Source organism: Rosa rugosa, chromosome 6 (genome assembly GCF_958449725.1).
Source record: "Rosa rugosa chromosome 6, drRosRugo1.1, whole genome shotgun sequence".
NCBI lineage: Eukaryota > Viridiplantae > Streptophyta > Magnoliopsida > Rosales > Rosaceae > Rosa > Rosa rugosa.
In genome coordinates this window covers 12,375,323-12,447,411 of record NC_084825.1, presented here as the reverse complement: position 1 = coordinate 12,447,411, position 72,089 = coordinate 12,375,323, and the positions used below count along the sequence as shown (strand labels likewise).

Here is a 72,089-nt window from a genome sequence, read left to right as displayed (position 1 = left end):
GTAATTCCGGAGAATAAAGGTAACAACTCTGACTTATCCAATTCGGTTATTACTAACCCTTCTTCTTCTTGCATGCCCTTTCCACGCAGATTTGCCAAATCAAAGAAGGATGAGAGTGACCAAGCTATTCTGGACACTTTCAAGAAGGTACAAGTGAACCTACCCCTCCTTGAGGCCATCAAGCAAGTGCCCAAATATGCTAAGTTCCTGAAAGAGCTGTGTACCACAAGGAGGATAAACCGTGAGAAGGAGGTGGTAAAGGTAAGTGAGAACGTCTCTGCCCTAATTCAAAGGAAGCTCCCTCCCAAATGCAAGGATCCTGGAAGCTTCACCATTCCCTGCACTATTGGTAACTCTAGATTTAAGAATGCCATGTTAGACCTAGGAGCATCTGTTAATGTTATGCCCTATTCTGTTTATGAAACCCTAGGTCTAGGAGAGCTTAAACCTGATAACGTTATCATTCAGTTAGCTGACAGGTCCAATGCATACCCTAGAGGTTTGTTGGAAGATGTGCTTGTGCAGGTTAACCATCTTATCTTTCCAGCTGACTTCTATGTGTTGGAAATGGAGGACTCTCCTGTGAGTTCAACGCCATTACTTTTGGGCCGCCCTTTATTAAAGACGGCTAGGACGAAGATAGACGTGTACGCTGGATCTCTCACCATGGAATTTGATGGTGACGTTATTGGCTTCAACATCTTTGAAGCCATGAGGTATCCTCTTGATATTCATGATTGTTTTTCCATTGATATTTTGGATGATCTTGTGCAAAAAATGTTTGATATCATGAATGTGGACACCTTAGTCACTACACTCGAGCAAGGAGTGGGGTACACCAAGAATGGCGTCACAATTCAAGAGGACAAGCTGAGGGACACTTGTGAGGACAAGATCATTGCAAATGTATCCTTCCTAGAGGCATCACCCTTCGTAGGTAAGTCTACTCCACCCTTGTCCATTCAGTTATCTGCCAGACTACAAGGAAGGTTTGCAACACTCTCAACCTGATGGGTGAAACCTACCCAACAGCTATATTCAGTCCAGAAAGAATCCAATGCATGAATGGATTAAGTGGAAGCTGCAGACCCATCTTCAGTTGCACAAGATGGACGTCTATATGACCATCAGGCGGGTCATGCGCAAGTTCGCGCTTCTCCAGCAGACGAAGTCCGACGATTTCCAGAATGCAGTATTGTTTCCTCATCTCTTCAATTTCACCCACAGTCATCGGTCTCTCTGGCGAATTAATCTTTATACCGTCATCAAGAAAACCTATTTGTTCAATCTCGGTATAAATGTCACATTCTTCCATCCCTTCCGCTTCTGACCTTCCTCTTGATGGCTTGAAGGGCCTTCTAAGTCAGCATTCCTTACACGCTTCTTAGGTAATTTAAATTCAGGTTTCTTACCCGCCATTTGCTTTGAGCGAATGACCTCTCCTCTGGCTAATCTCCTAATGTACGCTTCTATGGGGGATTCTTGTTGCCAGGAAGCACTCGTGGACATATAAGACCACTCTAACAAGGGATCCTTTAGCTGTAAAGGAACCAAATCAAGTGGATGGCTCAAATCTGGGGGACTTCCTACTTTGGTTGGTTCTTCTGATCTGTTAGTATCTTTTTGACTGGGACCACTCGGGTTCCGCAACTTTTGCTGAGCCCTCTGAGGTGCACTACCTCCACCAGCAGATGAGACAAATTCAGCAAACATTTCGTTAACTCTCGCTATGTCCGCCAAGAGTTCGGCAATATCTATTAACTCGTCACTTGCACTATCACTTGACAAATCTTCTCATAATAAATAGTTGTTATAATCTCATAAATGGATCTGATAATGCTAATTGTATCCACAAAATAGAAAGGATCACATCTACGGATCTCTCATAGCAAAAAAAAATCCACAAATGTGGCTATAATAGTCTTATCTGCACATAATTACCTCTATGGAAGAAATGCAATTCAAGCCAACCCAAAAAAGACCAACATCTAGCCTAATGCACTCAAGACCTTGCATATACACAATAAAGACTAACACTTCACAACTTCACCAGGTTCTTAACCACATAATTTGCAAGCTCATTACACACTTCATCAAGTTTCGCTAGATCACAAAACATGGTTGGCTCTCCTATCCCATTGTTAACAGTTTCATCATAAATTTAAACTCATACACATTCAATAAACTGAAACAATAATACTTTGGAAACCAGCAACAACCATAAAACTTTTATGTGCAGACTTTGTCACTATATGAAACAATGCTTTTGAAAATGAAAAATTATGGTTACCTTATCTACAAATGACAAGCTTATATCATGGATGATATCCCTCATGTATCTCATCACAAATTAGCCGCACTCTTTGTCGTTTGGCTGCGGTGGAATACCCTAAAAAAGTCAACAGCATGTGCCATCAAACAACAACATACATAAAACTACTAATTATCAAGTGAATCATCCTCTAAAAATCAAATACACACACACACACACACACACATGTATCACATACTGCCATGTTCTTCCATTCAACAGAACCCCGTCCTTATACAATATGATGGCACTATATATAAGCAAACCAATAACATTAGACTTTCATCACAATATACGTGATCACACAACAAACTTCCATTGAAACAGTCAGTTTTGAGCAACTTACGTGTCTACAACATCTCTCCATTCTCCAGTGATTAGGCGTCTTTTCAATGGATCCATGAAATAAACGATATCTGTAACGCCCCAAATTGCACCTCACCATCTTGATCACGTAACAGTGCCGCGTATCTCTAAAACATAAACCAAATGCTCGATTCACGTCCTAGAAACCCGCAAGGCATGTTGTTTAGAATAATTTTTGTTAAATGCATAGCGGAACTTTTAAATATTTTTGAGGTGAAATACTTTAAATTGTTAAATTGAACTAATTCGTCCAAAACTTGATATGACGAATTTCTCAGAAAAGACTGAAGCTCATGAATTGAGAATTTAGCGAAGTTTCAATACAAGGCTAACTTTCAACAAGTTTTGGGAAACAGAATTTTAGGTAAAGGTCGAGATAAAACCCAAAACCTGGTTTCCGTTATGACGGCTAAATGAACTCATTGCCGCACACCCAGCTCCGTCCGATCTAATCTTGTTATTAGTGCACAAAACCTGTAACCACACTATTGTAGGGGTGAGCTTTCGTCCTCGCTGCTCAGTAGGGGGCTTCACCCCGATTAGGTTTGAAAACTGATGCATGATAATAATTTTGGGTACCCAGTATGAAAATGTCCTCAAACTATTTTATATTGAAGAGCGACAAACTTAATTATTTTTTGAACTTGAAAACCGATGCATGAGACTCAATACCAATGCGGACTCAAATACATACGGTGCCAAGTAATACCTGATGGCCGATCCCATAGACCCACTACACGAACTTACCTCAAATTAGTAAATAATCAGGTAAGCGTAGCGAGAGCATCCGCTACCTAGCTACACACACGGATCGGGTAGTCATTGCGATCGTTCACCGTCCGACTGGTGTAGCTAACCCTTCCAGAGGTTAAGGGGATCGAACTCAAGGAAGTCGGTGCCACCCTTCGCTCTCAAGCCATCACAAATTCTCTCACGGTTTGGTTAGTATTCATTGCATTTTAACGTAACCAAGCCATTAATTCAACTCATTATGCATCACAATTAAATTAAATATGAAAAACAATTAACCGAGTGAGTCCCGAGTCCCATACCTAAATTCTGATGCTTATCCTTCACGTATTCTAAGAGTCACGATCCTTCTGTTCCTCAGGTAACTGGAGTCCTAAGTCCGACACAATAAGTGTTAATAATTCGTTGAACAAGTATTTAAAATCTGGACAATTAACTAATCGTTTGACTAACATTTCCTTGTTTGACCAGGATTAACCAACATTGACCAATATTTGACCAACCATGACAAATTCGATAAATTATCCTAATTATCGAACATATCACTTCAAATTGAGGTATTGACCAATTTCCATGTTATTAACATAGGGTTTTTGTCCATTTACCACATTTCTAGGGATTTTTTTCCCACTTACCCCATTAAGTTTTTTTAATTCTCTCTTACCCTAAACACTCTAAGGAGGTATTCTCTAATACTCCATTAAGGTTTTTTGTTTTTGTTTTTTTTGTTTAATACCATTTTACCTTCACCCCTTTGTTTTTTAGAGAGAAAGAGAGAGAAAATGGAAGAGAGAGAAACCATATGAGACTTCGCCGAAGCCGGTCACTAGCCGCTGGAGTCCGTCACCGGTCACCGGATTCCGGTCACCGGGCGCTGGAATTTTGTTACCGGTCGCCGGAATTCCCATCACCGGCCGCCGCCCACCAGACTTTTCTGAAAACCTCTATTGCCCCCAATAGACGTCTATTGGCCCTCTATTGGGGGGCAATAGAAGTCTATTGCAGCCTCTATTGCCCCAAATAGTCTTTTTCCCCCTAATAGACGTCTATTGCCCCCAATAGACGTTTTGATTACCAAAATAGGAAATAATCTTCCCCAATAAAGGTCTATTGCCTCCCAATAGACGTCTATTGGCCCTCTATTGGGGGGAAATAGAAGTCTATTGCAGCCTCTATTGCCCCAAATAGTCTATTGCCCCCCAATAGACGTTTCGATTACCAAAATAGGAAATAATCTTCCTAAAATTACACAAATAAAACTTTCATTAAAGATAAAAAATGAGAAGATTACATGAATTCAAAACGTTTATTGGCCTCCAATAGACATTTAACAAGCCTCTATTGCCCCAATATAACTTTTTTTTTCTTCCATTTTTCTTTCATTCTGGGCTTCTGCCCCCATTTTACCCAAAAAAAAAAAAGTGAGACAATAGTGAACTTGCTATGATAGCCTGATAGGTGTTTAATTGCATTTGTCTAGTGATTTGCGTTAGCAGGTCCACTATATGCTTACCTCGTAGAACAGTTCCTTCTTGGGATCCTATCTAAACCTCTTCACTCATTCACTACCAGTGAGCTTAAGATCAGCCATGGCCACCACTGCTGTGAATATGAACCTACTCCACTTCCACTCCCCACGTGCCAATCAGCCATCATTCTCTCCGCTTCTCATCAACACTGACACCACCACCAACCATGCATCCAAAGGTCCAGCCTAGTCTCGCCGACCTTCTCGGCGATTAGGAGTCCGACTCCTTTAGAAGGTCCAGCCCGGCCGCGGAGAGTCCGAGCTTCTCGGCGAAGAGGACTGTTTGCTTGGCGTCGAGCCTGGCCGCGGAGAGCACGACGACGGCGATGGTGGCAGAGCCAGGTGGCGACGGGGAAAGAGAGAGAGCCAGCGTCGTGGGCAAGTGTCCGGCGAGGAAAACGAAGAGGATAACGCCGCAGCACCACGCGTCGTCCTTGGATCTGTTGTACCCGACCCGGTATAGAACCTCTGGCCTCGTGTACACCGGCGTCCCGCAAGTCGTGTGGAGGAGGCCATTCTTGAGTTGCTCCGGCAGGTCGAAGGGTCCGAAATCTAAGACCTTCAGGTTTTCGGTGCCTTCGAGGAGGAGTTCTGACGCTTGACGTTGCGGTGAGCGACGCCGTTTTCGTGGCAGAAGCGAAGGGCAGAGACGAACAGAAGAGCCGTGTGGTGGGTTACTGAGCTTTCACCGAGAGAGAGAGAGAGAGAGAGAGATCGGGATGAGAGAGATTGATGTTGATGGCAGTCATTGTAACTCTTTAATTGGTTTAAGGACGAAATGGTCATTTCATGTTAAATTGTGTATGTGGGAACAAAAATTTGTTGCTGGGGTAAGTGGGGATAATTTTTCCTTATTCTGGTGCTTTGGGTCAAGGACCCTTTAACTAGGGGTAGGCTCGCGAGGCTGAAAACCGAAAAAAACCGCACCGATACCCGAACTGAAGCCGAAAAAAAACCGCACCGAACCGATTCTGGTCGGTTAGGTTTTCGAACCGAACCGAAAACTGAATCTTTTTCAGAAACCACATTTTCAGTTTTCTTCTTCAGCCGTTGCACCTCCTCATCCGCGTCCGCCAATCTTGTCTTCGCCAAATTGAGATACACGTCCCTATCCTCCAACTCCTTGGTCAAATGCTTTATCTCCCGCTTCCGGTCAAGACCTTGAGCTTCTAGTGCTTTGCACTCCTTGGTCTGCTTTTCTAGCTTCTTATTCAAGTTTGCGACATCTTTGGTTGAATTGGCAACCTTGTGCTTTTCCTCATCGCATTCACCCTTGGCTACCAAAAGTTGCCTCTTCAGTTTGCTCTCCTCTTCAAATTCTTTATTCACAAAAATCTTGTGATTCAACTTAATCACCTCTACCAAAATCTTCTGCTTAGCCTCTAGAAGCAAGGAATCACTCAGTGTAATGTGATCATAGAAATTCATCTTGCCTAAAATCTTGGCAACTTCAGCAAGATAAGATTCATCTTTCACCTCGTGCTCTTTCGCCATCTTCCACATGGTCCGCTTGGGTTTCGGCGGAACCTGTATAGTAGGAGAAGGCATCGCAATGGAAATCATAGCACTGGGTTCAACAATTTCAATATCCTTATTGGCCTCCACTCAGCTTCGCTTCCACTTGAATACCCATCGCCTCAGTTGCTTTCCCTTTCTCAACCCACTTTTTCCGTGACACTTTGCCTTCCTCTTCCACATCTGCTTCCTCCAACCCTTCCTCGGACTCCTCTACAATACTCAGCATATTAGCCGCCACATTCTTCTTGTTCTTCTTCTGCCCTTTCATGGACTCCTCCGAAATTGGATTCTTTAGATCTGCGGATTTGGGACGCTTGATCTGATGAGAGCCTTCTATCAGCCGCACTTCTTCAGTGGTGTCATCTACCACTACCTTCCCGGCTTCTGTTGCAACGAGATCCAACGTCGCCAACCACTCGATTGGATTCCCTGCCATCCTGTTGATCTTTTGCTGGGCAACGTCGTTATCAATACGGGCTTCAAGGAAGACATATCATTAAAGCGGACAAATAAACTACTTTAAGGAAAAAATAAAGTTGCACATTACTTGGCCTAGAGGCTATGCCACACTGGATCAGCGACTCCTAGCAGGTCAATTTGGTGATGTTATAAGGACCCTTCTCCTTTACTATATACTCTATCCGCTTTAAATGAGCCAGCTCCTGGCCGCACAGCGGATAGTGCAAGTCCTTTGTCAGATAAAAAGAGTTAGAACACAATAACACCAAATAGTAAAGGAAGAGAGAGAAAGCATAAAGGCAGGGAGAGCAGCAGTGCATAAAGTTGATACAGCGGACACATCTTTAAACTGAAACTTCTGCGGAACACTCCCCTGATCATATCTCTCAATCGTGTTATTTTTATCTTTCTGCCACTCACCAAACGCAAAACAAACGATTGTGCGCCAATCAATTGTTGAATTTGGTGTGTGTTAATGAATATCTTATGCTCCCTCATAACATCTTGTCAGGCGGTCAGACCAAAAGCCCCAGAGCACTTTTTCTTCCGGGAATACTGAAGGGAGTAATAATGCATAACCTCGGCTTGCGTAGGGAAGCCTAACCCACAGACTCGCCAGACTACAAGGAAGGTTTGCAACACTCTCAACCTGATGGGTGAAACCTACCCAACAGCTATATTCAGTCCAGAAAGAATCCAATGCATGAATGGATTAAGTGGAAGCTGCAGACCCATCTTCAGTTGCACAAGATGGACGTCTATATGACCATCAGGCGGGTCATGCGCAAGTTCGCGCTTCTCCAGCAGACGAAGTCCGACGATTTCCAGAATGCAGTATTGTTTCCTCATCTCTTCAATTTCACCCACAGTCATCGGTCTCTCTGGCGAATTAATCTTTATACCGTCATCAAGAAAACCTATTTGTTCAATCTCGGTATAAATGTCACATTCTTCCATCCCTTCCGCTTCTGACCTTCCTCTTGATGGCTTGAAGGGCCTTCTAAGTCAGCATTCCTTGCACGCTTCTTAGGTAATTTAAATTCAGGTTTCTTACCCGCCATTTGCTTTGAGCGAATGACCTCTCCTCTGGCTAATCTCCTAATGTACGCTTCTATGGGGGATTCTTGTTGCCAGGAAGCACTCGTGGACATATAAGACCACTCTAACAAGGGATCCTTTAGCTGTAAAGGAACCAAATCAAGTGGATGGCTCAAATCTGGGGGACTTCCTACTTTGGTTGGTTCTTCTGATCTGTTAGTATCTTTTTGACTGGGACCACTCGGGTTCCGCAACTTTTGCTGAGCCCTCTGAGGTGCACTACCTCCACCAGCAGATGAGACAAATTCAGCAAACATTTCGTTAACTCTCGCTATGTCCGCCAAGAGTTCGGCAATATCTATTAACTCGTCACTTGCACTATCACTTGACAAATCTTCTCATAATAAATAGTTGTTATAATCTCATAAATGGATCTGATAATGCTAATTGTATCCACAAAATAGAAAGGATCACATCTACGGATCTCTCATAGCAAAAAAAAATCCACAAATGTGGCTATAATAGTCTTATCTGCACATAATTACCTCTATGGAAGAAATGCAATTCAAGCCAACCCAAAAAAGACCAACATCTAGCCTAATGCACTCAAGACCTTGCATATACACAATAAAGACTAACACTTCACAACTTCACCAGGTTCTTAACCACATAATTTGCAAGCTCATTACACACTTCATCAAGTTTCGCTAGATCACAAAACATGGTTGGCTCTCCTATCCCATTGTTAACAGTTTCATCATAAATTTAAACTCATACACATTCAATAAACTGAAACAATAATACTTTGGAAACCAGCAACAACCATAAAACTTTTATGTGCAGACTTTGTCACTATATGAAACAATGCTTTTGAAAATGAAAAATTATGGTTACCTTATCTACAAATGACAAGCTTATATCATGGATGATATCCCTCATGTATCTCATCACAAATTAGCCGCACTCTTTGTCGTTTGGCTGCGGTGGAATACCCTAAAAAAGTCAACAGCATGTGCCATCAAACAACAACATACATAAAACTACTAATTATCAAGTGAATCATCCTCTAAAAATCAAATACACACACACATGTATCACATACTGCCATGTTCTTCCATTCAACAGAACCCCGTCCTTATACAATATGATGGCACTATATATAAGCAAACCAATAACATTAGACTTTCATCACAATATACGTGATCACACAACAAACTTCCATTGAAACAGTCAGTTTTGAGCAACTTACGTGTCTACAACATCTCTCCATTCTCCAGTGATTAGGCGTCTTTTCAATGGATCCATGAAATAAACGATATCTGTAACGCCCCAAATTGCACCTCACCATCTTGATCACGTAACAGTGCCGCGTATCTCTAAAACATAAACCAAATGCTCGATTCACGTCCTAGAAACCCGCAAGGCATGTTGTTTAGAATAATTTTTGTTAAATGCATAGCGGAACTTTTAAATATTTTTGAGGTGAAATACTTTAAATTGTTAAATTGAACTAATTCGTCCAAAACTTGATATGACGAATTTCTCAGAAAAGACTGAAGCTCATGAATTGAGAATTTAGCGAAGTTTTGCTGTAAATGTTGTTTTGCAGATCAACACTAGTATTGTGAATCGACCACACCAACACCGATCAACGAATGAAGTAATGCTGCAAATCCGGAAGAAGAAAGAGGAAGCCAAGCAACCGAGGTTGAAGATGATGGAAGTGTGGAAAGCATCCTTGAGGCGTTGAAACGGAAGGAAAGGTCAGATATTTAGAATCATTTTGATAGGAAGGTGGTGGAGGGTAGAATTAAGGGTGCATGTAATTATTGAGCAAAAGAATTCTATGTCGATCCTAGGAAGAATGGTACAACCTCCCTTCTAAATCATATGGACAAGTGTCCAAAGTATCCCCCTAATATTGAGAAGTTGAAAGCTAAAAGGCAAAAGATTTTCTCTTTTAAAAAACCAACTACTGAGTTGTGTACTGTAGAATGCACTCAAGAAGAGCTATCTATGTTATGTGTGGAGTATATTATATTAGATGAGCTACCATTTTCTCATGTGGAGGGAGAGGGGTTTAGGCGTTTTATGGGTAGAACTCTTCCTTATTAGAGAATTCCTTCCATTAAGACAATAGCAAAGGATGTCCTTAAGCTTTATTTGGGGGAAAAGAAAAAATTGATGGATAAATTGAGTAGATATAGGTTGTCTCTTACAACTGATACTTTGACTTTTATTCAAAACATTAATTATATGGTCCTCACTACACATTTTATTGATGATAATTGGGTGTTGCATAAGAGAATTTTAAATTTTTGTGTAATTCCAAGTCATAAGGGAGAGGCTATAGCTAAGTTATTAGATGATTGTTTGTTGGAATGGGGTATAGAGAAGATTCTCACAATCACCGTTGATAATGCTTCATCAAATGATGTTGCATTGAAGGAGTTGAGTAAGAGGATAGGTGATTGGGGTGTCCCTAATGCGCTTTTGCATGAAGGGAAGAATTTGCATGTGAGGTGTGTGGCCCATATTCTTAATTTGATTGCCAATGATGGGTTGAGTGTGATGAAACTATTCATTGGTGCCATTTGCAATGCGGTGAGGTATGTTAGATCCTCCCCACAAAGGTTTGATTTTTTCAAGGAATGTGTTGAAAGAGTGAAACTAGAGTGCAAAGGGCTTGTGATTTTGGATGTCCCTACTAGGTGGAATTCCACATTCTTGATGTTGGAACGGGCTTTGAAATTCTAAAAAGCTTTTGATAGAATGGTGGATGAAGATACGGGTTTTTTTGGGCATGGCTCCAAGGTGACAAGGGTGAAAAGCCAAAAGAAGGGCCACCGGCAAGTGTTGATTGGCAATATGGGAAGCAATTTGTGGATTTCTTGAGACCATTTTATGAAATCACTTTGAAGGTATGTTGTTCTAATTCTCTTACCATTCATAATACTTTTGGTAATTTACTCTCTATTTATGGTCTCTTGCAAGAACAAAAGAACTCATGTTTGTCTGAGATTGCATCACCCATGCAAGACAAGTTTCAAAAGTATTGGGGTAGATTTGATAAGTTGAATCACTATCTATTCATTGCTATTGTTCTTGATCCACGTCATAAACTTGAGAAAAGTTGTTGACTATTTTGAGATTCTAGATGAAGGGGATATGGATGTAAAGGTTGAAGCTAACACAAAGAGTGTGAAAGATCTCTTGTATGACCTTTACAAGGTGTATGAGGAAGAGGGAAAGGAAAATGGTGTTGGTGAGGTTGGTGGTTCTCAAGTATCAAGTGAGGGAATATCTAGTTCAAGTAAGGGTCTAACGGAGTTAGAAAGGAGATTGAAAGAGAAGGAGCAAAGGAGAAGAGCAAAGAAGGCCGAGATCGTAAACAACGATGTGGATAGATATCTTGGAGATCCTATTGAAGGAGATGATGAAGGCTTTGACTTGTTGAATTGGTAGAGGGTGAATGGAGTTTGTAAATATCCTATATTGGTCCGCATTGCAAAGGATATTCTAGCTATTCCAGTGTCAACCATAGCTTCGGAATCTTCCTTTAGCACGAGTGGGAGGATTATTGATCCATACCGTAGCTCTCTAAGTCCTAGAATGGTGGAGGCCTTGATATGTACACAAAATTGGCTTAGGAGTGAAAATGTGTATCTACATCATATGCCTACTATTGAGGAGATGGAGTTGTGTGAAGAAGCGGAAAGAGGTAATTGTTTCTATTTTCTTAGTTAAAGTTTTTTGGGTTAATGAAGTTGTAATATTTATGTTATATATGATTGCATGTATTTGTTTTCTAATGTTGTTCTTTCTATTATTCTCTTATACTAATGTAGAGATGCTTAAGATGTCACGTGGAGTTGCAGTGGGGAGTAGTCGGAGCGGAATGTTACCTCCAAAGTCAAAGACTTCATCTTTCCGAGCTTGAGATCATGCCATTACCCTCCTTCATATGTTGATGTTGGTTCATTCTTTTTGTGATGTTTAATCTTTTAGTGAACTTATACATTTTTAATTTGTGAGGTTAGTGTTGATGTAATGATGGACTTTTATAAACTTTGGACTCTATATTTTTTTACCATTACATATGTTGATGCTAGAACTTGATAGACTATTGGACTATTTCAATTGAATTATATGGACTATGGAGTATGAAATTATAGATTATTATCTATTGAAGTACAAAGCATGCATTAGTAAACTTGTAAACTCATTGTTATAGATTATTATTATAGGTTTGAAGAAACAAAAACTTCTCGAGTTACAATACCAAAGAAGTATATTTGGTAAAAGTCTGTTTTCCAAAAAAAAAAAAAAAAACAAAATTGGGCTGACCCGAACCGTTTGGGTTGGTTCGGTTTTCGGTGTCAAGATCTCAAAACACAAAAACCGAACCGAACCGCACCGAGCCCAAATTTGGTTCCATTTTCAGTTTAGGCTCGGAACCAAACCCACCCCTCGCTTTAACATGTCCTTCCTCATTCCATTCGTAACTACGTCGCATAGTAATTTCACTTTGAATTACTATGGACACCCATTCATACTCTCAACATTTTTCCAGACTATATAAATCAAGTTCAACATACTCAATACACGGTCCAATACATACAAGCAAGTGAGTATCCATCTCAAGTTTCATAACATGGTCTTATCCAGCATATATATTCATGCTTCTTAAGGAATCTCACAATTACTTGATCATTACCCATACTAAACTTACAGAAAACTAGTGCAGACCAAATTCACCATTTCACACAGTTTGGTTCACAGATCTTCAAAGAGGACCTACCCACCTTGATATCAACTCTACTTAATAACAGAAGCCCCAATTCAGCGGAAAAGCTTCTCCATGGAAGAACACAATAAACCAGAATTCCTCTCCTTGCTCTTCTTCTTCGTCAATTCACAAGCTCTGCGTTTTTAGCACAACAATTATCAAAGTCCAAAATCAGGCCCGACCCTGAAAAATTCAAGGCTCGGGGCGAAAAATAAAATTGGGTCCTTTATATAAAAAAAAAATTCAAACATATGTTATATTGATGAAAAAAATATGATACAACCGGGGGGGGGGGGGGGGGGGGACATAAAACCAATACCCAAAAAAATAAAGATTACTTCGCTTTATATCAATCAAATCTCATCTAAAATGACTTCTTCTTGCACTTTTAGATGCAAAGTCATCAATTATGTGTTCAACATTAACATTTTTCAACATATTCTTTTCAATACTCAAGATTGCTAAACCATTCAACCTATCTTGAGTCATTGTTGTCCGCAAATAAGATTTTAATAACTTTAGTTTTGAAAAACTTATTTCCGCAGATGCCACTGTAACAGGTACAGTCAATAAAATCCTATAAGCAACCAAAATATTTGGAAACATAGCCTTTTTTTTTGCAAACTCCATAATTTTAATGGAATTCCATGGTTTTTCTGTTCCATATGCTTCATTTGGTAGCATTTCCGGCAATATTTGTAACTCGGAAAGGAAATATTTTGCATCAATATCAGACACATCATCATGTTTCAAAGCAAATTCAAGTTTCAAACAACAATTTTTCATTTCTTCATCATCCAATGAAACCAACCGTGATGCATCAAATAAGAAGCCAAATATAGATTCAAAAATTTCCATTTGTTCAAATCTACTCTTCAATTGAGAAAGAGCCATATCAACTAAGACAAGAAAGTAATCAGTTTTAAAATCTTCTTGAGCTGATTGTTGTTCTCTATCTATATCAAGAATCTCATCAAAATGTCTTTTTCTTATAACCCTACGCTTCACAGGAAATACAGGCTCAATTCCGATTTCATTTGCAATTTCTTTAGCATCAATTATAGCAGAATTAAATCCATCTTCTCTATATTTTTCAAAAAATGAAATTAACCCTTTTAAACTTTTAATTGCAACATCAAGAATCATATCTCCAGCCTGCAAATTTTTGCTCACCATGTTTTTTTTTTTTTGAAAAGAAGGGCCGGTGCAGCTGCCTTCAAGCCATATAACCAAACTTAAAATGAAATCAAAACTTGAAAATTCACCATCTAACAATTTCCCGACTTCCCAACTCAAATGATTATCATATGCATCACCAACTTCAGCAAGTTTGATTAAAGCTTCTTTTATTTTGGGAAATTGACTTTTTATTACTTTCACACTTTCAATACGACTTTCCCACCATGTAGCCAACAAAGATTTCAGAGTTAATTCATCTACATATTCAAGTAAAAGATTCCATCACTTTGTTGAATTAGCAAACACATTGTTAATGGCCTGACATGCTCCAAAAAATGATTTTCCTTTTAGACAAGAGTTTGCCATATCACAAAGCACTAAATTAAGAGAATGACAACCACATGGCATATAAAAAGCTCTAGGATTTATGTCAAGTAACCTTTTTTGAACACCTTGGTGTTTTCCTCTCATATTTGAACCATTATCATAACCTTGTCCCCTCACATCATCAATATCTAAATCAAGAGAGCTTAGAGCATCTTGTAGTTCATTAAAAAGACCCAAACCCGATGTATCTTCTACATTTAAAAACTCCAAAAAATACTCTTCTACTTTTATTGGGAAACTTGCAACATCTACACATCTTATTATCAAAGTCATTTGCTCTTGGTGACTAGCATCAGGGGTGCAATCAAGAATCACAGAAAAATATTTAGCCTCTTTAATCTTTTTTATAATCGCACTCTTGACACTTAATGCCAACATAATTATCAATTCATTTTGTATTTTATGACTAAGATAATGATAATGAATATTTTTATTTTGAATGAGTCGAAAATGATGCTTCATTATTGGATCAAATTCTCCTATTGATTCAAGAAAGCCCAAGAAATTTCCATTTGAATCCTCAAAGATTTTTTCATTTGTTCCACGAAAGGCTATATTATTCATAGTAAGACGTTTAATAACACTAATTACTCTAACCATGACTTCTTTCCAATGCTCTGTATCTTTCTTGATTTGCTCTTGTAATTCTTTATCAATTGTTTGATTTGTAATCAATCTCACTCGTAGCTCATTCCAAGCTCTAAGGTTAGAGAGGTGTTCACGACTTTTTTCATGTTGTTTAAGCTTATCCCCCAAATGTTTCCAATCATTAATTCCTTCATGTACTAATTGACTCCTAGAATGAGCTTTTCTTACAACTTTACAACAAAAACAAAATACTTTATCAAAATTTTTTGAGTAAACCAACCATTTTCTATCGGAAAGTTCACCATTACTCATCTTTTGAGAAAAATAATCCAAAGAGAACCCCCTATTTAGATTATCCTTAGGGAAAACAATATTGGTTTCTCTAATAGGACCTTTTTCAACAAGCAGATCTCTCATTTTTCCATCTAAACTATCCCAAACTCTAGGATCATATATATTCAAAGGCATTGTTTCTTCCATATTTTCTGTTTGATCATTTTCATTTTCACCTATATCTTCAACTCCTTCTGTTACCTCATTTTCATTTTCACCTATATCTTCAACTCTTTCGGTTACCTCATTTTCGTTCTCACCTATATCTTGAACTCCTTCGGTTACTTCATTTTCACCTTGATTTTTTGAAGAAACACCTCTTAATTTTCTTAAAAAACTTATCAAAAGAACCTCTTTGGGAGCTTATAAAATCTTCTTGCTGTTTTTTTCTTTTTCTTTTTTCACTACCAGAAGCATATTTTTTAGGAAACATTACTCTAATAAAAAACAAAATGACAAATATCAATTGAATAATAGAAGTATAGAACCTGGATATGACTATATGAGAAGTCTAATATGTTGTGTTGCTGTCTACGCAAATTTCCCTCGGTCCCTACTCCCTCCTTGAGTCTTTGTTCATAGAATCACAGTTTCACTTTCACACCAATGACACCAAAATGAGACTTGGGAGTTGTGAATTGAGAGGAAGAAGAGAAGAATTAGAAGAGAAGAAATGGAGAATCTGCCGAAGAGAGTGTTAAGAGTAACGGTAACCTAGCTATTCATACAGATTCTCTTTCATTAACCCCACGCTATCTTCCATTTTTTTTGTCAAGTGGCAGCAGCTCCACAAGTGAACTGCTTAAGAAGTCAAGAATGGCATGCTGTTGTCAATGTGCAGCAACCCCTATATGTTCCCACACGTCTCAAGAATGGCCATGCTGCTCAAGAATTCTTTTGTCTAGCTAGTTGCATCAACTTTTATATATTCTTTTGTTTTTTGGTAATAAACTAAAGCCAAGGAATCATTGCATGCATATAGATCAATCCCCTTTTCCTTTTCTTTTCTTTTAGAGATACAATTTTTTTTTTTTTTCATCTACTGCCTCATTTTGGGCCTTGGGCTATCGCCCTGCCTGCCCTGGGCCAGGGCCAGGCCTACGGAGCAATCGGGTCTTCTCGACGTCGATTCTCTCTCCAAAGTCGACGAACGGTTAAGCAATCCACAGTGGCGTGACAGCGACGTCGAGATGAAGATAACAGTGCGGTGCGCCGTCGTGGAGTGGCCGGACGCCAGAGTTGTGGCCGGGTCACGTGATCGGGTCACCGAGTCTCTGGAACGAGTTGAGAGTTCTCAATCTCTCTCGATCCTTCTGATGTGATCGGGTCCCTTCCACAAGATTTACACTGCCATTTAATCCAAATCCAACGGTAGGGATCAAGCGGTGGAAGATTTGGATGGTCCCGATCGCACCACACTATTTTACCTTTTCCTTAAACATTTTTCAAAATCCTAGAACTTTAGAAAATAGTAAAAATTAGTTCGAGTGTTCGAAAAGTTCCCCGAAAATACCCACGAACTCATTATGTCGTGTACTTTACCATCGGACACTTAAATTGAAGATATCACCTTGTGGAAAATTTCAGAAAATATTCCCGAGCACTACATGAATTATGGAGATCATGACAAAATTCCACAACGATCTCAACTTCGCTCGGAACATTTTTCCAGGGCTCACAGTCTCGGTGTCCGGATTGATCACAGTCAACATCCGATGAGAACTAATATTCAATAAACAGGTTTTAGGGCAGTATTGATATGAATGAAAAGTCAGGTTTAAGTATAAATAATTGACTAACTTACGATGCATTGTAAGGCAACAGGGGAAAATCTGATTTGGAGAAGCAGTTATCAACCGATCTTTTATATTTTTTTGACCTCTTCGATGGACTCCCACACCCTTTCTCACTAGTTAAGGCTGGGTTAATAAAAACAACCATGTATAGCATTTTGGACTCTTTTAATACATCATGCAAGTACCTAAAGCATAAAGATGATTCACATAATTACTAATAATGAATTCACCTAAGTCACATAATTAAGCAATCAAGTGTAGCATTTACCTCATATACACAACTATGCAGTTTGATGTTACTTCTACCATGTGTGCAAGCCTCTTAACATCTACGTCAAGTAGAAAGCTCTTACTATGATAACCAAATACATGGTCTTCTTTATAGAAGCAAATGACTTTCTCATCTTTGAATCCTTCTTTTCCCCCCTCACATAACTTCTTCAATGAGGCTGGCAAGTTAGATGTGAGTGACTGCAAGTCAAACTCAACATCTGAATTGGGTTAAACTGATTCTTTTTTTGCTTCCTACTTGCTTTACTACTCGTTTTTTTTCTAAACCAAGCAAACAATACAGTTAACCTTAGAGTCACCAAAATATATAGGTAAAAATATAATCATCGTACACATCTATACCTTTTCATCATAAATGATCAGGTTTTTCGGTCACATGACCCAATTCCTCTTAGCTTGCTTCACTGTCATAATCTCATCCTTTATCGGAAATGGAATCATAGCCTGCTCCTCAATTGCAGCATAAACAGAAACACACAAATTTTCATCTCCCAATAGAGTCTCATAACATGTTGCGGATGGACCATTGCCTGTCATCACCGTTGCAATAGCAACAATATGGCCAATATCACCCAATGCCATCTTGCATTCCTGCTCAGTAGGATTTACCTATGCCAACAAGATACAATCAGTAAGTTAATAATTTATCATCACATACGTGCAACTATAACAATATGAAAAATCATTCATAAAAATAATATATCTTCCTTCGTTTCTCTATGCTGGTTAAATCTATTGACTCTATTTCCTCTATATCATTGTTCACTGCAACAACCCTTTCCTCATTCTCCTTAGCTTTATCTTCATCTTCTTGAGTTGGTGCTTCAGTAATGTTGAACTCTGAAACCTTTGGGGTCTTCTTCTTCTGTTTTTGCACCACATTTCTCTCCATCAAATCTAAGGCTTTTGTCACTGCTCCTTCTTCCATAGGGCTGTCGAGTTTGGTAGCAGCCTTAGGGCTGGTCTTAGAACAACTTGCTTGGCAGGATATGTGCTTATTTGCTTCCAATTGTTCAATCCTAGAACATCAATATACCCTTTCAGCTGCCTCGTTTCCCTCTTTTCAGCCAATATCTTCTCCCTTAACTCTTCCTCCAACTTATGTTTCTCTTCTTCAAATATCTTCCTCACGCTTTGTCTCACCAACTCTTGGATGCTCTCCATTCTGCGTTTTGGGAGGTGGAAGTAATCAATATATTGGGTTTACATAACCCCCCACACCAACTCTTCTAGGGTGCTCCGTAGTCCCCAAAGCTAATGTCAGCACATCGTCACTTCCAGCAATCGTCAGTTCTCCACTGCATTCCTTCTGCTTCAGTGTTTCCTACCATATGCAATGTAAATGAATTAAAATATAAATTTCACCATTCATAAACATGTGCAGATCCAACTATAGGTACCCTTTTATAAACTATAGTTATCTATATATACATGTCTTCATATACATATGATCTTCAAAGTCACAGCGGCCAAAAAGCAGCTCATTCTATTTAACCATTCATAAACATGTGCAGATCCAACTATAACTACCCATTTATAAACTATAGTTATCTATATATACATGTCTTCATATACGTATGATTTTGAAAGTCAGTGGCCAAGAGGCAACTCATTCTATTTAATGTCACCATTTTACATTGATCTGTATTATTGTTAACTCGTATATATTCCTATATATATTTATATCGCCCATTGGACCAGTGCAAAGAGCTAGAGATAAAAGGCACATAAGTATAAGGTACATACGATTTTATTAGCTGTGTCCTTAATCGCATGATGCTTAAATGTCCCCTGTTTGGTTTGGCGTCCTTTGATCCAAAGCATTGCTCTGTCAATCTCCTCCTCCGACATTGTTTGAGACTGTGTACCAGAAAATTAAAACTCTATCAGTTTTACATTATTAGGCAGTGGCGAACACTTACAAATAAAAAAACTTTGACACTTGTACTAACCAACACTTCTCTTAGTCATGCGTATCCCTTACGAGACACATGGTGATCATACTTGATTCCACATAACTAGAACAATGAAGGTGAGCATAAAGCCACTCCTTCCAGTTCATAACAACAGAAACAGGAATAGAGAAAAACATTTTAAGTATATTTAACACTAGGGCAATCTCTAAAGAAATGAGTTATAGATTCCCTACCTCGTTGGCAAATTGGACATGAATCATCTTGTATGATGCCTCTGCGCATCCGGTGAACATTAGTTAGTAGTTTTCCATGATTTAGCGGTTCATCTTAGACCATGTCCACCCCACTCTTTTCTTCAAACCTCATTATACAACCCACAAAAGCGTTACGGGAAAAGTGACAGTTTTGGTCTTTGGTGCACCCACCTGTGTTTTTTTATAGGGGTTTTGCCCGTTTGCCCAAAATCATGAAGTATTTTGCCCAATCAATCAACCAAGTTGGTATTTTGCCCAAGTACACAAACTTTAGGGAAAAAGACTCTTAAGGGTAGTCCTTTTTAGGGTAGTGCCAAATATATCCTATGCTGACTTTTGGGTCCAAAACTCACTTTTTCTTAGAAAACCCTGTTCAAACTTCTGAGAAAAACAAAACTAGCCTTCAACATGCCCAAGTTTTTCACCTAACGGCTTCCTGCCTAACGGTTACTTTAACAGGCGGAATCACTACTGTTTGTTTCTATCCTAAGCTGAAGCAAACTTTCCTAGGAAACAGAAAATCTGAACTTAAAGATAGTACGGGATACAGGCCGAACATAACAAAAATATAAAACTTGAAAACTTTTAAATTCTTGACGAAGTGGATGAGCACACTGAGATTATTTATTCAAACATAATTACAGACTAAGAATTCAGAGCCTCATTCTCAGGTAAACAGCTAAAAAGCTGTTTAGCTATCCATGAGAATGATTACAGATACTTACTTGTAATGAAAGCACACTACTTCACACTAGACAGGAAGGAGCACACTGCTCCTATGGCATTCTTACTTCTTGAGAGAAGACTCTTCTGCTCAAGTTTCTCTTTGAGGATTTTTTGATGTGAGAAAATTTTCGATGCCTTACAAATGAAACTAAAGCTCCTTATATAGGGAGTGGAACTCAAACCAGAATTCAAAACATAAAAATATACAGAACAACTCCGTGATTATCTGCTTTCGTGAGTGCTCCTGATGATGGAGGTCGGACAGGGAAAAGCAAATTCCTTTAGGTGAAATGTTTTTCACCTTTCTTTTCTGAAAAGCAAAAGCAACTTTTGGGAAAAGTCCAAAACTGCTTTCAGTGCTTTCTACACCGGCTGCTTCACATGTTCTCGTCTGTTTCTGAATTGTGGCCAAGGACAAATGAGTTGTTATCCGCCTGGGCCATTCGAGCAGTTGTGGCATTGTCTTCGACGTCTGTATCAACATACATCTTGTAGTGGTTGTCATTTTCAAGCTTTTCAACCCACTGTAAGCATGCCAGAGTCGAATCTATTTCCTTTCTCGTGAGAGATAGGAAGAGATCGCTGCACATTACGTCAGGATGATCGTAGGCAATGATTATTATTTTCTCTCCTGCTGCCAGGAACGTGTTTTTTATATCTTTTGAGATGATCTGTTTGATGTAGTCTAGAGACATGGCCTTCATCCATGGAATGCTTGAATTTGGCTGGCCATTGTATCCAACACAGGCGGGCTGAAGATATCTTCTTTGAATAATTCTCACATAGTGATAAGGAGAAATATATTCAACTTCATTGTTTGTTTTCTGAATCCATTTTGGGGGAGTGGATCTGAACTTCAGTCGTAGCATACAATCATTTTTTCTGACATTTTTGACTGTGTTGACAATGATAGGGGGTAGAAACCATTTTCAACAAGCCAAAGCTTGTGTTCTTGAGCATGTTCACTCTGAACATTGACTAAGTATCTTCCAACATAAGGTCCTGAAACAATGAAGAGAGTTGGAGGAATACATGTGTACTTACATAGGCATTTGCAAGCATAATTAGCCATAATGAGCAACGCTCATACTACCACCAGCGGTACCAACTCCCGCCAAAGGTGTGACCTACGGAAACACAGCCAGGCGGGCTACCGCCTGAGCCCCGGCTTACCCCCAGATCACCGCTGACGCGTCGCCACGCGCCGCTCCAAGACAGCGTCAGAAGCTCCAGAAGCTGGGGACTGAAGCACTTCAGTCCCACATTGAAAACATGGAGAAGATCAGCTCTTTCCTCACCTATAAAAGGTTCTCTCTTCTCTCCTCATTAATTACGCATTCAATACTTACCTACTGTTACTTTGTCAACATAAATACATTGACTAACTTAGGCATCGGAGAAGTGAAGACCGCCCAACGCGGTCTCCCTCTGACGCCCTCCGTATTTTACTTGATAGGTAGCGGAAGCTCTGAGAACATCATAAACAGCGGTCCGCCCATCGGACCAGTGTTAACAAAGGTTTAGCTACCGCTGAACTTTAGACATTAACATTGGCGCCGTCTGTGGGAACCTTGAACAAAAGGCCATCCCACCAATCTACCATGACTAACGGTAGCGGGGGAAACGCGGAGGAGCAAGCGGATCAATCCGCCAACCCCCACCCCACCAACCCAGCGACTAACGTTAACCCAGCGGTTAATGTTAATCGTGCACTATTCAGCACACCGGTCAACCCCGGCGTGGAACCCCAAGTTACTCCCCAGATCCCGCCAACTGAAACTGCAGCTGAGGCTCAGCCGAGCAGCAGCCGCCCACCGGTGCAGGACCTCGCCACTATGTATGAACTAGCACTGGCGGACCTTCACAAAGCAAATAGAGAGCGTGAGCAGGAGCGCAGAGAAAAGGCCGAGACCCAAAAGCAGGTGGCCACGTTGATGTCAAGATTTGACGAGCTGAAGAGGGCGCTGGAGGCAAACTCCAACCCAGTGCAAAGCAAACAATCGCGGAGCACCAGATGCAGTCAACCCAACACCGGCGGACTGGTACCCAAAAGCAGGTACCGCTGAACTCGCCAGAGCTACGGGGAATGGGACCACCTCCACCGCCCCAGCTAATGTTGGAGCAGGAGGCGGAGTCACAACCATACACCAGCCGCTCGGCAGTCAGGGCTAGAACGGAAGGTAATCCACCCGCTCCCAGGCAGGAGCTGGCTCCGCGGGACCTCCAGGAAAGGCCCACTGGTGACGCAACCGCCCTAATCCTGTAACGGATGCAACAACTAGAGCAAAGGCTAATCCGGGAAGAGGCAGGCGCCCCAGCGCCAATTCCAAATCCACTCTTTGCGTCCAGGCCGGGACCATTCACCGCCAGGATCCTGCATGCCATCCGCCTAGCACACGCAAAGACCCCAAAGATGTCACATTACGGCGGTATGACTGACCCCTTTGTCCATATGGACACCTTCAAGAAAGTCACCAATAACAAGGGATTCGATGACGCCACCCTCTGCCACTTATTTAGCGAAACGTTGGATAGCGAGGCAATGAGTTGGTTCTTCGAGTGCCCGCCCGGTTCCATTGACTCATTCCACGCACTGTCAAATGCTTTCCTCTCTCGGTTCATCCTGTTGGCCGCCGGACACCACAACACAGCTCAACTATTCAACCTCAAGCAAGGACCGTAGGAAACATTGAAGGCGTTGTCACCAGGTGGCGAGCGGCAACATCCCAGTGCCGCGATCTTGATAAGACAATGGCGCTGGCAGCTTTCAAGCAGGGACTCCTCAAGGGACCATTCCTCTATCATCTCAATTACAATCATCCAAATGCCGCTTACGACCATGTCATGAGCGAGGCTGTAATCCATGCACAGGCAGAATTCATCACATACGGAGAAACCCCCCCCCCCCCCCCCACCACCACCAACACTTGTAAAGTCCACACAACCCTCCACCAGCCATCAGGAAACCGCTAGCAAAACCTCTACCGCGCCGCCAACTGATAAGAAGAGAGAGTGGCAACAAGGCAACCACCAGAGCAAGCGGCAGAAGGACCAACATTACAATAAGGGCAACCGCTCATCTCATGGGGATAACCGTAATAAACAGACGGAATCCTCCCACCGGTATGCAGTTTTTACAGTCCTCACGGCCTCGTATGAAGAAATATACGACCAATGCAAGGACCAGATTCTGCCACCACCCCCAAGAAAGTACCCACGGGTGGGTAAACCGCGAAATACTGGCAAGTGGTGCAAGTACCATGAGGGCAGCAGTCACAACACCAACAACTGCAATGCTCTCAAAACAGCTATTGAGACTTTGTACCGAGATGGTAAGATAGAGCAATTCAAGGTGCACCAACCACCACCTGTGATCGCCAACATTGAGCCCCTGGGCCGCATCAACACCATTGACGGTGGTGCTCCAATAACCAACATGTCTCACAGGGCAAAAAACCGCTATGCACGTGCTAACCACCCCAAGGAGGTGTGCAATATCCGCTACGAGAGGTCCGCCAAACTCCCAAAATCTGGTTGGGAGCCCATTACCTTCTCAGAGGAGAAGGAGCGCGGGGTGCATCTGCCCCACGACGATCCATTCCTGATCGATGCCATACTCGGTAAATGGTCAGTGGGAAGGGTCCTTGTCGACAGCGGGTCTGCTGTAAATGTCATCTTCAACGGTTGCTACGACAAACTTCAGCGGAATAAAAAATTACTACAGGATCATGAGCCATTGCTTAGCTTCACCGGTGACGTCACACAGCCATTGGGTTCTGATTGCATGCGACTGGTTATCGGCGCCAGTCCATGTATGGCGGAAATCCATACAGAGTTCATCATTGTGGACTGCTTCAGTTCATATAATGCCATCATTGGTCGACCGACACTTAACAAGCTCAAGTGCATAATCACCGGCTACATGCTCCTCATGAAGTTCCCTACTCCCAACGGGACGGGCTGTGTGAAGGGAGGTCAACAACTTGCACGCGAGTGTTATTCAACGACTGTGTCGCGGTCGACGCGACGCTACGAGATCCTTACAGTAGGAAACCATGCAAGGGCACCAGATATCTTTGAGGACCCTAGGGATGACGAGAAGAAATATGTCAAAAAGGAGTCTGTCAACCCAGAAACATCCTTGAGGGTTATCAGCATCTCCGATGGACACCCTGAGCGGACAGTCCGCATCGGCGCTCAGCTAGACCCAGAGGTAGCGGCTGAACTCACCCAGTTTCTACGTGACAATGCCGCCGTCTTTGCATGGTCCTACGCTGATATGCCAGGCATCTCCCCCGAGATCATCACACACAAATTGAGTATCAAGCCATCCGTCTACCCTGTCAAGCAGCGGCGAAGGGCCTTTGATGAGGAGAGATACCGTGCAATAGGGGAAGAAGTTGCCAAGCTCAAAAACATTGGATTCATCCGCCAAGTCAATTACCCTCAATGGATTTCCAACTTGGTCATGGTCAAAAAGCCCAGCGGAAGGTGGCGGATGTGTGTCGACTTCAAGGGCCTCAACAAGGCATGCCCCAAGGACAGCTTCCCGTTACCTCGCATAGATCAACTGGTCGATGCAACCGCTGGACACGAGCTGCTCAGCATGATGGACGCCTTCTCTGGCTACAATCAAATCAAGATGCACCCTGGTGACCAGGAGTGCACCTCCTTCACCACTGACAAGGGCCTATACTGCTACAATGTCATGCCTTTCGGTTTGAAGAACGCCGGTGCAACTTACCAGCGGCTGATGAATGCTATGTTCGCGGAACATCTGGGCAAAATCACCGAGGTTTACATGGACGATATGTTGGTAAAAAACATAAAGGCCAGCGGACACGTGGCAAACCTCATAATCATATTCGCCATTCTCTTGGCCTACTGTATGCGCCTCAACCCAGAAAAATGCTTCTTCGGCGTCACCGCCAGCAAATTTCTAGGTTACATAGTCAGTGAACGGGGCATAGAGGCCAATCCTGACAAGGTACAAGCCATCCTCAACATGAAGGCTCCAGAGTGGAAGAAGAACGTTCAGAGCCTCCAGGGCAAACTAACCGCCCTCTCTCGGTTTATCTCCAGACTCACTAACAGATGTCTCCCATTCTTCAAAGTCCTGAAGACAACCCACAAGAAGGTCATCGACTGGAACCCAGATTGTGAGGCGGCGTTCCAGAGCTTGAAAGAGTACTTGGCAGCAGTTCCGCTTCTCTCTATTCCTGTGCAGGGGGAGACATTGTATATATACCTAGCGGTATCACAGTCAGCGGTAAGCTGCACCATTGTCTGGCGGGACGGCCAGGACGAGCTCCCCGTATTCTACGCCGGCAGAGGCATGAACGGGGCTGAAACAAGGTATCCCCCCCTGGAGCAGCTCGCTCTCGCACTCATCGTCGCCGCTAGGCGCCTCCGCCAATACTTTCAGGCCCACACAATTCATGTCTTAACAAATCAACCGCTGAGGCAGGTAATGCAGAACCCTGAACACTCGAGGCTCCACAGCAAGGGGATCATCGAGCTCAGCGAGTTCGACATTGACTACAAGCCAAGAACTGCCATGAAAGGCCAGGCGGTGGCAGACTTCATTGCAGAGCTCACCGAGCGTCAGGTTGAACCCAACGCAGAGGCAGCCGCCAATACGGAGATGGTAACCGCTGAAGAACCAGCTCCCCAGCAGTCAGACTAGAACCTACACGTGGACGGCTCCGCTTGTGCCAAGGCCAGCGGCGCCGGAGTCATCTTGACAGGGCTAGGGGGACTGGATGTGGAATACGCGTTAAAGTTCAACTTCAAAGCCTCAAACAATATGGCGGAGTACGAAGCGCTAATCGCCAGCTTACTTCTCGCCATCGACTCAGGAGCTGACAGTGTCAACATCTTCAGCGACTCCCAGCTTGTCGTTAACCAGGTCAATGACAGTTTCCAGGCCAAGGACCAACAGTTAGCGGCATACTTGGGGTACGTCAAGACACTCCTCAAGAAATTCAAATTTCACACCATCACTCAGATCCCCAGGGAAAAGAACGCCAAGGCTGATTCACTGGCGAGACTAGCAATCGCACAGCCACACCAAAGTCCAGCGGACACAAGGGTGGAATGTCTTGACAAGCCGAACATCACAAAAACCCTAGCGGAGATCTTCAACATTGAGGTCAATCCCAGTTGGATGGACGAGATCATCGAATACAAGCGCAATGGGACACTGCCAGAGGACAAAGTCGAAGTACGACAGCTCAAGCGGACAGCAACCCGCTACAACATCCAGAATGGCAAGCTTTACCGCCACGGTTCTCTCACCCCAACCACCGGTGTCTAACCCCAGAGGAAGGAAAGGTCGTTCTGGCAATGATACACGGCGGGGAATGTGGAAACCACTCGGGCGCCAGATCCTTGGCCAATCGCACAATGCGACAAGGCTACTTTTGGCCTACGCTCGGTGACGACGCCAGGAGGGTATCAAGATCTTGCCACAAATGTCAACAATATGCTGATCTCCCACATGCCCCGGCGGAACCATTGTCGATCATCATTGGTCCATGGATTCACTCCACGTGGGGCCAGGACTTGATGGGCAAATTCCAAACCAAGAAAGGCCAGTTCAAGTACATCATTGTTGCCATCGACTACAACAGCAAGTGGATAGAGACGGAGCCACTAACGGCAATAACTACCGCCAAGGTAACTCACTTCCTCTGGAAGAACATCTATTGCCGCTATGGTGTCCCCCACACAATCATCACATACAACGGCACACAGTTCAACAACAAGGAACTCATATCTTTCACCGCCAACCTGGGCACCAAGATGAGTTTCGCATCTGTCGCTCACCCCTAAACCAACGGCCAAGTCGAAGCAGCAAACAAGATAATCAAGAAGCTGCTAAAAAAGAAGCTCGACAACGCCAAGGGCTTATGGGCGGAGAAGCTGCCAGAAGTTCTATGGGCCATCAACTACCCCTCTAGACTACCCCAACTTCCGCCATTAGCGAAACACCATTTTGTATGATGTTCGGAACTGAAGCCGTCCTACCTATTGAGGTAACTCAACCTACCGCTAGAGTCGAAGGCTACTGCTCCGAGACCAACGGTGAAGGCGTCAATCTCAACAGGGACCTCCTAGAGGAGAAACGACACAAGGCCCATCTACACAATTTGCAAAACAAACAACGGGTATCATGTGACAGGACCCGCCCCGGATTTCACCCTGAAATCCGAAGCGACCCTGCGGGGCCCACCTTAGAAGAAACACTCCCAAAAATTTGGCAGAACTTCCCCTAAAATGGACTACCCAAAACCTGTAGAAAGATAAATTTACACTTCTGAATCAACCCATCCTTATTCTCCTGGAGCCACCTGCTCCCCAAATCACAACTCCAATTTCACAAATAACAGTCTCAACCCAAATACAAAATCAATCCCACAAGTTATCAGAGCAATACTAATTTACTAGGTAACAAAGAACACAGAAATAGAATGAGTACGCGGAAGCCATGCTGTTGGCTATGCCTCGACTCCATGTACGCCCGACCTCAACTAATTTCGCCTGCAAACTGGGCATTTGAAACCGAATGGCCCAGGGGAAAGTACATAAAAACGTTAGCGTGAGTGGACAAAAATAAACAATTTAAAAAGAAAAAGATTTCATACTTTCCCACATTTATTCATTTAAAACCATTCCAATGCATGCAATAAGGCAAAAACAATTATGGAGGAAATCCGACAATCGGATTCACGATTAACATTAACCGAAATCCAAATCTTTAGAAATTTATAACCGATTCAAAACTCCACCAATCCTCACCAAACTTCATATATAAGCTCTATGATAATTATAGAATTCAACTAGCCAGAAATTGAAATTAAAAAGCTACCCTAGCCGCCGCTACCGCCGCCACTGCCACCAACTCCAATGGCCACCAAAATTTGGCAGTAGCACCTTCTCAACACACCCATTAATTCTTTCAACTGTTACCAAGTTAGAAAATGAGCGGAAGTACCTCAACAATTAAGGGGAAGGTTGAGACCGAACCATGAATAGTAACCTCAAACTTCAAACCGTCGATTCTTCCTCCACGCTTCAAATCTCAGCAAAAGCTTCGGGGAGCATCATCTACGTCCCAAGGCGCTCCCAAGAACCTAACTTGGTCGTCTGGGGTGGCCGGAATAGCAAGAAATCGGCGTTGACTCAAACTGCTACAGTAAACTTCTAAGGCTCGATGCGCCGTTTTCCGGGCAAGTCGCCGTGAGCCACCACCGCCAGCGTCTAGAGGGAAGGGAGACGAGTCCAAAGATGCTTGCTTTGCGTCGTCAGGTGGCCGGAGGAGGGAGAGAGCCGGAGTTGCAGGCGAGAGGGAGAGAGAGCGACAGCTCGGGGACAGGAAGAAGAAAATGCGGGGAAGGGGGAGAGAGAAAAGAGTTACCGGCCACAGTAAAAAAATTCAAATATATACTAACTACTATGAACAGTAACTTCGTATTTTGGTCATAACTTTCGCATACGAACTCCGATTTTTACGTACCACATATGCACGCGCTCAGTTTAACGTCCTCTACAACTTTCATGAAGGAAACTTTCTCAAATTTTGAGCCGATAAAAAGTCGACTTTTAGGGCGACTAAAAGTATCGAAGCAAAGTAAAAAGTGAAAGTAGTTGTCGTTTACCGTCCAAATGACTAGTAAACTGGTAAATTAAAATACGGGACGTTACATCAGCTATCAATGAAACAAGGAATTATTCAAACCATTGTCTCCAAGTCCAAGCACAAGAATCAACTGGCAACGCCAACAATATTCGGTGGACCACGTCCGCTACATCGTGCACTTGGAACAATTTTAATCCCTTTAATGTTTCATTAAGTCACAACACGGCAGTCAAAACGCTAGCGGTCCAACAATATTCAAACAAAACAATCGGTAAACACATTCATCTTGGAAACAGAAACCAACTGTATATTACGGGTCGGGACTACCCGCCCAAATATATTGTCAAAATTCAAAAAAGGCCTTAGCGGCGCACAAAAAAAAAAAAGAAGACAAAGGCCTCAGCGGCACTACATCAGGCTATGGAGCTATCTTCATAGGTGTGGAGGGGCAACAGCGGCAGTCTCGTCCTCCGGTGGTGGTTGTTGCTTGGACTGACGGCTCATCTGGTCAGACCCACGAGCAGTAGGGCTCGGCGTTATGATGGTCCCATCCGCTCGGGTATGGGCGGCCAGAAAGTCAGCAAGGGAGATTTCTGACTGAGTCGGAGGTGGGGTCCTCTGAGAGTCGTCCACCGGACGCACACCACTCTCTCCGCTGCCTGAGCGGGCACCTTGAACCTGGGCGGGAACCACACCCTTCGCAGGCGGTGCGTTCTGACCTGACTGCCCAGCGGGTTGGGACGCCTTGACCCAGTCGATGGTGCCTTTCTGGTTCAGCAGTTCCACATTAGCGGTGGCACCAGCTTTCGCCGCCTCAGTCAACGCTTTCTTGTACTCCGCTGACTGCTTAAACGCAGCCACAGCGGCGACCGCCGCACGATTCCCCTCAGCTTCCAGGCGAGCAACCTCGCCCTCCAACCTCTTCACCTCAGAAGATTGGCGGCAGAATCCCGCTGAAGGATCTCAACTTTCTTGTCCTTAGCTGTCACCCGATCCTTCAGCAAGGCTATATCCTGCTCTAGCTTGGAGACGTGCTGATTCCGCTCCAGATCCCGCTCAACGGCGACAGCTAGCTTGCCGCGGGCATCCGCAGCATAACAGTCTGCCTTAGTCAGGCGCCGCTCGACATCCGCCAACCTGTATTTGGCCTCCCCCAGCTCCCTCTGGAGACCCTTGATCTCCTCCTTAAGCTGCCGCTAAGCCCGGGGCTGTTTCGACGCCGCCAAGAGCATCTCATGCAGCCCAACAGAAAGATGCCCAAGGGCCGAGCTAAAGGACGATTGAGCAACGGCGGTCGAGCACACAATCCCCTCTAGGCCGCCGAACCCGAGCCTCTCGCAGAGGTTATAAAGCAATTCCCGTTCATTATCGGTCAAGAACTCTGAGTACGCGGCAAACGAGTCTAGGTCACTCGTTGGTTCCTCCCTGTCGGCAACAGCAGCCACCTTAAGCGGGGCGTCTCCTTCCTCCTCCTCATCGGTGTCGTTTTGGCGACGCCTCCTCTGAAGCAACACCCGCGTGGATCCAGCGGCGGTAGGCCTCGGTCCTTTCTGTGGCTCCTGCCCCGCAAGAGTGAATGTTCCCGTCGGTGGCACCACCTTCTCTTTCTGGGGCCCACGCCGGTTGGCGGGCACTCTCACTTTTTGCTGCACGGTTGCAGCAGGGACGTTACTCCCGCCGGCAGCCCCACGGTCCACGCCAACTCCCGCCTGACCGACGGGCGAACCATCAGCACCAAGGTGCGAGTGGTGCGGCATCGATAGCACCACGGGCGTCTCAGACTGGCTTAGCGCCAGTGTCTCTGGGTTAACGACGGTCTTCTGGGCCGCCAGCCCAGAAGCGTACATGTTCTCCAAGAAGTTGTTGATCTCAGAGCGTTCCATGGCTTTCTCAAATGCCTCACGGCTCGCTCTGTTTCCTGGCGGAGAATCTATACAAAAAACAACGAATTAGCCCGACGAAAACCGAACAAAAGGACACATCGGCAGAAGGTACTTACCAAGAGCTCGTGTCAACTGTTGATCGACCAACAACTCCCACCCGGTGAGTAGGCGAAGATCTAGCAGGTTGCGGTTCTGCCAACAGCCTCGAATTCTCGCCATGTGACACTCTTCTTCACGCGTCAGGTTATACCGCAGGCCCGCTACAAAAAAAAAATGGAACAATCATTACAAACAGAAGTTATTGTACAACGAAAACCAACCACGAGTAGCGGGGGCCAGCGACAACCTCGGATAGGTTGAAATTCTGAATTAATCCTAAATGTCGGCTCCCCCTCATTCGACCCCGCTTGATACTCCCATCCGGCTGTAGCAACACAGAAGGTCCCCCTCCAGGGTGACTTGGAGTCCTTCAAGTTCTCGATTAGCTTTGGCGCCCCCTGGCGGCGACTCAGATTCAGTTGCCCGCAGCATACTTAGCGATTCACGTACACCAACTCATAGAAGTGCAACACCTCCGCCACGGTTGGACCCTCACAACCGGACAAACGCCAAAGAGAGTTGAGCGCCATCAGTAACCGCCACATATTAGGGCAAATTTGCCCAAAGGCGAGGCCAAATTCGCAAACCAAAATCTGGAGATTTGGCAGCAGCGGGAATGTCACACCCTGGCGGAAGATCGCCTCATACACGGCAGCATGCCCCGCTGGCAGGAACGACGCTCTCTCATCCTTCAGCGGCGGTCGCAGCTTCACTACACCTGGCAAGTGGAACACCCGCTTCACACAGTTGACGGCAGCCACCGCCATCGGTCCTCCCGCCTCGTCAACCGCTGTGCCGTCACCGAGAACCCAGGCTGACTCAACCTCTTCCCCGCCAGTCTCTCTCACCCCATCAGCGGAGCCGCTAGCGGCGCTATTGCTCGCCAGCCTCTCCTCCCGCCTTTTGCGAGTAGCGGCATCTTCTCTTGCCCTAGAACTCTCAGGATGACCAGCACGACCCATGGCAACTTCCCACGGTATGGTCTGTAGACGGGGTTCGGACAGTGAGGTTCCTACAGGGGCAGACGGACGCAACGAGTCAATAAACACCCTATCCGCCACGTTGAGCGACTCGTCAGACCCGGAATCCTCACCGCTCGAGATCTCTACGACGCTCGTCATCCCAAAACCCTAAAACCCAAACCAGTCAGTTCGCAAAAGATCTAAGCTACCCCTTTACCAGTTCCATCCAAGAATATCAAGAACAATTACCCACAAAATGCCAAAACAAGAACAAAACGCACCCATACACTCAATCCAGATTCGACCATCTAGCAAATCCCTAAACCCCAACTCTCTATCAAACACCAAAACCCATCCCCAAAACCCGCATTACAACCTCAGAGCACACCAGGGAGGAACAGATAGCACCTCAAATCGAAAACCCAGAAACTGACAGAAGCAAACACACAGAAATTCAATAAAACAGGGATGAGATTCAAGATACCAACCTCAAAGAAGAAAGCTTTGGTGCGATCGAGGGTGCTTATCTTCACTGAGGGAGATCTACGTGCTTCAAAGATCGATGAGTTTCACGGAATCGTAGCAAATTTTCTTCTCGGAACGCAAGGCGATTCGTGAAGACGACGATACTAGTTCAAGGTGCAAAGTGCCAAACCACAAGGTTTCCCTCTCTTTTATGTCAACATCAACCCAATCTTGGCCGTCCGCTAAAAAATGACATCGCACGATAACCGTACACGTGCCCCACGCTTACACTTACTCTCCGGATTAACCGAGACGACGCCTCGGTTACAAAATCAATAATTACCCTCATTTATGGCGAGGCGACGGGCGTGCTGAACAGACGTTATTCCACACGCTAACCCAATACATAGCAGCCACGTGTCCAACGCCTTCAGACGAAGCGTCTGTATGAAGTAATATTCCATAAGGCAGGCATACTAACCGTCAAGAGCGAGATAGTCTCCGCTAAGCGCAACACCGCTAGCAGAACTTCTCCCTTTTCATCTTGCAAGCGAGATAGTCTCCGCTAAGCGCAACACCGCTAGCAGGACTTCTCCCTTTTCATCTGGCAAGCGAGATAGTCTCCGCTAAGCGCAACACCGCTAGCGGAACTTCTCCATTTCCATCTTGCAAGCGAGATAGTCCCCGCTAAGCGCAAAACCGCTAGCGGAACTTCTCCCTTTCCATCTTGCAAGCGAGATAGTCCCCGCTAAGCGCAACACCGCTAGCGGAACTTCTCCCTTTCATCTTGCAAGCGAGATAGTCTTCGCTAAGCAAAACACCGCTAGCGGAACTTCTCCCTTTTCATCTTGCAAACCTCGCAAATGAGGCCGTCACCGCTGACCGCAACTCCATTCACTGGGCCACCGCCAGGTTCTCGCAACACTGCGGGCCACCTACTATCAACGGAGGGACTTCCGCCAACGGCGATTCCCGAGGCAACGCCTTACTTTGACAACGACCGCCACGCGGCGTTGCAGTCAAACCAAGGTCCTCCTGGACAAAGGGGGGGACGTGTCAATAGTCTTCGACGGCCCTGATCAGGCATGTTTGACCCCCGCCACTTGGGTATCAAAGATTGGGTTCTCTACCCAACACCCTCTGCTCCGCGCAGCTCCCCTTAACAAATAATACACCGACCAAACGGAGGTCTATCTTAGCCGGGGAGTGGGGGACTCCCTGGGGGGTCAGCAGGGGCCCACCCAAAAGGGTATAAAGCGTTTGTACAGTAAGTTCATGGTTGACAACGCACTAACGCTAATTATGCTTTTGCAAGTCTGGCGGAAGTAACGCTTCGAACCGCTAGGCAACTCCCCAACCAAGATTGCCCTCCTTGACTGGGGACTTGGGGGACTTGTACTTACATAGGCATTTGCAAGCATAATTAGCCATAATGAGCCATGCTCATACTACCACCAGCGGTACCAACTCTCGCCAAAGGTGTGACCTACGGAAACACAGCTAGGCGGGCTACCACCTGAGCCCCGGCTTACCCCCATATCACCGCTGACGCGCCGCCACGCGCCTTGCCAAGACAACATCAGAAGCTCCAGAAGCTGGGGACTGAAGCACTTCAGTCCCACATCGAAAACATGGAGAAGATCAGCTCTTTCCTCACCTATAAAAGGTTCTCTCTTCCCTCCTCATTAATTACGCATTCAATACTTACCTACTGTTACTTTGTCAACATAAATACATTCACTAACTTAGGCATCGGAGAAGTGAAGACCGCCCAGCGCGGTCTCCCTCTGACGCCTTCCGTATTTTACTTGACAAGTAGCGGAAGCTCTGAGAACATCATAAACAGCGGTCCGCCCATCGGACCAGCGTTAACAAAGTTTTAGCTGCCGCTGAACTTTAGACATTAACAACATGCCTCAGAATTATGACTTCCTATCAGATTATGGAGTTCGAACCAATCAGATTCTTTTAATGCTATGATAGGAACCTAGCACTTTCTGGATCTTCGAGAAAATGAATTTTTTCTTTCTGAACAGCACTCTGCTGTGTCCGAACTTCTTCAAACTGTGGTCTGCCATTCTCATGGAGTTCTTCAGCTAGGGCAAACAGAGCTGGGAACATTATTCCACTGTTTCTTTCTTGAAAGGCGAATAAGATGTTATCTAGAATTGCCTTCTGGTGGTAAGCTAGTCTCCTGCCAGTTCTGAACACAGGATCATCAAATGTTTGAAGTTCGTAATTAAAAACATTTATTACTCCGGTTGGAGTTGGTTTGCTTTTTGGCAAAGCAACAGCCTTCAACGGTCTTGATGAGCCTTTACCGTCTACCATTTGAGACGGGCTAGCCAATCCTTTACCCTGGGATTGATCAGTTGTGGCTAGTCCTTTTGGACTTAGCACGAACCTTTTGAGGATTTTTTCTTTAGGATCCTCAGCAGTTTCATGTTCTTTCCCAGTTCTTCTGCTCCGGGGATTGCGACCTTCGTCGTCATCTTTTCGGCTGAACATTGCCATTTCTCTGGTTAGGGCGTCTGGAAGATAATTCTTGTTTCCTGTAATTAATTCAACATCATAATCATATTGGTTAAGAAATAATTGCCAGTTTGCTACTAATCTTCCTCTATCAGCAGCTTTATCAAGTTTAAAATTTTTAAAATTCTTTACTCTAGCACAATCGGCGCGGATAGTAAAGGGTTTTCCAAGAAAAGCTGGAGAATTTAAAATTGTTTTCTTGACAGCCAAAATTTCTTTTTCCCCTGTGGGATAATTTTGTTCTGCAGGGCTGAACTTGCCGCTACAAAATTTGCAGATCTTTTCAATGTTAGTTCCAGGCATTTTTGCCAGGACAACACCGGACCAGTAATTATCACTCGCATCTGTTTGGAGGATAATATCATCATTTTCCTCTGCTTGTTGTAGAGGAGGGAGATTTTTGCAGAGATTTTTTATCTACTTCACAATTTTTTCATCATCTTCTGTGAAGTTCCATTTTCTTTTGGAACTTGTTTTAGGAGATAACATTGTTGTTAGTGCTGATATTTTGGGAATGAAATCTCTCGCATAATTGATAACTCCTAAGAATCTTTCTAGACTCTTAGTATCAGGAATTCTATCTGGGAATTTCCAAATTTTCTCAAGGATGTGAGGTTGGAGTTTTATTACTCCATTCTTGATGTTTATTCCTAAGAAATCAACTTCATCGAGGATAAAGAAGATTTTCTTTTCTCCTAGGATGATTCCATGCTGAACTATCAGCTTTACAACCTCGTGGAGGTGTTTCATGTGTTCTTCTCTGTTTTTGGAGAAGACAAGGATGTCATCAATGTAGACGACGCAGAATTCAGCCACATGTTTGAAGATGTCATCCATCTTTCTCTGGAAGATTGAAGGGGCTTGTTTTAGGCCAAAAGGCATTACTAACCATTCATAATGACCTTGTGGTGTTCCAAATGCAGTGAGAGGGACACTCTCAGGGTGCATCTTGACTTGCCAAAAACCCGACTTTGCATCAAATTTTGAAAAGACTTTAGCTCCTCTGAGCTGGTTGATCAGGACTCTTACCTGAGCAATTTGATAACCGTCTTTCACTGTCTTTTTATTGACATCTCTATAGTCAATTACCATCCTAGCTTTTCCTCTGACCTTTTCTGCATGATTTCTCACGTAGAATGTTGGAGCATGATGAGGGCTAGTGGAAGGTTGAATTAATCTCTTGTTCAGGAGATCTTCAATGTCTTTTCTGAATTCTTTCTGATCTTCCTCTTTGTACTGAGGAATGGCTTTGACATGACAGATGGCATTCATATCATGTAATCTTAATTCACAAACCACTGGGTCTTTTTCCCAGAATTTCTGAGGGTCTACATCGATATTCTGTTCGAGTAGTTTCTTGATTTTATCAAGAGTAGGAATTTTCTAAGACTCAAGCTTATTCTGAAAATGCTTGAGGTTATGCTCAGGGAGGAAACTAGCTTCTTCATCTTCACTAGTTTCTTCTTCTTCTTCAGAAGATTCTTCAACAAGTAGTTCTTGTTGTTGTTTGATTTGGAGTATGGGTTCGAATTTGGGTTTGTAGGGAGTAAGATCACCACTATTCTGTTGCGATCTCTTATATTGTGTAGTAAAGTTTGGACCTACTACACTCTTGGCTTGAGTAAGTCTATCTGCCCAGAACACCCGGTCTCCTTTTCTGAAGCCTACCGCTTCTTCATCCTGGATGAATCTCTGTTGGAGAATAAAATCATTTCCCAACAAGAAATCTGATCCTTGGCCTTCAAATTGCCAAACGTTGTGGATCATAAATGTTCCTCCACCAATGGTGATATGAAAATTTTTTGCTACTTTGTTCATTGTAAGGTGGCTTCCGTCAAACGTGACACCAATAGCTGTTCTTTTCTTATCTTCTTTCCAGAGTTCTTCTGGAATTGCAAATCTCTTTGCAACAGTTAATCCTGATCCATTATCTACAAATGCATGTAGATGATATTTCTTGTGGTCAGGGAATTTTAATCCAATCTCTATGTAGTTGCTGTATCTACTAGTAGAGACGATTTTCGACTGTTGAAGCTCATTTTCTTGAGCTTGTTCTTGAGGTATGAATGGTTTGCATTCTTCTGGAACATTTTCTGGTGGTTCAACCAGTTCTATATTTTCATCGATTTTTTCTTCCTTTGTTTCTGAGGAAGATGGTTCCATGATTTCTTGGAACATAGTTTCTATTTCTTTCTCTTTTTGTTCAAAGAAATATTCTTCATATTCTTGTTCTACCAATTGGCTGATAAGGCCATTCTTGGTTTTTCTTCTTGCTTCAGCTATGAAGCATTCTTTGTGATAAGTCTTTTTTGACTCTTCACAGAACATAGGAAGTCCATTCTTTTCGTGACATAGGCAGTAGTCACAAACGAATGTACCAGGGTTCACCTGATAGGAAGACAGTATATTTTATGTCTTGCTTTCTTCCCAGTCTTTGACTTTCAGAACATTCATCTGTCTGGATTCTAAGTATTCTACTTCAGAATCTGTCTCAGAGTCAGATGAGTCTTCATTGTCAGACCAGGCAGAGTAAACTGACCTGTCATCTTCATCATCATCAGAATAGGCTATTTCGTAGCCCTTCATATTTGCTGTTTCTACTATAGACTCATATTCTTCAAAGAGAGCTTTAGTAGATCTTTTACCCTTTTCTGGGCATTCATTGGCATAGTGCCCTTCAGCTTTACATAACCAGCATCTACAAGCTTTCTTGTTTGGCTGTTTATTCTGATGGTTAGTTTGATAATTCTTCTTTTTCTTGAATAATTTCTTTTTAGGATCTTCATCCTGCTGTTTTTTGAAGTTGGAACTTTTCTTGAATTTCCAATCTCTTTTCTTATTACTCTTTCTGAATCTTTTCGAGTAATATTTTTTTTTTTTTTTGTGGAACCTGGATTCATGACATCCCCAGTTGGTTGGCATATCCAGTATTCCATAACATAAATTTTCAACTCCTCTGAGTTGTTTCTTAGCCATCTTTGCTCTAAGATTGGCTTTGCATTGTTCTTTTAATAATTGCCTGATTCTGTCGGCAATTCCTCCAACTGAAAATCTTTCAATTGGTTTTTCAGCTATGCTTTCCCTCACAGCTGTTCTCCATGGTTCAGGGAGTTTTCTGTGCAACAGGTTGACTAGATCTGTATTCTCTAGTTCACCAATCGTACAGTAGTATTCTTGAAATTCATTCAAGTATTCTTCAAAATATCTCATGTCGCAAATTTTGAGCGCATAGATATTTGATTTGGCCTCTTCTTTAGCCTTCTCACTTAGATTTGAGAGATCTCCACAGGACTGATCATACAGGGGTACTGCAAAATCATACGGAGATTTCGAAGTTTTGATTTCTTCTAGCCAGTCTTTTCCTCTGGTAGTCTCTTTGAAAAAGAAGTAATATTTTTTGTTACTCCAGTGAGAGTAGTTTCATAGTACACCTGAAGATCTGGTGCTTCAAATTTTCCAAGGGTATGAGCAGAGGCCATCATCAGGCTATCTACCCATTGATCAAGAGTTTTTCTCTTGTCTAGAGCTTTGTCTAGATTTAGCCATATACCATGAGTGGAAATTGGTACTCTGGGTATGTTGTCCTCTGGGACAAATCTTTGAGAATTTCTTTCTCCATTTTTCCCCGTCGGGGCTTTTTGCACAGGGAGTTTCAGATTTCCCTTTTCTCTATTGATGAAAGTTTTGGAATTGGAGTTTTCTCCTTCTTCCATTTCAATATCTTGATAGGGAAGGAGTTTTCCTTCCTTTCCTGGTTTGAAATTTTTCATTTCTTCGATTAGTTTTTCTAATCGTTCAGGATTTTCGCAAGATTCTGCTTCATCATAGAGTTCATAGAGCTTTTCTGCTCTAAGCATATTAACTGGTCTGTTCAGATCAGCTTCCAATTCTTCTGCAGTGATAGGAAATCGAATATGAGGTAAAAAACCTCCTCAATTCCAAAGTTAGATTTTAAACAAATCTACAAAATGGGAAATTTTGACCTGATGGACAACCATCATTTCAAATTATTGGAATTTACAACCCCCTCTACAACAGGAGAAACAGATCTCTTGATGATCACTCCTGATGAAGTTGCTAGAGCAAGAACAAAAAATTATCAATTTATGCATATTGGAGCAGTCCAAGTTGGCATAAAACTTATTGCCCGAGAAGGCATAAACTGTTCAGTTCTATGTGTCTTACAAGACAATAGACTAACAGATTTTCAAGCTAGTCTGTTGGGAACACTTGAACCATCTCTATGTAATCAAGTGGCATACTTCAACTGCTTTCCAAACTTCTCAACCAGCTTGAAAGATGCAGCTCACTGTCTAAGACTGAGAGTCAAGACAGATGGCATATCCATGAAAAAAGATATGCAAGAACTGGCTATAGTATACAGAATATACTATAAACTAATGAGTACCACAGTAGAACCTAAGACAATGATATCAAATATCTCAGGTCTTACTACCGGTTTCCTCACCAGCCAGAAGAATCACTCACAACAGATTCACAAGGTTACTTGGAATGAAGTAACTTTTCCCATTGAATGGAAATTATCTGGTCCGAAAAAACCAGCAGAAAATGCCAAGCGGCAATTTATGAAAGCAGAAAGACTGGAGATATCAGTCTCAAATTCGACGATCACAGAAAAAGTGGCGTCTGTCTTGAAAATGTCAAGATAAACAAAAATCTTCTTAGAAGAAGCTACAGCACTAGAGAAGCTAGTGTTAGTGGTACCAAAGTCTTTCTCTACACCGGTACTAACATTTGAAAAGAAAAGCTGTATATATACATATAATCCACAATTGCCCTTGCCAAGTAAGTTACATACAATCCGATAGAATTTAAATATGTGTTGCCTCCCGTAAAGCAATTCTCTTGGCTATAGCTCGCAGCACAGCTTCCAGTATAGCAAGCTCTGCCTCATCATCTCCAATCAATTCTGAATCATAAGAATCAGAAAGATTTAAGTCCAATTTCATCTTGTTATTTGTTACACATGACTACAAGTAGAACGGGCAGTAGTAGCATCTGTGGCGTCTCTGACTACCCCCAGGGATGAAGGACTTCTTGTACCTTTGATGTCATTGTTCTTCATCGCCATTGCCTTGTACTTTTTGATAATGCGGTGGACTTGGGTACAATCTCGGGGCCAAGTCTCTGGTTTGGTCTTCTGAGGTTTGAAGATGATCATGCATACATCGGTACCACAAAGTATTGAAAGCTCGTCCGCCTTCTTACATAAATTCCTCTCCCGATCCCGGAGAGGCTTTCTTCGAGAACTGGGGAAGAGTTCCATCACTGGGACTAGTAAATCAAATTCAATTGTACTAGAAACCAAAGAACAATTGTCACTTCAGTTTAAAACGGCTCTTTTCTTATGAGCTGTTCTGAGATCTAATGCAAAATTGTGTAGTATTAGAAAATTAACTATTCATTCCAGCAGAAAATAGGATTCTTCGGTTCCCAGGTCTCCAGAATATAGGACTAAACTTGATGGGATTGGAAGGGGAGAGCATCTCCAGTTCAAAAGTCGAGCTCTATGCCACTAAAGCCTGTCTCCATTTCTGTATGTAGGACTCCCTCATACTTTCCTATCCTCCAAGAGTTCAGGAAATTATGTTTAGACCTTGAAGTCTCAACTCTCAAGGGACCTCTGATCTTCAGGGTCTTTAACCTCTGCCCAATAATGAGAATGAACTATTGCCAAAAAACAAGCGAGCAGCCAAACTTGCAATATGAACCAGCTGATCTCATGAATTGTCAAAGTTGGTCTAGCCTGTTTATATGAAACTGACCTTGGCAGTTTTTAATGAGATCATCAAAAGAGAAAGTTGGGGTTCAAACTGTTTTTACAAGAACTGAGTAGTAATTTGGCACAATAAGGATTGGTTTACAGACTTTACTAAGCACATTGGTTTATAGACTTTTTACCAACCAAACGATTTTAACATCTATTTTATGCAATTAAGAGATGTGATCTCATACCAAGTCATAAACAGCACGTTTAAATATAGATAGATAGCGAGAAAGGCAGATCAAATGTTAAGAGGCAACAGCATTGCCATGCTATACATGAAATACACTTGGTATGCTGGTACTGATTTTTAGGGAAGAGTGTATCAAGAGTTCAGGGCATAAAAAGAAAGACTTAATAGCAACGAAAGCAAAGCATGTATTATACACCCAATTCTTATAAGATTGGGATGCTACAAAGCTCTCGAATGATTATATTTAAGAGTGATGTGCCTCCATCTGATTTAGATTGTAGGCACCTTCATTGTTCTTGTGCACTTCAACTCTATATTTCTCTTCTTTGTCTCCCCTCTTCAGCTTAAGAAGCATGTTGAACTTGGCATGATCTTCTATCACCTGCTCACACAATTTTAACACGAGTAATCAATCAGTCCTTCCCATGCAGTCAGATACCAAAACAAAAAACACAACGAAGGAAAAAAATAGAATCAAGTTTACAAATGTCTGCTCATGACACAAAATGTTTGACTCTTAATGGCAAATCTATATTTCTTCTAAAGAAAATGTCAAATCTATATTTGAGTTTCTTTGTTCTTCAACCATCTACAAGGCTTTGAGGCATACTAAACAAGTTCATTGAATTACTTGTGGTTCCTACATATGACAAACATAAGCGGACCAAAAGTGCAAATCTAAAGAAAATTTCCTTATCAAACAGTAGTGAATGTATAGATTTTATTGATTCCCCTGCAGCACACTACCTCAATTGCGAAGACAAACCAAGACGACAAAATATCACCCAATACTCAATGGAGCTTACAGCTAAACACAACCAATAGCTACCCCAACTATCGAGCTAAGCAAATCATTTATAGATAACCGAAAAAAACACATTTGAAGGAAATCACTACTGACCTCTGCCTTAGCATGGACAACCTCTTGAAGCTCATAAGGGAACAATGAATTGGACCTTTGCTGAAGGCTCTTGACAGCATGGTTGGCTGCATCTTGAACTTGAGGATCATGAGGATGCACATCTTGCCACCCTGGAGCATGCCCTGATCAAAACCCAATTCAGTCTCACACACTCCAAATCCAAATCAACACCAAGAAACAACAAAAAAAAAAAAAATTGATCAGCGAGTGAGGCACCTTGCTTAACGCCCAAATCGGAAGCAGTAAACGACGGCGTTTCAGATGCAGCTTCGGGATCCTCAGCATGCTTGAATTCCTGAACCTCTTTAAATCCCAACCAAGGCTTGACCCAGACCTTGGCTTCATATAGCTTCTTCTTGCCGCCGTCGATGGCCTCCACAACCAGATGATGCAGAGTGCCGGCAACCACCTGTTCCTTCGCCTTCACCACTCGAACAAACTCCAGCAGAGCATTCTGCACAGTCAAATCCAATCAAATCACAATCACTTCACAAAATTCACATCTCAAAAAACAGATACAAAAATTAAAGAACACAATCCGATCATTCGATTCATCACCTCCTTCTTGTTATGCTCGTCGACGGCGAAGCGACCGAGGGATTCGGTCTCGAGGCTGTTCTCGGAGCCGGCAGGGGAGTCGCGAATTCCGCCGAGGGTGGCCATTGTAGAGGATGAAGAGAGTGCGATGAAGGAGAAGAGGAAGAAGAGGACGAGAGAGAAGAATGAGGAAGACGATGAGTTCGATTGTGGTTTCAATATCATATGCTATGCTCTGCTCTTGGGTTTTGACGGTTTGGACTTGCTCAAGGGTATTTATACTCTTTCGGTTCTCGGATTTTTTCTGATACGTGTCCTACACGTGTCGAAGCGAGAATCTATCTTTGCTTGGTGAGTAAGCTTTTCGTAATGGCTTTGGCTTTTTTTTGTTTTCAATCTTAATCTCTAAGCTTTAGAAATTTACAGTATTTGCGTATACAAATTCTATTTCTTTTGGTCATAAAAAAAGGGTTCTCGTAGAACACGTCTCTATTTTGGTGAATAGTACATGGTTAAATTGATTGGTGACCCAGCTTAGCTCTCTCTACTCCAAGTGACAAAGTTTCGGGTGGTAAATCCTTCTCTATTATAGAGAAGGATTTCTATGAGGGTTTGCTTAGCTTAGTCATAGAGCCAGAACTGAAATTCAAAGGTCGGTGGTCAACAGTTCTTTACAGTTTTACCCGGTTGTTACTCCCATAATGAAAAAGTTACGACAGGTCAAAACTCAGCACCCAATTTTTCTTTTTCTGTTTCTCAAGCAGGTTTTTAAAGAAAAAGTAATATACAATTAATTTTCTATGACAAAAAGAAAAAATATATATCAATGAAGATCAGCTGCAGCTGGTTTTATTAATGCCAAGCAGTTCAATGAAAAATCACAAGCATGCTTGCTCCAACTCCAATCAAAACTCATCTTTCCTCCTTGACACTTGGGGCTGTGCAAGGAGCTCTTCTTTGTAATACTTTATTACATTGAAGGGAAAAAAATATATTCAGTACAGTGTTTTTCGTTATTACATAACTTTCTAGATAATGCAACATAATATACATTACAGTTGTTCTTTGTAATTCTTTATTACATTGAAAAAAAAAAATACAGTGTTTTTTGTTATTACATCTTTCTAGATAATGCAACATAATATACATTAACAGTTGTGTACATCAACACACAATACAAGATGAACGCCCATGTGGGAGAGAAAAAATTCACGATAGAAGATAACATTGCAGGATGGGGAAGAAAACCAGAGGGCTCCGCTTCAACAATAGCCCAGGAGTGCTTATAAAACCAGAAACCAGGGCTATTCTAAAAAGTAAAAACAGAGGGGAAAAAACATGAGCTGTGAATTTACTCATGTAACATCCTCGACCTCAATAGCAAATGAGCAGAAATGAGCATCCCTCATGAAACCCCGGGTGAGGGAAAAAGATAAAAAGGAGGTGTCTTCTAATCAAATACAAACGGTAAAGTAAACAGAGCACACTTATCCACATTAAAAGCTTTCTGCGTCCTCATCCCTTCAGCTGTTCCTTTCTACAAAAACTATATGTGAACTAGAAAGAAGCTGAAACCCGAAGTTATTTGGTTTTGAGGTATCCTGAGCTTTTGGATGGAGCTTTATCTGCAATATTTCAAATAATATTTAGAACTAAATCACTATATTCTGCAAGAGTAGAGTTGAGAATACGTGGTTGTTTTACTCCAGACATTTTACGATACTTCAGGATGCTTTGATCACAATCTCCCAAAGAGATAATGGGTATAATGTGAGTTTGAATAGGAAGAAAGAGAGAGAGAGAGAGAGTAATAGGACAAACCTCATACTGTTTGAGCAATGACGCGAACAACATTGCAACTCCTTCGGTTACAAATTTCTGCCCAACGCAGGCACGTATACCAGAGCCAAAGGGAAGAAATGCTGTACTTTTATTTGGATCATTCAAAGTGAAGGAGCTCTCTCCCTGATTCAGAGACTTCTGAGCAGCCCCTGAGAATAATTATTAACCATGTATTGTTACAAGTGGAGTACACTAATCTAGATCTTTTCCTGCTATGTTAAACTAACTTCATGCCATATTATATATGTATTACAACTCTTAATACGCATCCAAGTTCATCCAATACTTTTAAACCAAAAGCTAATCCACCATATCCGAGTAAATATACACACACGTGTGTGCGTGTGTGCAGATTCTCCTTCTAGAGAAGACATTGCTGAGGATGCTCCTATCATATAAGTATCTATATTTATATTTCTTTTTTGTAGTAGATAAATGATCCACTCATAAAGTTACACTGTTGATATGCATAATGACTTCTCAAAGATGCAAAGAAAATAATTATCCTACAAAAACAATCACTGACACAAAAATTAACCAGTTGTATACATTTGATCGCCCGCTGGCAATTCAGCACGATAGGTTTTTCTATGAACATTGTCAGATCAATAGATAACTAGATGGTGTATGTCAACTACATGATTGTTTTTAAGATGAAATCATCATAGAATAGAAATTTTGTTTGGGGTGCCACCCCTAGAAGTAAGTTTCTTGCTCAACGCTGAAAAAATTCATACTACTACTGCCATATGGATGGGCAAAGGCACAGTGGCTAGGAACATCTTATAATTAAGGAATTTGGGGGGGGGGGGGGGGGGGGGGTGTTTGACAGTGTTTCTTGTGGTGCTACATGATTGTTTAGAGAAGATCAATAGGTAACTGGATGGTGTATGTCAACTACATGATTGTTTTTAAGATGAAATCATCATAGAATAGAAATTTTGTTTGCGGTGCCACCCCTACAAGTAAGTTTCTTGCTCCACGCTGCAAAAATTCATACTACTACTGCCCTATGAGATGGGCAAAGGGCACAGTGGCTAGGAACAGCTTATGATTAAGGAGTAGGTTTTTTTTTTTTTTGGAGGGGGGGGGGGGGGGGGTTGGGGTTCTTTGACAGTGTTTCTTGTGGTTTTGCACACTACCCTTAAAATTAATTAATGCTTCTGGAACTACAGATTGCAGAGTAAGGAGATAGCAAACTAAATAAACTTAGTTGGCAGTGGAATAAGTAGGAAATGAAACCTGAAAATGATTTTCTTAGAAATATACCAGATCGCTCTCCAGCCTTCGACAAAAAGCGGTATGGATTGAAGTCACTAGCATCGCCTCCCAAAGTGGAATCATCCATCATTACCAGCTCTACAGGCACAACCAATCCTGCTCCAGCTGGTATGGTATGACCACTCTTAAGAGTAAAATCTTCAAGAGGAAAAACAAGAAAAATAATCAATTCCTAGAGAAGTAGAGCAGCAGTGAAATCAGTATTAAATGGGTATCACAGTGAGGTAACCAATAGCTAAAGATAAATTTCAAGGAGCATTAAGCTGAATACCATTCACAATTCACTGGATGCCTATCATATCCAAAATTCTAACAAAATTCAGTGCCATTTTGTCAGCTATTATTGTCATATTTAACAGCTCTATGGGTCATTTGAACACAGGTTATCGTAATTCAGTGCCTTCTACCCATGTATATGTATCTGCTTCTCGGTTTTACCTTTCCTAGATTGTCAGTTCTCATTCTAGAAAAGTTATTTGATTTCATGTTTTACCATGGGTTGATTCAGTAGACACCATCCGACTATAATTTCAGTTTGATCTAGATCTGAGCATATTTGGAAATTTGGGCATGATGCAAAGCACAGCACAGAAAGTGATATCCTGATAAAGAAAATTGACCGTCTAATAAGAACGTTGAGATATGGTACCATGTTTGAGAGAACATCTCTGTAGCAAAGACCCGGCTGACACAAGATGAGCAGATTCGTAAATAGTTGCCCGTAATAAGACCATCTTATCACCATTAATCTGGTCTTCTTTCATTGCATCTTTTCGTGCCATAGTTACCTCCGAGTAGATCTTCAGAAACATACAAAAAGAAATTTAGGTCTATCTAGCTAAATGCATAATATGACTCATTATATATTTCTCTACAAGCAACAAAAAGCATGATTAAAAATACCCAACCAGATAGCATCACTGTTCATGTGCATTGACCCTGATCGAATAATATGTAGAAACTAGATATCCCAAAATGTGACCAGAACTTTTGGTAAAAGAAATGAGAAAAGTTCAGTTCAGGCCCATTAGATTGTTGATCAACTTCACTCAAGCAGCTTAGCAAACGTAATTAAAATGCATTTCCCTATGCCAGTATAAGCGAAGACAATCTAAATTCATTTGTGATACAGGATTATAAAATATTATTATATAATTGCAGGGATCCAGCACACACCCATATAACACTAGGTCTAGTAAATGCTGACTGAAAGATGGTATATATATTTTCAGAAAATTGGTAGATAGTCGATATGAATCTTATTTTCATTCCTATTATGATAAAAAGTTGTTTTTTGCACAGTTGCTCAACATGATTCACTGGTATTGTGTGTGTGTGTGTGTAGGGCTTCTCCAGTAAGGACGTCCAATGTTTAGACAGAATGTATGCTAATAACAAGAAGATTAAGCACAATGTATAAAAATAAAGATCAAAATTCAAATGGGAGAGAGAGAGAGAGGGAGACCTTATCCTGTATTTGTGGATGCGTAGCAAGGTTCATCATAATGTTGTTAATCAAACTAGCTGTGCTGAGGCATCCGTGAAACATTATGCCCATAAGATTCCCATATGGTTCTTTGCTGCCATTAAAATGGCCATTAAGCTCCTCAAAGAATAGATTGTCTGCTATCCTAGCTTCAGAGCAAGATGGTCCACCACATGCAACCTCCTTTCCTAAGTTTCCAGTTTCCCAGGGGTATAGGTTGCAGCACTGTTGAACAATATCTTGCGTTAAGCATTTCAACTTTGTGCATACAGATTGATACTTCCAAAATCCACGCTTCCAAAAGGGAGTAACACAATAAGAAGCCCAAAAACCAGCATCCTTAGCAATCATCATAAGGAGCTCCTCGTAAACAGCTGCCTTAGACCAAGCTAGAAATGCATCTCCAAAGAGGGTGGCTCCTAATACGGTAAAAGCCATGTGTTGAGAAACTACTTTACTGTCAACACTATCTTTACCCATTACATTGTTTATCCTCTCCAAGACACAGTCCACAGCCTTGGTGGGGAACACATTTTTGTTCTCACGAAGTTTTCCATTTAATTCTGTTAATAATGTTTCCCTTCTCTTTTGCACCTGCAAATGAAGTATTATTCAGGGTAAGCATATTGAAATCACCACATAAATTAAGAATAATTGTAGAAGAAAAGAGACAACAGTGTGTAATGGTTTGGTTTCCTCCTTTGAAAAGCCATCATGACATATAGACAAATGCTTTGCACAGTAAATTAAGTTTTGGAGATATGAAACTGCCTAGTTGATGAAAAAGGTTGTAGATTAGTGCAAGTATAAATCACATAAGTGGTATACCAGAATAGTTCTAGCCTTAAGAGTGACAAACTCCAAAAGAAAAGTTAAGTTCTAGTTTAATGTTTCATAATTTCAGGATTGTCAATAATTAAGCCGTATGTTTACAAATTACAAAGCTTTGGAAGAACATAAGAAACATCCGCCACAAGTTGTGAAACTCTTTCGCTCTCAACCTAAGCGTCCAAGCCAAAACAAAATGCAAGACAAAGGACTCTAATAGTTATACTTAAAAACATATAAAACTCTGAGGACCAGTAGTACTTCAACTTTCAGTTAGACTAGTAAATCAGTTCATTCTGTGGTGGCTTTCCTTCCCTCTTCTTGTCAATATTAACATGTAGGACGAGCAGCCAAGATGGTCACAAAGCAGTTTTTAGTTTACTGACATCAAATTGTTTAAGAACAGAAAGAATAAAAGGTAGAAAGAGATAGAAACTACCAAGTTCACAAGGTAGTAATTCTAGGAATCACTGCTGCATAGAAATTGGAAGATATTCCACCATCACACCAAAGGTGCCTTGGAATCTCCAAGTCAACACATGTTTCACACACAAGCAGAAAGATCTCAAAAAGTTTTCACGATCAACTTATCTTTCAAATCATACAGAATATCCCATTATTCTTACATGAATCACTGGTCTAATGCACTTAAAATTTCTGAAAGACAGATAATGAATACACTGAAAATTACAACATAAAAAAACTTACGCGACAATAACCTAAGAATGATGCATTTTTGAATTGCATTTATAACATAATCAAGGAGAAAACCTTATTATACGGTGCTTAGTACTTGGATGAACTTGTTTATTACAATCTAAATCAGCATTACAGACAGTCATATTATTCTCAACCCCGATACTACATATAACTTTAAGTTATGCACACACAAACGAACATGCATTTTTTTCAACTACCCAAGAACAGAAGAAGTGGAAAAAGGAGCTGATACCTCGTCGAAAGAAGAAGCAAAGAGACTCGACCTTCCAAAGGCCAAATGGAATGCCCTCCCAGTCATAGGTAACTTATCTGCAGCCTTTAGTAGCATCTCCTTGATAAGAATTGGATCCTTTATTGACACTAATAGCCGAGTCGGTCCCAACCACAACTTCACAACAGAGCCATATTTCTTGTGCAAATCACCCAACACCTCTGAACACCAAAGAGTCAATGGTCAATGCTCTATGGACTTCACCAAATTCAAACTCACCGCATGAAAAATTCACAATCAAATTCAAAATAATAATAATAATAATATTTCCTACTTCTTAACTTGTTCAATTTCTGGAAGCCACAAAGACCTAGATAAAACCATGAAGCAAAGCTAATTACTCTAAAAAAGAAGCAATTGGCGGGAAAGGAACGGACCAGTAATATTTTGGCGGGAAAGGAGGTTGGAGTGGCCGTAGAAAGAGGGGCAAGGAGGCCCAGGGATGGGCTTGGCTTTGGCCCATAAGCGAAGCAGGTCGAAGAGCTTCCGGAGCAACAGAGCGGTGACGGCGATGAGAGAGATCCAGAGGAAGGCGTTGAATTCTCTGGCGGCCAAGTCTCTGAGAATAGAATCGTTGCTGCAGGCTTCGGATCTCGACTGGAACAGAATCGTTAAGAGCGTGTTTGATCCGCATGACGAAGAAGAAGAAGAAGAAGAAGAAGAGGAGGAGGAGGGTTTCATATCCCAGAATGGTAGTTCGGAGATTCTTTGTTTATGATACCCTACTTGGGTTAAACCTCAAGAGCAATTAGATACATCATCAATTATTGAGCAACTCCAACCACAGAGTCAAAAGCGAAAATGGCTCCCCCAATCAAAATCCACCGTCTCCAACAATAAGCAATATGAAGTCATCAACAATAAGCAATATGAAGTCATTTTGACTCGAAAGCCAAAAGTCTATCAAATTGGCTGAAGATTGCAGAACGATAGCCATATTGGCTTCGGTGGGAACAGATGTGGGCCCCAGCGTCCCACTTGCATGTGGGCTACCAACAGTTAAAAAAACAACGGCTTCAATTCACTTCTTTTAATGCAATTTAAAATGAAAGGTTCACATTAATTCATTCTAAAAATAAAAAAATAAATATATATCTACAATCTGACGGTGAAGAAAATGACATGGATTAAAATCAATGATTAATAATAAAGTTGCTATGTTTTAAACCCAAAAAAAACCTATAAAAATACAAGAAAATTTTCTAAAAAATCAGAAAAATGTTGCTTTATTGACACGTGGCACGAATATATAGATTCTCAGAAATAAATAAATAAAATTTAAAATTCAATTAATGATGATATAATATATAAAATAATTATGTATGATATATAAACTCATATTGTAGTTAAATAATTGTCTAAAATGATTAATTTATTAAATGACTTTAGCTTTTGACTAAATATGGTTGGAGATGCAAAATATGAATGAATAGTAATAACACTAGGGGAGTCAAATTTTGCAAATGACTTTGGCTTTTGATTCCATTGTTGGAGATGCTCTTAGAATGGAAGTTGACTTGCACAACACATGGTTCCAAAAAGAGATTCAAGCAATTGGGTTAAAATTAGTCTAAAGCATCTGCATCGATGATCACTTAACTATACTGATATATTCATATGAGAAAAATGCACGAACAGTGTCTGGATACTTTGCGGACTGTCAAAACGATACCTGAACTTTAAAACAAACCAGGACTTATATTTTCTTGTCAACGTAGTACCTATTTCAACTTTTCGTCACGGCACCGTCAAGTTGACCACGTGTCACGCACGTGAGGCCGAAAAAGAGAAGTAAATGATTGATATGCCCTCAAATTTCTTTTTTATGAATAAAATAATTAATTTAAATGAATTTCATAATTAATTCTTTAAAATGAATTTTATAATTAAGAGAAAGAAAAAATGCACGAACAGGTCTACAAGTCTGCCCACGCCTCCTCCTCCCCCGACTGCGACATCACCGTGGAGTTCGCCGCCGCGCTAGGTGGCAACACCAGCAGCAGCGTGCGCCCCGAAGAAGCGGGCAGAGCATTAGATCCAGGAAGAGACTCGCTACCTCATCAGCTTCCTCCGCGAGGTCGATGGCCTCTTCAACACCTCCAAGTCCAACAGAGAAAGCACGAAGACTTAGATTACAAAACAACCAAAACAATCACAGATGTATTAGATCGAAGTAACACAAAATTCCATTCCTCCTTTCAAATCGCCTCAACAACATCAATGCAGACCTGTTGTGAAATGGGCAATGAAGAAGAAGAACCAAGAAGACCTTGCAGAAACCCTGATTTTCATTTTCCGTCACCACTCACACCCACATCTCCACCAAAACTCGAACTCAAACTAAAAATCCATTAATATCAAGTTATTAACTACAACAAAAACACCAGCAAGTAATGATATAGACAATATCTTCGTGCTCCTCCTTCCTTGATCTCAAGTCTCGCTTTGAGTACCGTCGAAGTTTACAGAGAACCCAATCCAAATCCAAATCCCAATCCCAATCCCAAGTTCAATTTCGTCCTCCAAAATGAAGGACAGAGTCTTCTCGAAGCCTCGCTTGTTGAAAATCTGAAATTGGCGATGGAGTGCTCCGTCGATCCTTTCGTCGAGGTCAACTGCGTCGGCGCCGTGTGCCTGAAATAGAGGAGTACTGAGGTGTTGTTGCGGGACGAATCGGCGAGCGAAGTCGATCTTTTTAGAGAGAGTGGTTAATTGAGGGGAGAGGAAGAAGACGAGCGGTGGAGGGGTAAAAAAAAAATTAATTAAAAAAAAAGATAAATAGATCCTTTTTGTTAAAAATATTTAAAATGTTTTTACCAAAAAAAATAATAATTTTAAATCTCAGTCATATGGCAAATCAGTCTTTTTACCTTCATTTTGTACCTCACGTGCCTCACACGTGGTAAATTTAACGGTTCCATGACGGAAAATGGACAGAGGTACGACGCTGACAAAAAAAAAAAGAGTTCAAGTATCACATTGATAACTTTGTAAGTTCAGGTATCATCTTGACAGTCCCCTAAGTGTCCAAACACTGTTGGTGCATTTTTCCCTATTCATATATATTTCATATATAGGTTGATGTTACTCTAAGTTGTAAAATAAGATGTGTAGATCTGAAGCCTCATCAGCATTTTACATATGGATTGATGTAATCATCTACCTGATATTATACTTGTTTGGCTCCAAAAACCAGCCTGGGTGCAAACCGTCTCTTTTGAGTGCGCAGGCATGCCAGCACCGTGAGGTGTAGTTGTCAGGGCGTCCCTTGACCTGACTTCTGAATCAAACGTTGTGGACGAGGAGAGCACCAACCTCGTCACCAGGTTCTTTTCTCTACCTTACGGAAAAGGACTTCTTGCCTTACGGGTAAGGGCTTGTGGTGTGATCTCTTGCGTCACCGAGTCGATACTTAGTGTTGTAGACTAAGCAGAGCAATCACCGGGAAGTAGGAGAAAGCACGGGTTTGCTAAAGCGTGACTTTAGCTTCACTGGGTTGCGATGGCGTTACTCTTGCTTCGCTGGTTTCAACTAGGTTGAAGGTAGGTTGCTCCGGACAGATTTTGGATAATCGTTGAGATTGAATTGGAGAGTTTTTTTTTTTTTTTTTCCGTTGTCCCTGAAACCCAGTATTTATACCTTAGGGTTTCTACTGTTCCTTGCCATAGAATGATTATTGATTGAAGATTCATAATCGGTTTCTGCTACTTGATTCCTATAAGGGCTTGTTTTCCTTATGGATCTCGGAATTGATGAAGCTATAACCAAAACCCAAGCAGGCTTAATTTTGGGCCGCAGGTATCGGCCCGCTATGCTGAACCCCCTCAAGGGATCTTGCCAAAAATACTTTTGGGCTCAAACATTGCCCCCAGGCCTCGAGATCAGGCCCGCGAATATGTAACTGATCGAAGAGGACTTAAGCGACACGACTTATGACATGAACCGAGGCCATTAATGAGGGTTGCGTCTGCCCAACTGCTAAACGTCTTTTCGCCGCATCGTTTCCCTCACAAAATCTTCTATTTAAATCCTGCCGCAACCATCCGGATCTATCACTTCAGAAACTTTGTCAGTCTCTTTGCTAAACCCAGAACACTCTCTCTTTCCCATACTTCCCTTCTCAGAAACCTAGAAATGGCTCCTCAAAAGATAATCGTCATTGATCAGGAAGAGGAGATCAACGTAGAAGCCGCCCACGCTTGGGGAACCGACATAGGCGCACGATGCTTCGCTCAGACCACCATACAGAGGCCTCTATTAATCAGCTTCCCTAATTCTCAAGCCGGATCGGGTCCTACCCCATGAGATGTCATCTCGGAGGACGCCATGGCCCTGTACGGCCTGCCCATTCCAGTCCTCCGAAGGACTCCTGGCGATTTCGGAAGTTGGGGCCAACGCCAACAAAAAGCCAAAATAGGGTTTTGGCCCTCTGTGAGGGCGGAAGAACTCACTTGGTATCGCGAGGTTAGAGAAAGGGATCTGGCTCGCTGGGATGCTGTGGGCATCACCCACGCCTAGTGGCGGCAATCGCTCGCCTTTAACCGCCATCCTTTGCTTCTGGAACACCTCTAGAAACACTTTCGACTTCAGATTTGGCCAGATGAGCATAACGTTACTGGACATTCTTGCCATCACGGGGCTACCCATTGACTACGAGCCTTATGTGCACGGCCAATTCGACGTCGTCGAATTCCCTTTGCAATGGTTCAAACCGACCGTAGCATCCACAGCCGCTCTTATCCTCAATGACGATCCCATTATTGCAAAGAGCACAACGCGACTGGCGGCATTGCTTTCTTGGAGTACTGGCTTTGCAAGTACATTTTCTGCACCTCTTCCAACAAGCCCACTGGTCCTTGGGCCTCTCTGGCTACTGCCCTCTACAACGGCCGCCGCATCGGCCTTGGGCAACCCGTATTGGGCTCGCTATACCGCGCCCTCTACCAGGCCACTATGCACCCTTTTGAGGTCAACATTTCTGACCCTTTATGGATCCTAGACTTCTGGCTACAAGTCTACTTCCCTCACTTCTACCGCTCAGACATCCTGAAATTCCCACCGGTCGACGTGCTTCTAGGTCAATGGCACTGCCTGGAAGAAAGGTACATCTCCCCTCCATACTTTGAGTTCTTCTCATACTTGTACCTCCTAGAGGAGATACCAGATTCGGACCTGGTTCTTAGCAGAAGATTCCCTCCTCCCCTCGAACAAGGATTCCTGCCCGGTGATCCGGACTATAGCGACCGCGTGGTTGGCTTTCCGCCGCGCCATCTCTTGCTCAGACATCAGGCTCGCAGCTGATGACATCAGTTATGAGCTCTATGCCCCCAACCACTTGGGTTAGCCCAAATGGTCCCTTTTCTGTTTTACGACGCCTGGAACTACAACACCTCCTGGCAAAGAATAGGTCTTACCACTGGGCCTCCTCCAGCCCAAAGCATGCTCACCTTGGTCAATCTCCCCACTTGGGCTGATGAAATTCATCGCATCGACGGAGTTGCCGAGGACTACGATCGATGGTAGGCCAAGGTTTCTGTTAACTGCTGGGATCTACCGGACGATGAGCTCTTCATGATACTCTTCCGCCACCTGAACTACCTTCATGAGACCGACTCTGAAGTGCTCGCTCGCTTTTCTGTCCAAGGAGCACAACCAACGCGACCTGTGCAAGCTCCGCGACCCGCGCGAGTTCCGCCTCCTGCTTAAGCTGGAATTATAATCCGCGAACCAACAAAAGAGGTAAATTCTTTCCTCCGCGAACAAATTTCATCCCTCTCGCTTTTGTTTCAGCGAACGAGTCTCAAGGCCAGGGGTGCGCCGCCATCAGGTGGTCAACCGGCCGGTTCTTCCTCCGCGGCCATGGGTCAGGCCGCGAAGCAAAAAGCTGTGGCATTGGAGCCCGATGTCGCAGACTCTTCAGACGATGATGATCCAGGGGAGGTAAGAAACCTTGCATGATTTGTCTTTTTGGTTTTGACACCCTCTTTTGGTCTCAAACTTGACTTTTCAACCTTCGTCAGGTCGCCGCTGCTCTGGTCTGCAAACGCATTCGTTCTGACCCTCTAAGCGACGCCTGGGAAGATGATGAACCAATCGCCTATTGAATGGTACGTTCGCGATTCAAATAAGTAATGAGGTCATTGTTTTGTTTCACATTTCGCCTTATAACAAAACGTTCCTCATTTACAGGTTCGTCATAGGGCTACAAGCCCTTCCAGGCAGAGTGGGGAAGGCCCTTCTACCGGAGGGGAAGCGGCCTCTTCACAGGCCCAAGCACCCTCAAGCCCAATCATCCCTCAACCTCAAACTCTTGCTGCAGACCAGCCACCGCCATCCCCAGTGGCGGTTCAGATATCAGATGATAGTTCCCCTGAAGCCGAGGAAAGAATGCCTCCTCCTGACGCTCTCAGCGATGATCAACCGGGGACTGGCATTCTGGAGCAAGTAGTGGCTGACTCCGGACCTGATGTTGTTATGGGTGATCAAGAACAGGTGGTGACGGACACGCCAGTCCTTCCGGTAGTGGCTCAGGATGCTCCCGTCACTGCTCATGAGCAACCTGCCAATGAGGTACCCCTCCATCTCAAATTTGCCTCTTGTTTCAATTTGTTTAATCTTGGTTCTCCTGACATTTGACCTTCCTTCCCAGGGCCAGAGCCCTGTCCGGACTGAGGAGGTGGTAATAACTGCTGAGGAAACCGCTGGCGAAGGTCACATTGATCCAAACTTGGTAGATGGAGCCAATAGCGATCCTCCCCCCATGCCCCCCCAAGCCCATGAAGCAGCAGCATAAGTGGGTTCCCAATCGGTACCTGAAGTGATAAGTCCTGTCGTGGGGCCTCTCGAGGCCCCGGTCATTGTTGCTCCTGTTCAGCCGCAACCTCCTTCTAGCAAACCTTCCAGATTAGAGCGCCTAGCTCACGCCCTTGAAAGTAACCCCTCCTGGAGTCGTGGAAGATGCTAAAGAAGGTTTCCGCTGGCTTCTGGGTCCATACCTATTGGTGCCTGGTGCACTTACGAGGGCTTTGGAATATCTCAGAGTGTTTCACCGCGAAGCTGCCATTTCTGATGCTCAGTTAAGTGCCATAGACAAACTGCTGGGTGACCTCCCTGAGTGGTGCGAGCGCAAAACGGCTGCTGAAGCATGAGCCAGACAAGCCCAAACACAACATCAGGCCCTCGCTCAACAGATGGACGCTTTGCGAGACTCTCTGGGTGATCGGGCCTCTTATCTCAGAGATATGGAGCTTGAGGAGAGACACCTTAAGTCCGAGATCCGGGATCTTCAAGCCCAATTGGCTACTGTGAGGGCGAGGATCGCTCACGAAGAAGGCCAACTAGAACAACCCCTGGTCGCCTCCGAGGTGCTGTCTCAAAATTTGGCTCAGGCCCGCAGAGTGGCCCAACAAGCCGAACATGCCGCCATTCAAGCTGGCTACCATCTGAAAGATCATCTTCTTCGCCTGTCCTACGCGGCCCAGGAGCTTTAGGCCTCTAGCATTAGGCCCATTATTTTTGTATTATGGATACTATTAGCCCGGTAAAAATATTATTTATTTATTCTAGTCCACTTATTGGCCCAGAAATGCTTTTGTCTTCGTAGCCATCAATCTCTTTAATTTTGCCTTAATTAGGTATTAAAGCGATTCATAATAGATAATCTTAAAACTGAGCGGTTACCTCCTTGAAGACCGTTTCGTTTCCTACGCGTCTTCAATTCTCCTTTATTTCTGAGATTTGGCATTTAATCTTATTGATGGCGTTGATCACCACTTTCAACTATCCATCCAAGGGCTGAGGCCACTCGGATTGGCCCTATATATACCTGTACTTTGGAGATGAGAAGATCAAAACCATGGCTTACCCAGAAATGACTTTGCAAGCTTTACTCCTCTTCCTTCTTTTCCAAAAATCCTCTCCCCACGATCTCGCCTTTAGCCTCTAGATCTTAGGCCTTATGGCGAAATCTCAAGCCTGAGATAGGCCTTATGGCTTAATCTCAGGCAACCTCGTGTCTTTGGTTTTTGAAAGCCTGGATGGAACATCCTAGGCTTCGGGATACGTTGAAGAACACGAGGAGCTCCTAGCTAGGGAAATCCACCACGGAAGGTTCATCCTCTTGGGGTTCCCTCGCGTGGAGCCTGCCAGAGGAATGTGGAAGACCACCTAAGGTCAACCGCTCTTCTTCAGCGCCCCACCTTCTGGGCTTAATGGACCGAACTTTCGTTTTTTCCTCGAGATGAACGGGGCAACTTGGCTTCGCTCACGTCTGATCTCCATCTTTAATGAGGCCTTTGGCCTGAAGGATGGACAATTGGAAGGATTAGGATGAACTTGAGCGCTTCCCTTCCCATCCTTCGAGTACAAATGATAGCAGCTGCCAAGGTTCAAGAGACAAGGGTGAAGAGATCAAAGCCGATTGACGAGTCCCTCTTGAAAGAAGATCCAGAAGATTTGAAAGTTTACATTTTAGCCTCTTTTGGCCTTGTAATCTTGCAAATATAACTTTGCGAATATACTGTATTTCTTTTGGCCGCAAAGCCACTTTATGAATACAATGATCTTTCAATCTTCTAATGTATATTATAAAGCCTCTGGTATTGGCCTTGCTATATAAAAATCGATTGTCAAAAAATGAAAAAATTTGCCCAAAAGGTCAAAAGGCTGCAAAAACAAAGCCCAAAAGTATATATAGAGTATTGCCCCTAGTCTTGCTAGGCGAAGCGAGTACATTAGAGTGGGGCCACAAAGTAGGCCTTGACGAAGATGAGAACGCGAGCGAAGAAAGACTATGTGTGCCCCCATGCCCCTCGAGATGGAGTAGTGGGCGGGTCTTCAAACTCCCAAACACTTGGGTAATATTTCTTCAGAAAGTGACCATTGATAAGGTTCCTGTGGATATCGCCGGCCAAATCTTTCAGGTGGAATGCCCCCTTTTCAAGAACTTTGTGAATAACAAAGGGTCCTTCCCACCGTGCTGTCCATTTGCCGCGGCCGTCCAACTTTTCTCTAAGCGGCAAAACCGCCTTCCAGACAAGCTCGCCCTCCTTGTAGCTGCGGCCGCTCGTCCGCTTATCATAGGCGCGAGTGACGCGCTGCTTTTTCATCACTACACTATCCAAAGCCGCCAAACGTTTTTCTCTAAGATCTTCATGCTCTTGCCATATGGTGTAACGTTCCGAACCTGAATTCACCGGTTTACTAGTCATTTTGACGGTAAACGATCTTTACTTTCACTTTTATTGTCATATCAGTACTTTTAGTGGCCCTAAAAGTTGGCTTTTTGTTCGGGTCAAAATTTGAGAATATTTTCTTCATGAAAGTCGTAGAGGACGTTAAACCGAGCGCGTGCATATATGGTACGTAAAAATCGGAGTTTGTATGCCAAAGATATGAGCGAAATACCAAAGTTACTGTTCATGGTAGATAGTATAAATTTGAAAAAGTTACTGTGGCCGGTAAGTTTCCATTTCTTCTTCTCTCTTCTTCCTCCCGCGTTTTCTCTCTCTCCTCGGCGCTCTCTCTCTTCCGGCCACCTGGTGGCGCAAGGCTAGTACTATTGGACTCGTCTCCTCCTTCTCTCGGTGCTGGCTGTGGTTGCTCACGGCGGCTTGGCCGGAAAACGACGCATCGAGCCTTGAAAGTTTACTGTAGCAGTTTGAGTCAACGCTGGTTTCTCCGGAATCCGGCCACCTCCGGCCAAGTTTCTTGATTATCTGGAAGCGCATGAAGACGTAGATGATGCTCCCCAAGTATTTTGCAGCGATTTGACGCGAGAAGGAAAAATCAAAGGTTTAAAATTCTGGGTCACTATTCACAAATCGGGTTCAAACTTCTCCTTAATTGTTGAGGTACTTCTACTCATTTTCTGACTTTGTCTCAGTTGAGAAAGTTGTTGGGTCTGTTGAGTAGGTGCTGCTACCAAAGTTTGGTGGCCATCGGAGCTGGTGGCGGTGGCGGTGGCGCCGCCACTGCTGTGGGCGGCGGCTGCAGCGTGTAGGGCAGTGTTTTGATTCTAGTTTTTAGCCCATTAAATCCTATAAATGTTGTAGAACTTGTATGTGAAGTTTGGTGAATTTTGGAGGAGTTTGGAATTGTTTGTGATTTTCCGAAGTTCAGAGTTTTGTGATTGAATTGTGGGAAATCCGGCCGTCAGATTTCCCTCGTTTTCGTTGTGGAATATGTAAATCGAGGAATTGGTGTTATGGGTGTGATTTGGGTTGAATCTGAGAAGTAATGGAGATAGGGATCTTCGGGTTTCATTTAGGTCCGTAATTATTTATTCGAATTGTCGTTTATGGAAGTGTACTTGTGTACATGACGATATATCGAGCTATCGCTTGACGAAGGAACTCGTTTGCGTGGTCGCCAACAAGTACTGTGAGTGGACGTTTGATTTCGAATATTGATGCATGCATTTATTTCTCTAAAGTAATGCTTTATTTAATTATCATCTTTTATATTTTGAGCATATGATGATTTGATATCGGTAGTGATTTTGGTTTTCGGATTATGAAGTGATTTCGGATTTGATTGGGTTTTGAGATTTATGAAATATTATAAAGTGATTTCGGGATTGAATTGTTTCGGATTTTAAATGAAATTTTTGTCGAGGAAACGATTGATCTAATTATTCTTTTAGCGTGTGGGACACGCTGTTGATTTATGTGACTTTCTACGAGAATTTCCGGGTACGGTTGGGAATCGTACCCATATTTTCTTTATTCGCGGGACTTATGGGGAAGCCTTATAGATTTACTGGATTTGAATGATTTTTACCCACCATACTAGGGTCGATATATTTTATTGCTAGCTAGCCTATTAGTACTCCTCCTTGCTTTCTATGTGTTCGTGGGTGAGTAGAGCAGAGCATGGGATGCTCCAGAGTGTGGGACACTCCGACCCGAGCCTGGGAGGCTCCCTTCTTTCGTATGGTGATACTTCTTCCCCTTATCGTTGCTTGACTAGCGGCGCTAGTCTGATTTTTCACTGTAGCCAGTGGGGCTGGTCTTATCTTCTTGAGAAACGAGATTTCGGTTTTACGATATATTTTTCGAATGTTGTGACTAGTGAGGCTAGTCGGTTTATCGTTTTAAAATTCTTGGATTTAAAGCTAAATGTGTTTTCTTATTGTTGCATGCATCAGATTTTTAAGAGAATAAATGTGGGAAAGTATGAAATCCTTTTTCTTTTAAATTGTTTATTTTTGTCCACTCACGCTAACGTTTTTCGTCTACTTTCCCCTGGGCCTTTCGGTTTCAAATGCCCAGTTTGCAAGCGTTATTAGTTGAGGTCGGGCGTACATGGTTCGAGGCATAGTTGACGAATAGCTTCCGCACTTCTTTGTTTGGCTCTGATCTATTGTGGATTAATGTTTTGGGTAGTCCACTTTAGGGGTGACTCGGCCAATTCTTGGTAGGGTCATCTGTAAGGTGGACCCCGCAGGGCCACCTTGGATTTCAGGGTGAAATCTGGGGCGGGTCCTGTCATATGGCCTGGACATAATCCTCGCCAATCAAATGGTCTTGTTCTTGCACTCGCAAAGAGTGAACATTGATTTCCAAGGGCAACACCGCATCATGGCCAAACATGAGAGCGTAGGGCGTCGTGGCGGTGGGGCTACGCTTGGAGGTACGATATGCCCACAAAGTCTCGTACAATGTTTCATGTCACTGACGAGGATTTTCCGCAAGCATCTTCTTCCGGAGAGTGATGACGATTTTGTTGCTGGCCTCCACTTGGCCATTAGATTGAGCATAATAGGGAGTTGAGTGAATGAATTGTATGCCCAAGTCATTGACGAGCTTTTCGACTTCACCACCCATGAATGCTGCCCCCCTGTCAGACACCAGGATTTCTGGGATACCAAACCTGCAAATAATGTGCTAAAAGATAAAATGCCAGATCGTGGTGCCAGAAGCCTCTTTTAAAGGCTCCGCCTCGACCCACTTGGTAAAGAAATCCGTGGCGACGATAATAAACTTATGTTGGAGTGAGGAATGGGGGTGAATCATGCCAATCAAGTCAAGTGCCCAGCCTCGCGCAGGCCAGGGCTTAATGATAAGCTGCATAGGAATATTGGGAAGATACTGGACTGGCCCATGGGCCTGGCAATCCTGGCAACCTTTCGCGAACGTGATACAGTCCTTCAGGATACTTGGCCAGTAATAACCATAGACACACCTGAAGTCGATGCCATCCTCTCCGCGCCTCCGTAATTCGTCATTCCTGAGAAAATAATTGAGCCCGAGGAAACGGATCTTCTTGTCTACGGACTGATTTGGATGTTTGAGGTATGCTATCAATGGGACACGCTAGTCCACATCGATAGGATCCAAAGCAGCCACAGTGGGCTCGTCTGGTGGGTCAGGCCTGGTAAGCCACGATGGTAAAGTGCGTCGCTCTACCTTCAAAATCCGCTCGCGAACCCCATACTTTAAAGTTATGCCGGTAGCCAATTGGGCTAACTCGTTAGCGGCAAAATTACGCTCGCGAGGAATGTGCTCCAGGTCCAAGTCATCAAATTGGGCCAGCAGTGTAAGGGCGCGATCCCTGTATGGGACGAGTAAAAAACTAGTACACCTGAACTTTTCACGAAGCTGGTTGATGACCAATAGAGAATCGCCGAGGACCTGCACATCTCGGATTCCTAATTCCAGTAACACTTCTAGGCCGATAATGAGGGCCTCGTATTCAGCTTGGTTATTGGTGCATCCGAATTTGAGCTGGAAAGAGTATGAAAAACGGTCTCCAGCTGGATTTTCCAGAACTACGCCAGCCATGGCCATTGTTTCCTTTCTAGAGCCGTCAAAGTATAGTATCCAGGGCTGAAGTGAAACCGTGGCCTGATATAGCTCATCGTACTCAGGCAAACAGGCCAAGTCAGGGCGATCTAACGTTTTAGTTGCGACCTCCAAATCGCGAACTGCTGGGACTTCGAACATGGGGTGATGTGCCAGGAAGTTTGCGATGGCTTGGCCCTTAACTGCTTTTTGTGGAACATACTGTAGGGAAAATCCTGACAGAGCCAGGACCCACTTGCCAATACGGCCTCTGAGAATAGGCCGCGAAAGCATGTATTTGACCAAATCCGTCTGAGCTATAATGCACGTGGTAAAGGATAACATGTAGTGTCGCAGCTTACATGCTGAAAAGTATAGCGTCAGACAGAGCTTCTCCATTGGTGAGTACCTTGTTTTGCAATCTGTCAATGTTCTGGTGAGGTAGAAGATAACATGTTCAATACCTTCTTCATCGTCTTGTGCGAGCAGGCTCCCAATGGAAGCCTCAGCCACGGAGATGTAAAGTTTTAGTGGGAAACCAGGTTTGGGAGGAACGAGCACTGGTGGACTCGCGAGATAGGCCTTGATCGTGTCGAAGGCCTCTTGATGCTTGGGCTCCCAAACAAACTCATTATGCCCCTGCAGTTTCAATGATGGAGAGAAAGGCTGAATTTTACCGGCTGAGTTGGAGATGAACCGCCGCAGGAAGTTGATCTTACCCAATAGCCTCTGCAATTCCTTCTTCGTTCACGGGGGAGATGCGTTGATGACCGCATTCGCTTTATCTTCAAGCACTTCAATACCCCTTTGGTGAACAATAAAACCCAAGAAGTCGCCAGCTTGGACCCCGAACACACATTTTGCTGGGTTCATCTTCAATCTGTGCAGGCGCATGCATTCAAAGACCTTTTTTAGGTCAATGATGCACTCCAAAAACCAATCTGGGTGCAAACCGTCTCTTTTGAGTGCGCAGGCGTGCTAGCAAGCCCAACACCGTGAGGTGCAGTCGTCGGGGCGTCCCTTGACCTGACTTCTGAATCAAACCCTGTGGACGAGGAGAGCACCAACCTCGTCACCAGGTTCTTTTCTCTGTCTTTCGGAAAATGACTTCTTGCCTTACGGGTAAGGGCTTGTGGTGTGATCCCTTGCGTCGCTGAGTCGATACTTAGTGTTGTAGACTAAGCAGAGCAATCACCGGGAAGTAGGAGAAAGCACAGGTTTGCTAAAGCATGACTTTAGCTTCGTTGGGTTGCGAGGGCATTACCCTTGCTTCGCTGGTTTCAACTAGGTTGAAGGTAGGTTGCTCCGGAGAGACTTTGGATAATCATTGAGATTGACTGGAAAGTTTTCTTTTTTTTTCGTTGTCCCTGAAACCCAGTATTTATACCTTAGGGTTTCGACTGTTCCTTGCCATAGAAGGATTATTGATTGAAGATTCATAATCGGTTTCTGCTACTTGATTCCTATAAGGGCTCGTTTTCCTTATAGATCTTGGAATGGGCGAAGCTATAACCCAAACCCAAGCAGACTTAATTTTGGGCCGCAGGTATCGGCCCGCTATGCTGAACCCCCTCAAGGGATCTTGCCAAAAATACTTTTGGGCTCAAACAATACTATACACTTAACTATCGATTCTTCTAAAGTTAATCTTTTAAAATTAGCATAGCGACACCTATTCTCTCTTCTAAAGATGCAACCCCTTATAAACAGTGACCATCCTTATAAATAGTGTTTTGCCAATTTTGCCCTTATGTGTTTAAATGAATTGCACAGCCCACCTATATGATTTACATGGCACCGTGTTGTTTCGTCATGTCTTCTTCTCTTTTCTCCACCGAACTACCACTAGGGTGAGAAAGGTTAAGGTGTGTGATTTTGTCAAGACCTCAGCTCTGTTTTGCCCAAATGACTGAAATTCTACACTGAGAGAAAGAGGGAGAGCGAAGAATCAAATCGAAACCTACGTCAAGCGAGTAGAAGAAAGAAGAACAAGAATAAAGGAGCTTAAAATTCTTCGCTGATTGATAAGGTTGGTAATTCAATTTCATTTGTTTCCCATAATTAGAAGAGCTGGAGTCATCTAATTCGTAATATATGAAATTGCATGATTGACAGGGGAAGAAGGTAGATAACTCAAAGAAAAGGAAGAGGGGGAAAGGAAGCAGTCACAGTTTCGTTTTGAACGCACAAAACAATAGGTATTTATTTATTTTATTTTATTTTTCCAGATTCGCAACTCAATTTGTGTGTGGGTATTTGTAATTTTTTTTTCCTTTGAGTTTTTGGGTTTGCTGTGTTTGCATGGTTTTTAGGATCATTGATTGTATGATCTTAATGTATGAGCATTGGGAGAGATGATACCAAGGCTTTTTCTACACTTCATAGCCTGGTGTTATGGGTTTCTGTTTTGTTATAACACATTGAAAGAGGTTTTGTTTCTAGACTTGGTATTGAATGTCATTTTGGCCATCGACGTGGGTAATTGTTCCTTTTGGGTACTTGTTAATGCATTGACCAAAAAAAAAAAAGGGTAATTGTTAATGGGTATGGGTATGGATATGGGTATGGGTAATTACAAAATACCCATATAAAAATGGGTTGGGTATGGGTAATACCCGTGGGTACCCAAGTTTTACCCAAATACCCAAAATTTTGGTTTTTGAAAATTAAGGGAAAATTTCATGAATAGTACATGAATTATGGTCCATTCTAACCTTTCGTGAATTAACTTTTGTTAAAATCAAAACGGTACATCACTTTCAAAATTTCGATCTAATTTTGGTACATGCCGTCAATAACACAGGGATAATTTATTATTTTCACTATTTTTTCTCTCTGTCTCTCTATGGGAACTTCTTCCTTCCTCTTCCTTGTCGTTAATCTTCCCACTTCTCTGTCATCTGCTCACTTATATGGAGAAATTAAGAAGATGATAATTATCTTCTCAAATCTCAGTGAGTTGAGCTATATGATAAAAAAAAAAAAAAAAATTAGGCATAGATTAATACTTTTTCTCTCATTTCACTCACCTATAACATGAACTTTTTTTTTTGGGTGGCCTGACAACGAAATGAATTTGAACTGTATGACCAAAATCCAGTAAACCATTAAAAAAAAAAAATTCAAACAATGATGTCTCCAAGAATGGATTTGGTTATTTCCAAATCCTTTCTCACCTTATGCATCAGGGATGAATCTTGGCAATTTTTTTTAGTCAAGTAATTTTGGTTTTGGAGAATAGGTGATGACAATTTGAGACTCGATCTTAATTGGTCATGGGTTCAATAAAGACATTCATACTCAAATTCTCGGCGGACCCAATTGAATGGAGCTGGAATGCAAGATCTAAGGTGCTACAGTGTCCTCTCTCTCTCTCTCTCTCTCACACACACACACACACACACACACAAAATCCCAAATACCTCTTATGATGGTAGTGCAGGTGGTCTCTGATTGCAAAGCAACTACCAGGAAGAACAGATAATGATGTGAAGAACTACTGGAATACCAAGCTGAAAAATAAATTTTCCAAGATAGGAATTGACCCTCTAACCCACAAACCCATCTCCCAGGTCGATGATGAACAACTTCATCTTCCCACAAAATCCAGATTAAAGAAAACACTCACCCCAGAACCAAAACAACATCAATTTCACAAGGTACGATTTGGGTACCTTTTTCTTCTTCTCTGCTTCATCTTCCCACAAAAACCCGATTCAAGAAAGCACGGAAAGGTAGAGAGAAATAAATTAAGAAACATAACCCAATTTCTAACCCACATGAGCCAATCCCTCCAAGACCCGAACCAGTGCGTTACAAAACTGGACTAAATCCACCGGCTTCGCCTCTTATCTCCAAGGCGTCACCTGTCGTCCTTAACATCTGGCAGAACAGACCCGTTGTCTCTGGAATAGGTCCACCACAGCAACCCAGAAGCCCGTCAAAGCCGCCATCGTCCCCACCACCTCCAGTACCATCCACAACATTGTCCACCACGCCGTCGACATCCCCGCTTGCCGCAACCTTAAAACGGCGAAGATCCAAATCAGGTAGCACAATTGGGTTTACTCTTCGATTTAGGGTCTCGAAGTGATGGTAATCGATGTGGGAGATGATCCTCTAATATATATATTTTTTATCAATCCGTGAAGAGACGAATTTACCCTTACAAATTTGACCAAAATCACATTGACTAACAGAAAAGGTAACAGCATGTACACAAATTAAGTAGAAATTTGAACTTGATGTACCGTTTTGATTTTAACAAAACTTGATTCACGAAATGTTAGAATGGGCGATACTTCATGTACTCTTCTTGAAATTTTCCCGAAAATTAAAGCCGGGATTCAATTTAGGGTTGTGCCTTCTCAACCCTATCTCTTCGCTCTCCATTCTTCAGTCTCAACCTCGCCGGAGATCGGATTCTCCGGCATAAACCGGCTAAAATCCAATCCTCGGTCTCTAGTTTGCGCTGCGAGCAAGACTGAACTGTATGACTCATCTCCCTCTACTGAGCAGGCTCGGGTGTGTTCAATTTTGCTTTTTGCTTCGTCTGTATTGATTGAATTAGCAGTATGTTTATGATTTCTAATTGGGATTTTGATTCTGTATAATAGTTTATGTTCTGAAATGTTCATCTTTAGCTGCTTGTTAAAAAATTGATATTTGCTTCTGCTCCAATGGGTTTGTTCTCAATGAGTTGCTTTGCTCTGTTTGGCTTTTGATGGAATAGAGTTTGATTCTGTGTTAATTTTTGCAAAGGGATTCTAGGTTTTGTTAACTTGAATTTGAATGAGATATTCTAGTAGAAGAAGTAGAAGGGTACTGATCATCCAATTCCTTTTGGTTTTCTTATCCAATTCCTTCAATGAAAATGCTATAATTTTGAAAATAAAGGTAACTGAACATCCAAAACAATAAAGCAAAGTTAGCTACTGTAACTACCTGTTAAGTGAATTAAACTTTGTAATTATTTTTTATGTTCTGGTTTTGTTCTGGTTACCTGACATTCTTACTTATGATGGAAGCATCGGCCATAATTGTGATTTGATGGTACTGATGCTAGGAATAGTTTGTACACAAATTTAACAAGTAGAGCTAGTTAGTGAATGAGGGTCTTGGCATGTTGGGGGTCGTTGTTACGAAAGCTACAGTGAATATCATAAGGTTGTTCAAGCAATGACTCAGATCATACCTGGGTTACAAGGAGATATAGCACCTAACTCTAGAAAGGGTGTTCCCTTTGTAGCAGCTGGAAAGTAAGAAACAAATTATTGTACTTGTTTGCTTGTACGTGTTACCTAACATTCTTTAGCATTTCAGAAGCTCAGTTCATAGTAAAAAGTAGCATTACAGGCCTGCTGCTACATTTAATCCAATGAGATAATTCCTCATAATCCAATGAGATAATTCCTCATAATTATAATTAGAGAGTTTTTGTTGTATAGTATTTGTGACCCTCGATCAGCCTTATCCATTTCTGATTTTCTCCATCTGATGTGAGAGATTGAGGTTTGCGTACATATTCTTCTGCTTAATTGATAAGTGTTTGAAACCAACCTCAACTCATTGATTCCAATTGTGGTCAGTCAGCCAACTTGAGCTATTGACATGGACTTATTCTGTTTTACATTCACCTTTTGACTATATATAGAAGCCATCTTGGCTATATCTACATTATTGATACGTTTTTTTTTTTGGGATAAAGATGATTGATACATCTGTCATAGTGTCATAGTTACAGACTGGCTTTGTGCATGATGTTGTAATTGCTATGAACCTTTGTGTATCTAACTTGTTTTGCATTTCAACCTCAGAGGCTCTCCCACTTTGTGTATCTAATTTGTTTAAGATGCTAGGACTTGTTCTTCTTTCTGTTTTCATTGAAACATATATTTTACCTCTTGGAGCATGGAAGATGTGTCATATAGCTGTGCTAATAATGACAGACTGGATGAGGATGTGGAGCAAAGTGTTCCACGCAAAAGAAGGAGGAAAGCAGCAGTATGAGACAATTTCAAAGTTAAAATGATCAAGTCGGTGTTGAAAAATGATCAATTTCGAAGGAAAGCAGCAATATGGGAAAGAAATTTGCACTATCCAAATTACAATCTATACTCCCCTCTTATTTCTTTAATGTTTTCTACATGTACTTTTACTTTTCTATTCTAGTATTCCACATTTGCCCTTAAAATCCTCAAGTACTTCTAAGAGATCTCTCTGGCGTTTTTCACTTGCTGAGTCTAATCTCTTTCTCTCTCAGTTCTCTCATTTCTCTTCAACTTCTCTTTCTTCTATAGCTGAAATGGAAAATTTTCCAGGGCTGAAAACCGAAAGAACGGTATGTTTTATATTGATTATTGGTTTGGATATATGAAGGTGCCACACAACTCATTCCTCTCCAAAACAGAAAGAAATAGATTATTAAAAACTGCCCAGATTCCTTGCCAAAATTGATCCCCAGATTGTACACTTAGTTGAAGCACAAATCTTCTAAACTTGATTTGGTTTTATGGGTTTTGCTATTATTACTTTCTGGGTTTCAATCACAATTGAAATTCCATCTTATAGAAAAGAAAATTGATCAAAGAGGTTGTTGGATTGTTTAAACAAGAGAAGGATCAAGTATCAGTGGGAGAGAATAGGAAAGCAAAGCATCAGTGAGAGATAGACGAAGAGAGGAGAAAAAAATTGAATTGCCTTATCATAAACAACTTAAACGATGTATCTCAAATTGGAAAAGATAATCATCTTCGGACTTTCATTTTTATATATGAGAGGCAGATGAAAATCATGAAACTGAAATCTGATAAAAGAGAAGAAGGAACTTTTGTTAAGAGAGACGAGGAGGTAGTCAGAACTGCAGAGTGCGGCAGAAATCAGTTGAAGAAAAGAGTTGTGAATGTAAGGTTAATATGGGAAACACGTATGAGGAGATCATATAAAAATATTAAAAGTGATAGTGGGAATGTAAATTGTTATTTGGGGAGTGCAAATTTCACTCCCCTTTCTAAATCCTATACCTTTATTTTAGTATATAGGATTTAAATATTAGAATTCTCATTTTGTAATTTTTTTTCTTCTAATCATTGAAGATAGATTAGAAGTTACTTATTTATAGTCATTTTCATTATCTAAGTCGGTGTTGAAAAATGAATTTAATTTTGCTTGTCAACTTAACACTAAAGTAGAAATATTCAGATCAAAGAAAAACAATAAAGTAGTAATAAGTATTTGCCAAAAAAAAAAAATAGTAGTAGTAAGTATTTTAAAAAAAAACCTGCCCATAGCCCCAAATTGAAAACAGGTAAATGGGTGGGTATGGGTTTACCCGTTTAGAAATGGGTTGGATAAAAACATATGCTTGCGAATTATTTGATAGGTTAATCCAAGTGGGTATTACCTGCGAACTATTATTGAGTGAGTATTACCCAGCGGGTATTACCCAATGGGTACAAATGCCAACTTGACATTGAAGGCTTGGTATAGAAAGGGTCAGAGCGGAGCCCAGTAGTTGTAGAGGTAATTTTGGGTAACCACTTGAAAACTACAATTTCAAAAGCTGAAGACAAAATAATCAACATTTTCACTGTTACCCGATCAAAATGCCAAAAACTTTGTAGTTTTTCGTGGCTCTCTCACGGCCTCACTTTATATGGGATTAGCTCCCAGGTCAGTCTAGGACATGGTGAAGTGATAGAGATCTATCAGCTTCTTTGCAGGACATCACTGAAGGCTTGGTATAGAAAGAGTCAGAGCGGAGCCCAGAAGTTGTAGAGGTAATTTTGGGTAACCACTTGAAAACTACAATTTCAAAAGCTACGAAGACAAAAGAATCAACATTTTCACTGTTACCTTATCAAAATGCCAAAAACTTTGTAGTTTTTCATGGTTCTCTCACGACCTCACTTTATATGGGATCGACTAGGTAAGCATCCCGCGCGATGTCGCGGGTGTAAGTTTTTTTTTCCTTGAATTTTATGTGGTAGTGTACTAATCATAATATAAAATATGTTAACTAAAGAAGTTAGTATGTTAGATATTATAAAAACTTGTGTTTTAACCAGACTATACATTTTTTTAAAAAAATTGAAGTTTTGAGCAGAAGCTCCAAGTATTTATAGTTGAAAGGTGGTTATAGGTAGTGTGCGACAGATATGTACTACGTCTTATATAGAGAAGAAGAAACCTAGTTACCATATCATCATAGCTGCCAGAATGGCAAGCTTGTTAAGCTTGAGATCTTTTGAAAATCATGACCAAGTGTTCTTGCAAACTGGTGAGAACATCACATAACTTGCCAATAACAACACATTAACCCAATTCGAAATGCTAATCGCCAACACTGCACCTTTGCTTCCTAGTCCAAATTTGGAACAAAGTGCCCAACATACTATAATGTGAAGAAAAGATGTGATTCCAGAGCTTATCATTGTTGGAAACACATTGTTTTGCGTATGTAAGAACCTATTGAGGCATTAGAAGGACTATATGTGAAAAGACTCGGCATCATCCATCGGTTGAAAGTTCCTGCTTTGTTGGATATCTCATGGTATCGAGCAATAAATGAACTAAAAGGAACATGTACATACTTATTTGGACATACAGTACTCAGATTATTTGCACAAATCTGCCATAATGACATATCATTGAACCAAGCATCCTACGGATAGTAAAAAGAATGAAAATGTAAGTATCACATTACTGCACAGGTATATGAACCTCTAGGTAGTTTAACTCAGAGCTAGTGTTGCTTGAGTAAGGAAATGAGTAAAAATAATGTAATCAAATTGTATAATTTTTCTTGCACCGGATGGATCGAAGTCAAAACGATGATGAAATTGGTTTATTTTTTCACAACAAACATAAAATATTTCAATCATCTCATCCAACGGTCGGTCTAATAAAGTTCAATTTCCTCCAATTTGTTGTTTTTGAAAAGTCTACAACATTATATAAGCAATATACAAGTTATACAACAGTAGTAGGCACAAAGGTATTTATAGCGATTTGCAAACACAAAATTGAAAATCGGTAGATTTGATATTACCCATGTATTTAACGCATGTTAATAGGTATCGCGAACAAAAAATAACTCGGTTGGCCTTCGTTTTCATATTGGTCAAAGGGGGTCAACACAATATACAATTATGCTTCCCTAAGGGGAGCCGAATTACGGGGAGATAAACGTCCTAAAATTTGTACAAGAGTTGATACACCTTGTCCCTGCGAGAGTGTGAGCGTTGATAGATCGAAAAAAGGAGTTGCGAGGGAGTGATTATAAACGTTTTAGTTTGATGCGTATTTAGAATTTATAGTTGACCACGCGGATTAAGGCCGAAACGATGACAAAAAAAAGTCAATTTTTTACCATCACATGGTTCCTTGCCTTGATCGTATCCAACGGTCAAATTTGTCAAATTCTATTTCTTTGACCTTGTTCATCTTGAAATGTATACTCTCGTCTACAACCAATAAACATGCAATACAATACTAGTAGGCATATAAGGATTTTGTGTGATCCAATTAATACAAATTGAAAATCGATAGATTGGGCATTACCCGTGTATTTAACACGTATTAATAGGTACTGTATAAAAAAACTAACACGGTCGGCCTTCATTTTCATATTGGTCAATGTGATTAAACCCAATATACATTTATGCTTTCCTAAGGGGAGCCGAATCACGGGGGGATAAACATCCCAAATTTTTTACATGGGTTGATACAGCTTGTCCCCATGAGGGTGTGAGCATTGACGGATTGAGAAAATAAATTGTGAGGGAGTATTTACAAGCATTTTAGTTTGATGAGTATTTAGAGTTTAGGGTTGACCATGTGGATCAAGGCCGAAACGATGACGAAAGTATGTAAATTTTTTACCATAGCCATATTACTCCGCCTTGATCACATCTAACGTTCGAATTTGTCAAATTCTATTTCTTTCACCTTGTTCATCTTGGAAGGTATTCTTTACAACCAATAAACATGCTATACAACACTAGTGGGCATATAAGGACTTTTTGAGATACAAATAATTAAAATTGAAAATCGATATGTTTGACATTACCAATATATTTAAAGCATATTAATAGGTACCGTTTAAGTGGGTTATTCCTAACAACAAGTGCGTACAACCCAAAATTCAGACTAGACAACTCTCTGATACCTGCTGAAGCAACAAGGCAAGTTAGGCCAGTGTTCCTATATCTCACTCATATCTAGGTAGTTTAACTCAGAGCTAGTTTTGCTTGAGTAAGGAAATGAGTAAAAATAATGTAATCAAATTGTGTAATTTTTCTTGCACCGGATGGATCAAAGTCAAAACGATGATGAAATTGATTGATTTTTTCACAACAAACATAAAATATTTCAGTCATCTCATCCAACGGTCGGTCTAATAAAATTCAATTTCCTCCAATTTGTTGTTTTTGAAAAGTATACATCATTATATAACCAATATACAAGTTATACAACACTAGTAGGCACAAAGGTATTTATAGAGATTTGCAAACACAAAATTGAAAATCGGTAGATATGACATTACCCATGTATTTAACGCATGTTAATAGGTACCGCGAACAAAAACTAACTCGGTCGGCCTTTGTTTTCATATTGGTCAAAGGGGGTCA

General features: G+C 42.2%; 3 protein-coding genes across 5 annotated transcripts; all 3 read right to left on the bottom strand.

Annotated features, from left to right (window-relative positions):
* Window positions 1-40,791: 40,791 nt before the first annotated feature.
* Window positions 40,792-42,511, bottom strand: LOC133713874 (cysteine proteinase inhibitor 6). Of its 2 annotated transcripts, none has more exons than XM_062139902.1 (4): window positions 42,270-42,511; window positions 41,928-42,165; window positions 41,691-41,833; window positions 40,792-41,171 (listed from the first exon to the last, which is right to left on the bottom strand). In XM_062139902.1, exons 1-4 carry the CDS (start codon window positions 42,471-42,473, stop codon window positions 41,034-41,036), a joined length of 723 nt encoding a protein of 240 aa, XP_061995886.1. In that variant the 5' UTR covers window positions 42,474-42,511; the 3' UTR covers window positions 40,792-41,033. The 2 variants fall into 2 exon arrangements, with proteins under 2 accessions (XP_061995886.1, XP_061995887.1); XM_062139903.1 differs by having other exon boundaries at window positions 41,691-41,821.
* Window positions 42,512-43,145: 634 nt separating this feature from the next.
* On the bottom strand, window positions 43,146-49,558 carry LOC133713873 (uncharacterized). 2 transcript variants are annotated; one of them, XM_062139900.1, is made up of 7 exons: window positions 49,054-49,558; window positions 48,638-48,837; window positions 46,837-47,451; window positions 46,021-46,171; window positions 45,333-45,509; window positions 44,070-44,239; window positions 43,146-43,873 (listed from the first exon to the last, which is right to left on the bottom strand). In XM_062139900.1, the coding sequence occupies exons 1-7, from the start codon at window positions 49,355-49,357 to the stop codon at window positions 43,772-43,774; spliced, it is 1,719 nt and encodes a 572-aa protein (XP_061995884.1). In that variant the 5' UTR covers window positions 49,358-49,558; the 3' UTR covers window positions 43,146-43,771. The 2 variants fall into 2 exon arrangements, with proteins under 2 accessions (XP_061995884.1, XP_061995885.1); XM_062139901.1 differs by having other exon boundaries at window positions 45,360-45,509; window positions 49,054-49,556.
* An 11,432-nt stretch (window positions 49,559-60,990) lies between these two features.
* On the bottom strand, window positions 60,991-62,331 carry LOC133716236 (uncharacterized). Its single transcript, XM_062142954.1, has 2 exons — window positions 62,230-62,331; window positions 60,991-62,097 (listed from the first exon to the last, which is right to left on the bottom strand). The coding sequence occupies exons 1-2, from the start codon at window positions 62,329-62,331 to the stop codon at window positions 60,991-60,993; spliced, it is 1,209 nt and encodes a 402-aa protein (XP_061998938.1).
* Window positions 62,332-72,089: the final 9,758 nt, after the last annotated feature.

Bases quoted from the DNA above. Each gene is read 5' to 3' on its own strand.
- LOC133716236 (XM_062142954.1), bottom strand. From the start codon at position 62,331: ATGAACCCAGCAAAATGTGTGTTCGGGGTCCAAGCTGGCGACTTCTTG. The intron at 62,098-62,229 runs GTCATCAACGCA...TTGAAACTGCAG, and splicing joins TTGAAGATAAAGCGAATGCG to GGGCATAATGAGTTTGTTTG.
- LOC133713874 (XM_062139902.1), bottom strand. From the start codon at position 42,473: ATGATATTGAAACCACAATCGAACTCATCGTCTTCCTCATTCTTCTCT. The intron at 42,166-42,269 runs GTGATGAATCGA...TTGACTGTGCAG, and splicing joins ACGAGCATAACAAGAAGGAG to AATGCTCTGCTGGAGTTTGT. The intron at 41,834-41,927 runs GTGCCTCACTCG...GGTTTTGATCAG, and splicing joins CGATTTGGGCGTTAAGCAAG to GGCATGCTCCAGGGTGGCAA.
- LOC133713873 (XM_062139900.1), bottom strand. From the start codon at position 49,357: ATGAAACCCTCCTCCTCCTCTTCTTCTTCTTCTTCTTCTTCTTCGTCA. The intron at 46,172-46,836 runs GTCTCCCTCTCT...ATGTTTCTGAAG, and splicing joins ATCCACAAATACAGGATAAG to ATCTACTCGGAGGTAACTAT. The intron at 44,240-45,332 runs GTTTCATTTCCT...AATTATTCTCAG, and splicing joins TCTAAGAAAATCATTTTCAG to GGGCTGCTCAGAAGTCTCTG.